This window comes from Gossypium hirsutum, chromosome D12, assembly GCF_007990345.1.
Source record: "Gossypium hirsutum isolate 1008001.06 chromosome D12, Gossypium_hirsutum_v2.1, whole genome shotgun sequence".
Lineage (NCBI taxonomy): Eukaryota > Viridiplantae > Streptophyta > Magnoliopsida > Malvales > Malvaceae > Gossypium > Gossypium hirsutum.
This window is the reverse complement of record NC_053448.1, coordinates 55,875,072-55,947,160: the sequence shown is the minus strand read 5'-3', so window position 1 is coordinate 55,947,160 and position 72,089 is coordinate 55,875,072. Positions and strand designations below refer to the sequence as shown.

General features: G+C 34.5%; 6 protein-coding genes across 6 annotated transcripts; 3 read left to right on the top strand and 3 right to left on the bottom strand.

Annotated features, from left to right (window-relative positions):
• Positions 1-31,360: 31,360 nt before the first annotated feature.
• Positions 31,361-34,444, top strand: LOC107947361 (ABC transporter G family member 14). Its single transcript, XM_016882003.2, has 5 exons — positions 31,361-31,668; positions 31,753-32,542; positions 32,969-33,145; positions 33,240-33,424; positions 33,507-34,444. The coding sequence occupies exons 1-5, from the start codon at positions 31,498-31,500 to the stop codon at positions 34,155-34,157; spliced, it is 1,974 nt and encodes a 657-aa protein (XP_016737492.2). The 5' UTR covers positions 31,361-31,497; the 3' UTR covers positions 34,158-34,444.
• A 4,034-nt stretch (positions 34,445-38,478) lies between these two features.
• LOC107947360 (F-box protein SKIP31) lies at positions 38,479-42,110 on the top strand. Its single transcript, XM_016882002.2, has 9 exons — positions 38,479-38,799; positions 38,884-39,105; positions 39,191-39,264; positions 39,799-39,871; positions 40,296-40,406; positions 40,779-40,953; positions 41,035-41,153; positions 41,416-41,476; positions 41,576-42,110. The coding sequence occupies exons 1-9, from the start codon at positions 38,734-38,736 to the stop codon at positions 41,644-41,646; spliced, it is 972 nt and encodes a 323-aa protein (XP_016737491.1). The 5' UTR covers positions 38,479-38,733; the 3' UTR covers positions 41,647-42,110.
• Positions 42,111-52,364: 10,254 nt separating this feature from the next.
• Positions 52,365-53,010, top strand: LOC107944929 (calcium-binding protein P). Its single transcript, XM_016878754.2, has 2 exons — positions 52,365-52,740; positions 52,836-53,010. The coding sequence occupies exons 1-2, from the start codon at positions 52,383-52,385 to the stop codon at positions 52,946-52,948; spliced, it is 471 nt and encodes a 156-aa protein (XP_016734243.1). The 5' UTR covers positions 52,365-52,382; the 3' UTR covers positions 52,949-53,010.
• A 1,280-nt stretch (positions 53,011-54,290) lies between these two features.
• On the bottom strand, positions 54,291-55,872 carry LOC107944921 (ABC transporter E family member 2). Its single transcript, XM_041107269.1, has 5 exons — positions 55,687-55,872; positions 55,346-55,597; positions 54,927-55,193; positions 54,654-54,827; positions 54,291-54,565 (listed from the first exon to the last, which is right to left on the bottom strand). Exons 1-4 carry the CDS (start codon positions 55,804-55,806, stop codon positions 54,708-54,710), a joined length of 759 nt encoding a protein of 252 aa, XP_040963203.1. The 5' UTR covers positions 55,807-55,872; the 3' UTR covers positions 54,291-54,565; positions 54,654-54,707.
• A 1,419-nt stretch (positions 55,873-57,291) lies between these two features.
• On the bottom strand, positions 57,292-60,260 carry LOC107947358 (pentatricopeptide repeat-containing protein At4g19220, mitochondrial). Its single transcript, XM_016881999.2, has one exon. It carries the CDS (start codon positions 60,186-60,188, stop codon positions 57,312-57,314), a length of 2,877 nt encoding a protein of 958 aa, XP_016737488.1. The 5' UTR covers positions 60,189-60,260; the 3' UTR covers positions 57,292-57,311.
• A 328-nt stretch (positions 60,261-60,588) lies between these two features.
• Positions 60,589-67,134, bottom strand: LOC107947359 (arabinosyltransferase XEG113). Its single transcript, XM_016882000.2, has 13 exons — positions 66,727-67,134; positions 66,187-66,441; positions 65,898-66,103; positions 65,303-65,408; positions 64,824-65,080; positions 64,494-64,629; positions 63,624-63,718; positions 63,478-63,531; positions 62,986-63,099; positions 62,090-62,188; positions 61,886-62,005; positions 61,243-61,329; positions 60,589-61,145 (listed from the first exon to the last, which is right to left on the bottom strand). Exons 1-13 carry the CDS (start codon positions 66,950-66,952, stop codon positions 60,978-60,980), a joined length of 1,923 nt encoding a protein of 640 aa, XP_016737489.1. The 5' UTR covers positions 66,953-67,134; the 3' UTR covers positions 60,589-60,977.
• Positions 67,135-72,089: the final 4,955 nt, after the last annotated feature.

Below are 72,089 nucleotides of genomic sequence, written 5' to 3'. Positions count from 1 at the left end.
TTTTATGACATGCTGAACATTTTTCCCTTCTATGACAACATCAAATTCTCACTCTAACACACACTTTTGAACATTAATTATTTTTACCGATTATGTCAATTTACCCGTTTTCGCTTAAAATCGCTTAGCAAAAGGTGTTTAACATAATTTATAGCTTCATATTCTACCATAAAACAACAAAATAGACATATTTCACCTATGGATATTTTTCCAAATATGAACCCTAACATGAATTATTGCTAGAATAAGCTAAATTAAGCTACCGGGACTCCAAAAACGTAAAGAACATTAAAAACGGGTCTTGGAATCACTGACTATTGAGCTTGGAAGCTTAAAAACCCTTACTATGGCTTCCCCCTTGCTGATTTCGTTCACCATGAAGAAGATGAGCACATTTTGCCATCTTTTTCCCTTTTTAATTCTTTTTATTACTAAATGACTAAAATGCCCCCATTAAAAAAATCTATTTCACCCATTTCTTATGTCTATTTTTGTCCATCAATTAACTAATGGTCTAATTACCATATAAGGACCCCCAATTTATAATTTCATAACAATTAGACACTTCTAACATGTAGAACTCAAGTTTTGCACTTTTTACAATTTAGTTCTTTTGACTAAATTGAGTGCCCAAACGTCGAAATTTTCGAACGAAATTTTTACAAAATTTTTCCGTGAAATTGTAGACCATAAAAATATAATGACAATAATATTTTCCCTCGTCGAATTTGTGGTCCCGAAACCACTGTTCTGACTAGGCCCAGAATCGGGCTGTTACAATCGAATAGAGAAAATTTGTACTATCTTTGTGGCTAATTTTGTTAGCTTTGTGGGAGATGAATGGATAATGTATATATATGTGACAATTAGCTTACTAGATAGTGAGTAATTGATATATTACATTAGTTAAAAAGGAAAATTTGACGATATGAGAATATGTAATGATACAGATAAATTCAGGTACTCAGGACGAATTCAACAAGTAAGTGAAAATTTATAAATTCATACGACGAGGAAGTGAAAGATTGTGAGTATATTTAGCCAAGAAAACCCTAATTAACGACTCGAGAATAACAACTTGAAAGTTTTAATTTAGATGAAATTTTACAACTTGGTTTACTACGCTTAAAAGTGTATATGTTCTGGTAATACTTCGTACCCTATTCCGGCATCGAATACGGGTAAGGGGTATTACAATTCCCCTTTGATGATATCAAATTGTTTTTAGTTTTTTATATCTTTAATATTTAATTAATATTTTTAACTAATAAACAATTTTTCAAGTTTTTTTTATTTTATCTAAAATTATTAATTAATAAATCTTTTATTTATACAAACAAAATAATAAATATGCAATACAATGAAAATATTACATATATATCATTATATTCAAAATATTTTAAATTTTTATATATTTTTAGTGAATATAATTTTTATATGTCAAATATTTATTTATTTTTCATCTACATTGTGGGTATGGTAAAGTATAATATTTGAAATGATTATTTTTATATGTGAAATATTTCAAATACACATGCAAAAATATATAATGCTAAAATTTGCTACACTCATGATATGGATGGAAAAATAAATGTTCCACATATAAAAATTATATTTACTAAAAATAATTATATTTGAAATAATTAATTGAATTTATAATATTAGAATTTATCATACCCACAATATAGGTGAAAGAACAATTATATTTATATTAGAATTTATGATACCCACAATATAGGTCGAAAAGTAAATATTTGACATATAAAAAGTATATATAAAATATATATAATTAGTTGATGTTTTTAAAAATTAAAATATATTTAACATAATGTTATATATATAATATTATCATTGAATAATTATATATTTATTTTATATAAATAAATGAGTTATTAATTAAAAAATTTTAAATAAAATAAACTTGGAAACATTAATTAAAAATAAAAATATTCTTTGAACAACATGAGAAAAATACAAATAAAAAAGGCTTGAAAAAAAATATGATTAGGAGGATAATCAAACTAAGGGTGGGTTTAGATGAACGGTGGAGTGTAATGCGGTACGGTGCGTTTAGCTTACTTTTTGCCTCACGTTATAGTATTGTTATAGTATATAATCTCATCGTCACTGCTGTTTTTACACTAACTACAGTTAAACATGCCGATTGCCGCCCATTCAAACCCACCCTTAGGCTAACAAGGACAAAAACACTAAGATTCAACCATTAGGCCAAGAGTTAAGACACATTAAATAAAGCATTTTATGTATAAAGTGTTTTTAAAAAACGTGTCTCAAAGCGTTTTTGTCTCCATGTCAGTAAAATCAACTTATTTCTTTAAATATGCAAAAATTCGGTCTATATCCTTAATTTTTCTTTGAAATCGGCATGTACTAATAATTTTATTATATTTTAACTTATTTTCAGTTATTTAGAAGTTTTATATTTCTTAGTTAACAAAAAAGCTTAATTCAACTAGAACTACTTATTGTTCAGCTTAATTAGAGTTTAAGTTTACTTAGAAATTTTATTTTGATTCAATGAACTAACCTATATAAAGACATCTTTGTTATTCAATGTATAATTTTTTTTATTTGATTAATAAATCACTATTTGGAGTATTTTATTTTGCAAGATTCAAAACTATTTTTTATTAAGAAGATCCTTTTAACTTAATCTTATTCGAGATTTTGGTAAAGTTTTTCAAACTCTGGGTTGCTCATAATTTTTTCTTGGAGAATCGATTGGAGCCATTAATTGAATTTGTTGGGAAAACTTTTCCGAATAGTTCAACCAGACACTTATCCTTCTATTCATCTCCATCAATTTATCTATTTCATCTTCCACCATTTAATTTTGTTTTCTTTATTTATTTTTCTATTTAATTTTTGGTTTATTCACATTCTTTGTTGTTTCTCATTTCTTAGCTTTCAAGAAAGCTTCTAAACAAACTCAGCAACATAGGAAGCTCTCTTCTACTCAATTTTGGATTTCTTCTCTAAACCGATGCCAAATTTCTTTTCTTTCTTTCCTTTGTTTCTTTTTATTATTCACTTATTTTTATTGTTTTTCTCATAATCTTTATTGCGAATTTTAAGTTTCACAATTAGATTCTTGCGGCCCAAACCATAGGATTCAGTCTAAAGTTCCCGAGTCGAATCGAGGCTTTACCTTCGAAACAACTTTGAATTATTTTGGGACTTTTGGGACCAGCGTGCACCCTTTTATCATTTGGTATTACATTTCATGCCTCTTGATATTTCTAAACTCATGCTTCATTTGTTTTCTTGCTCAAAATTTTTTGGGTGTCTCGAAATTATTTTTACTTAGAAAAATTACATTGATTAATTCAATAAAGGGGCAACCAACTTTATTTTTACTTGAAATTTTAACCCTATACTAATGGCACTAGATTATAATGAAAGATTATTTCCAATCGAAGAAAGTCGAAAAATAAAAAAAATTGAAAAAATAAAAAATATTTTGTGGTTGGAGTTTATTGTCCAAAATTTTTGTGTCTTAAATTCATTAATTTTAGAGGCATTCCATAAAATTTCGTGATTTTAGTATGTTGGAAACATTAAGAACTAAAAATTCAAATTGTTTCGTAATTTTTCGGGGTTTTGAGTAAATCTGAATTTTTCTTTAATTTTTAACCTTAGGGTTTCTTTTGTTTTTCTTTTCATGCTAACTAATGCATTTTCTTTCATTGTGTTAGTAGGAAAGAGAAGTTGCATTCTCCTTGGCTTCTTAGAGCTTAGGATCTTTTTGCTAGCAAATGACCTCCCTTAATCTTGAATATATTTTTAGTAAAATTGAAACTTTGAAGATTAATAAGTTTTGGATTTTTTTTTTGATCCTTAGAGTGCTAATCCTTTTTTAATGCTGATGGTGAGGGATTTTATTATATCACTTTACTTATGATTGTTGTGATTCTCTGGATTTTCAATGACGAAGCTTGTATTCGTTTCAAATCTACAAGAACTTGCTCACAATGCCAATTAATTTTCTATTGTTGAAATACATTGGTGTAATAGAAAAATCTATATTTTTCTCTAATATACGTACCAATGATCTTTAACATTTTGATAAGAAATAAAAACAATGTGAAGGAAAGACGAGAAGGAGGAGGGCAACACTTAAAAGTGTGTGAACCATAAGTGACATTTCCCATATTAGTAACCTTCCAACAATTAATGATATTACAGTGAATTAGTTGAGTATCTCTTGTTTAGAGAAATAGCTTTACCATTTATAAATGATTAACCTGCATAGTCCCTCACAACCTCTTTCTAGGGTATATACCCATCAAATGCATCAACTCCAAACTAGTTATTGTTTAAACATTCGCTTTTATCTAGGGCCAAAAATAACATTCACTTTATCGATGAAAATGGTATGAAAGTATCATGGAGGGTTTTGTATTAAAAATTAGATTACATTTTTTCCTTTTTACTTAAAAAATATACAGATTAGTTTTACCAGAAAGACCAGTTTACTTTTTAATCTAATGTATAAGGATTAATTTATTCATTTTTTTGAGTAGAGTGAGTAGAAAGAAAGTTAGAGTTGTGTGACCCAAATTCTAAGAGATTGCTTGCAAGTCAAGTTAAACAAAAATATATTTTCTTTCTAGAAGATTTAGTATTTATTAGTATAATATATTTAGCATTTATTAGCATAGTTTATATGACTTACTAATTTAGCCTATAAATAGGCTCTTTTACATTCTTAAAAATATACACCCATTAGATTAGAACTCATAACACATTTAGAGAATTTTGTGTTTACGTTTTTTGGGTTTTTTGTTTTTCGGGTTTTCGGGGTTTAGTTTTTATCTCCATCTTTTGTACTCTTCGTTCTTTTGCCATTATAGTAAAATTATCATTGCCCGTGGTTTTTTATCCTCTTTGGATGGGTTTTTCCACGTTAAATTTGTGTGTTCAACTTCTCAATTTCTTCTACTATTTTTACTTGTTCGTTACTTAATCGGGACGATCCTAACAAGTGGTGTTGACACCATTTTTTGGATGAAAACGGGGTCGACTTGGGTTTTGAAAAAACGGGAGTCGCCACCAATCCTTTTTTATGAGGTGTGATTGGATCACCTTGAAAAGTGGTTGTTTTTAATAAACGGTTTGATTTTATTAAAACAACAAGTTTGGTCCATGAAATTCAGAAAAATAGGTTCGGGAGTCGGTTACGTACGAGGAAGGATTAGCACCCTCGATACGCCCAAAATTGGTACCTAGTTGATTACTTAATGTCTTAGTGTCGAAGAGTGAAAACTTTGAAGAATTTAAAAATACGATCCTTGTATTAGAATGTTAAAAATTTTCGGGAAAAGGGGGCATATTTCACGTTAATCGAGGAAGAGAATCATATCCAGTAAATTAGGACACAATGTCTCGAATTCTCGATGCGCGAATGAATGCCGAAAATTTAAAAGGTATTTAGCTATCTCGAATTTAAAAAAGAGATCACGACCAGTAAGTTAGGACACGATCTTTTTTATTCCCGAGATCATTTAAAACTTGAGTTTGAAAAGATTCGTGTACTTAAATTTATCGCGAAAATCGAAACCCAGTAAGTTAGGGTACGACCTTCTCGAATCTAAACGCGAGATTTTGTTTATTCAAAAGTCATAATTTAAAAGGATATTATGTTATTTAGGTTAAACAAGAAATCGAAACCCAGCATGTTAGGGCATGTTTTCTCAAATTTCCAAACGCAAAATATTGCCCTATTTTCGAAATTTCCTTTTGAATGATAAAGAGTAAGATATTTGAAGTAAGCATTTATCTTATTTAAAAAAAATGATAAAGCAATCTAAATTGGATAACTATGTTGGGGTTTAATTTACAATACAATGACGTGAAATGACGATATAATAATAATCATGGATAAAATTACGCAAATGTATAACAATAATATGAAAATGCAAGTAAACTAATTATGGAATCCACAATGACAATACCCACTCAACATGCATTATTTGAATACTAGTATTAATAATTAAAGGCGAATAAATCAAGTAACATATATAACAATTTCAACATGAATAGCATAAGACAAATTAGAACAAATAAAATGCAGGATAGTTTTTAAAAGATAATAAATAAACTTTGAACAAATAATGTGAAAAAAGAAATATTTAAAAATATATATATATACCAAACAATTTTAAAATACTACGTATGAAAAATATTTAAAATGAGTAAAATGTATGTACATGTAGAAGCGTGAAATGAGAAAACTTTTAAAATGGATTATAAATAAAACATAAAAACAAATAGCATGGTTGAAAAGGTACAAAATAATTTTAGAATAATTAGTGTATATAATACATTCTAACATATATAAGATAAAATAATATATTATGTACTTAAGATAAATAGCTACAAAAAAAATTATATCATATAAAAGCTTAAAATAAGTACATAAAAAAAAAGGAAGAGACATGTTTTTTTAAAACAAAACAGTGAACTAAAGTAGATAATGTGCATATATATGTATATATTTAAAATAAATAACGTATATAAAAAAAACTTGAAATAAATAATGATGAATTTAAAACAGTTTACAATAATAATATAAGAGGAACTCTTAAATACTATAAAATAAAAACAAAAGCAGTTTAAAAGGAAAAACCGTACATATAAACCAGAAATGGGGGCTAAAGGGGTCAAAGGTATGATTGAAACCAGAAATAAAATAAAGGGGATAATTAAAAATTAAAAGATGGAACGAGGGACCCGATTGAAGCAGACACGGAATTCGCAGCCCAAATTGAAACAAAAAAAAGGTTAGATTGCACTTCAGCGCAAGGTGAAGGGACCAAATGCGCAAATTACCCATTAGGGCAAGAATGCGCAGATCCCCTTCCTTCAAACGGCGCCGTTTTACAATCACCATAAAAGCTAAAATTTTACTCTTATTTTTTCTGCTGTTTCATTTTCTGCAAAGAATACAAAAGAATAAAAAAATAAAAAGGGGCTTCCCCTTCTCTGCTATTGGAACCCCACCGTCATCCGCCGCATCCCCATCGCAATGCCACCGAGGACAGTGGCCGGAGTCATGCGGAACAAAAGGGGTTCTCAACCCGAGCCCAGCAAAACAGGTAAGAAAAAAAGAAGCCTTCCCCGTCCCTTCTTTAAACTCGTCTCCGGTGACAGAGAACGGGACTTCGGCGAAGAGACCGTAGCCCAGGTGAGTTTTTTTTCTTTTTATTATTATTTTCGAATATATGAAGAAAAAATAAAAAAAATAAAAAATAAAAATGCAAAACAAATTTAAATAAACACTTCAACAGAGAACCAAGTTTCACCTTAAGTTTTGCTTTTTATTTCTTAATATTCGTGAAACAGAAAAAAGAAAAAGACCTTACAAGGCTGAAATCCAGGCTTTTATAGCCAATTACAATACATTTTTTTTATTTTTTTCTCTATTTTTGCCCCGTTTTTGCTTCTGCTTTTCTGCCATTTGTGTTGCTGTTGCGTGTTTCATTTTATTTTGCAGGTGGAGCAGTGGTTGAGGCAGGTGTCGATGGGACTAGGTGAACGGCGGTGGTAGGTGGTGGCAGAGGTTAGGTGCGGCGCAACAGGGGGCTAGGGTTTCTGCTGAAAAGTTTAGGTTTTGGGCCAATTGGGCCTTTAGGTTTTTTTTATATTATTGGGTTTTGTTATTTTGTTAGGTTATTTGGGTTTGGGGCGAAATGGGCTTGTACAAGTGGTATCAGAGCTAGTTCAATTTTCATAATCAGCCCGTTCAGAGATGGCAGCAACAAGGTTTGAAATTGAGAAGTTCGATGGTGAGACAAATTTCAATCTGTGGCAAGTTCGAATGATGATAATTCTAGTTCAAAACGACTTGAAAAAGGTTACAGGGAAAAAGCCTGAGAATCTAAATCAAACAGAATGGGAAGAGCTTGATGAAAAGGCCTTGTCTGCAATCTAGTTGTGCCTCGCGAATACAGTATTACAGGAGGTATTGATGGAGAAGACCTCATCTGCCTTATGGAAAAGGTTAGAAACTCTTTATGCGACTAAGTCTCTAGCTAATCATTTAGTGTTGAAACAACGTCTATTTACGTTTCGTATGAACGAAGGTGAGCTTCTTAGAGATCATATCAGTCAATCCATTACTCTTTTAAATGATTTAAAGAATGTTGAGGTTCATATTGACAATGAAGATCAAGCTATGCTATTATTGTGCTCTTTACCCTCTTCATACAAGTCTTTCAAGGAGACCCTAATTTATGGCAAAGATAAACTTTCGTTCGAAGATGTGAATGGTCATTTGTTGAGTAGAGACAAACTCGACAATGAGTTTGGTTTGAATAGCAAAGTAGATAGGCAAACTTCTGTTTTGGTAGCATCAAAGAAAAGAGACAAAAGGTGTCACTATTGTAAAAAGTTAGGTCACATCAAAGCAGATTGTTATAAACTGCGAAATAAAAGAGCTGCTGAGAGTAACAAGAAAGATGTAGCTGGTGCTAATTTGGTCGATGAAGGCGGTGATGATTTCTTGTTAGTGTCAACGAGCGATAACTCCAAGCTTACGTCTGAGTGGATCCTAGATTCAGGATGTTCTTTCCACATGTGTCCCAATAGAGAATGGTTCTCCACATATAGTTCAGTTGAAGGTGGAGTTGTGCACATGGGAAACTATTCATCTAGTAAAATAATCGGTATTAGTATTGTTAAAATTAGGATACACGATGGGACGATTAGGACACTCTCAGATGTCAGGTATGTACCTGATTTATGAAAGAATCTCATCTCATTGAGTATTTTAGACTTGAAAGGATGCAGAATCAACATCGAGTCGAACGACATTAAAGTATCTCGTGGAGCTCTCATTTTGTTAAAAGGTAAAACAACTGGCAGTCTTTATATTCTGGAAGGTTCTACAGTGACCAGTGAAATCGGACATCCCTCGTCCGTAACAGAGTCAAAGTCAACTCGTTTGGAGCGGAGGCAACCTGGTCATAGGAGGGAAAAAGGTATGACAGTTTCGTTGAAGAGAGGTTCTCTTTTGGATGCAGGTTTTGAAAAGTTAGGGCACTGTGTTCGTGAAAATCAGACCCGAGTTAGTTTTGAATTGGCAGTGCACAAGTCGAAGGCTAGAAGTCGTCCAACTTCTAAGCATAGATTGACTCAGTTAATTTCCTGCATAGTTCAAGATAGGCCCGTGGTGGGTTTTGGCAAAGATGGCGCTGAAAGAATTTGTGTCAAGGTGGAGATTGTTAGAGTTGTGTGACTCAAATTCTAAGAGATTGCTTGCAAGTCAAGTTAAACAAAAATATATTTTCTTTCTAGAAGATTTAGTATTTATTAGTATAATATATTTAGCATTTATTAGCATAGTTTATACGACTTACTAATTTAGCCTATAAATAGGCTCTTTTATATTCTTAGAAATATACACCCATTAGATTAGAACTCATAACACATTTAGAGAGTTTTGTGTTTACGTTTTGAGGGTTCTTTATTTTTCGGGTTTTCGAGGTTTAGTTTTTATCTCCATCTTTTGTACTCTTCATTTTTTTGCCATTATAGTAAAATTATCATTGCCCGTGGTTTTTTATCCTCTTTGAAGGGGTTTTTCCACGTTAAATTTGTGTGTTCAATTTCTCAATTTCTTCTACTATTTTTACTTATTCGTTGCTTAATCGGGACGATTCTAACAAAGAACTTATATGAGACTTTTACCAGGAAAAAGGAAGCAAAGGAATCGATAAACAGATGCAATATTGACCAAGAAACTTAACGACAGTAGCTATTGAGAATAAACTAAGATGCAAATGAATAGCATTTGAATAAAAATGTTGAATGGGAAGCTGAATTGTTGAGTGTAAAGCCCGACCACTGGTTTGGGTAAAATCTATCTGAGCCCACTTGTATATGTTCCGCCTTTGGACAGTACATGATTTCAATTATCCACCCACTTTCACTTTTGTTCATGGCCAATGGACTTCTAAGGTGAAAATTTAATATTATATATGGGAGTTTGATACAACCTAGGCTTTCTCATGATTACTTCTTCGGTTCATCTCCAAATCCCACAAAATAAAAATAAAAATCTATGCATCATATTATGTATGTATATGTATATATATATTTATCCAGTTGTGAGAGATCCGAAGCTGATTGAATGCATAACTTGAATTAGTACATACACTAAAATGATAAGGAGAAACCTAGCTTTGTGTTGTGTGTATATTAATTAGAATTACATATAAATACGTGTATTTATATATCCTAACAAAAGCTTAGTTTTATTAGTATTATATATAATTATGTGTTTAAACCCAAAATATGGATTTAAAATTTATTCAAGTCCGTCTATATTAATAAATGGTTAATCTAAGTCTATTTTAAATTTTCTCATATTATTTTTAAATTTAAAAATATATTTATATTATTTTTTAATTTAATATTTAATAAATTATTTTTTTATTTATTAAAATTTTATATATTGTTATCTTAACCTTTTTTAATGTTTACATTATAATAATATTATATGTTACTATAGATTTAATCTTTTATGTGTTATAAATTATATAATATAAAACATTACAAACTTTTAAAATGGGTCGGGCCGAGTTAGTCTCGAACCAACTCCATATTTTAAATGGGCATAATATTTTTGTTCAAACTTATTTTTCGGACAAATTTTTATTTCAAACTCTCCCGAATTTCAAAAAGGCTTTCAAGTTTGGACATTTAAACTAACCCATGAACATATCTAATTAATGCTATTGATAAAAAAAATGGATTAGTACTATATACGCGGCCTTAATTCAATCTAAATATACATATTTAATCATGTACTAACTATACTTAAAAATTATAATTATAAGATATAAAATATAAAATACTATTGTACTAAAAGTAATGTATTAATCTGGTAAACGTAAGTGCGCACTATTAGGTATGGGATTAATCAGCCGCAAATCTTACCATCCTTGCCTTGGATATATTTAAGTATTATTCCCCCCATGGAAAGAGACCTTCATCTCATGCCCCCAATTTGTTTACTTCCACTTTTCATTTGCTATAAATATATTATTATTTCTCTTATAGTCAACTCAATCTGAATAAAATATATATATATCATTAACAAATAGAAATGCATCCATGGTCATACTGATAAGACCTAATCTCATAGCATAAACAAGGATATCTTTGGGCTATCTAGGGATAAAGAATTATAAATATACATGTTTGTGTGCATGAGATAACAATTTAAAGTATATTACAAGAAAAAAAAAGGTGAAGAATTAGAATAGAATCATTTATCTCATTGCTACTGTATTGCAATTTGTAATGTCATTGTTGAGTATATATATATATAAGTTTATAATGAAATATTAGGACGAAGATAATATTCGAACAAACAACATGAATCATTCCAATAGTGCCTCAAACTTTCTTACATTCATTGCCTATACAAGTTCAATTTATATTTAATTGAGGCAATTAATATAGGTATATATATTCATGGCCATTGGCCATGTAAATGTAATAATCAGAAGAAAAAACAGCAAACAGAATAATTGAGCTATGACCATGGGCATGACGTATAATTCAGGAGATGTGCGGAAAAGGTGGCTCCTGAGTTGTAGCTGTAGGTGGTGGATAGCAGTGTATATAGTTTTATGAAATGTAAGTGGGGATCAGAAAGGAGAGATGATGATATATATATGCATAATAACAAGCCCCCCATGTGATAGAGACCAACCATTAGTTCATTCACTCAATAGCCAGCAGCATTAACCAACAGCATTCACATTCTCTCGAACAGTGATAGCATCAAAGTAGGAATGATGTGAAGGAAATTGACATCCCTCATCAAATATACCTAAACAATAACACAAACTAAAGCCTTCTATATATATATATAAAAATTTCTAACATTTGTAGGCAGAGACAACACCACACCCACAATCCCACTCGTATGTTCTCATTATTATTTTTTCCTTCATCCTCTTACTTTGAGTTGTATGTAACCCCACCCACTTATTCTTCATCAACTCCCAAGTATAAATTATTACTCATTTCTTTTTTTTCTTTACTATCGAGCTTTTCCTCTACTCATGTAGGAATATTTGCAAAGGAAAAGGGCATGATGGTGGATCGTAATTATTGTTGAAATGATATAAGAAGATAGTACATATATATTATTATATCTATATGTAAAATCGTACCGATACTGATAATTGATGTTGATGGGTGGTGGTTGTTGTAGTTGTGTGCCAATATGATAGAGTGAGCGTGGAAAAAGAAGAAAGAAGTAAAACCGCAGCTATTAGGTAATTGTAAGGTGTGCGTGGAAGGAATTACGATAATTGAAGAAATGATTGTGTGGCTTGAAAATCTTTGCCATATACATATTTTGTTTGTTGTCATTTTCTTTTATTTATTAAGCTTGCAAAGCAGGCGCATCAGCCATTTTAGGCTTCATCTCTCATTTTCTCACCCTAACGTATGCATTAACATTTTGCTCGGGTAGTAAACCCAAACTGTCAACAATTGAAGGTATTATTCCTGTGCCAGGGTTTTATCTTCCAACTTTCGCGGAGAATCGTATAAGGGAGGTGCCTTAGTTGGTGGGGACCAATATTTGTAAGATAAGGATAAGTGTTAATTTTGGGTGTGTGAATAATTATGAAAATATCTGACCGCACCGTAGTTCAAACCACCTACCTTGACCTTACGTAAAATTTATAAGAAAACTTGGTATCACTTGCGCTAGCTCAAGTAACTTGAAACATAAGAACAAGTCAAGTGAGGCAAAACTAATGAAAAGAAAGAATCCAAAAATAATAAATAAGAGATTTGAAGTGAAAGAGGGTCGGGTCTTGAATGGGAGACACGTTTCGAAGAGATAACTTAAAATTTTGAAACATGAAATTAAACGATAAAACATTAGAAGATACGGAAAAGATGGAAACAAATTGGATGGAAAATGATAAAAGGCTATGCTTATGAAAAATTTAATCCTATTCAAAATGTATAGAAAATAATTTTTCATTTTTCAGCATGAGGACTAAAATGTAATTCAAAATATAGTATATAGACTAGTATAATACTTTTAGCGTAATTATTCTATCTCTCTACATATAATATTTTAAATATGCTTTCAAACTTTGTACATTATTAATTAGAATAAGTTTTTCGATGCAATTGAATTACAAACTTGTATTTATTATAATTAGAATCTTTGAAGTTTTTTTTAAAAAAAAATTAGTCTAAGTTTTAATTCGATTGTCATTAATATTATTGTTAATGCAAGAAGACATGAATTTGAGTGCACTTTTATAAGTAATTTTAGACATTATATCGAAAAAAACAGATATGATCAGAACTATGATGATTCATGTAATAAGATATTTACATTATAATAAAGAAATAAGTTCAATATTTGCATAATTCATGCTTGGTACAGTATTTTAGGAAGAAATTAAATATAACGCCCATTACTTTGGTGAGGAAAATTACAAAAGTTAACTGATGCTTACTTATAAATAAGGGTCGGATTGGTATATATAGATTTTTCACCTAAAATAAGAAACAATGCTTTGTGGGCATAGTTAAAATTATTGATGAGTAATATAATTTTACATGTGGATGATAAACACTTTTACTTTTATTTATTTATTTATTAATTTAATCCCAATAATGTTATAGCTATATTTAGTTCATAAATAATTTAATATTCATTAATCCCGCAATTACGATTCTCTTATTTTTTCTCTTTGATTATTTATAAAAACTTAATTTATGAAATTAACATAAATATTTTAATCTTTATGATCGTAGTACTTAATATATAACTCTAATGTGTTGTTGCTTAGCTCCCTCGCATTTTCAGGGTTAGATTCTTCATTCATTTTGATAGTAAGGCTTATGTAAGGTATTACTATTTTTTTGTCATTGTCTAAACTTGTCTCAACTTGAAATATTTAAAACTAAATTCGACCCGTATCGAGAAAATAATTTTCGAGTTTGACTCGACTAGCCTAACCCATTTTTCTATTTAATTTTTTATGTTTAAATAAATATTTATTATATTCTCTTCAATACAAAGTTACATTTTTTTAACATTTAAATCAAACACAGGATACAAAATACTAAAAACAGTGCACGGGTAGACCTGTCCATGGGCCGGATGGCCCGGCCCAGCCCGACGGCCCGCCCGAAATATGGGAGGGTTCGGGTAAAAATATATGCCCAAAATATGGGCTTGGGCAAAAAAACGAGACCCGTTTAAAAAATGGGTCGGGCTCAGACTCAACTTTTTTGCCCGAGCCTGGCCTGACCCGGCCCGAATATAGTAAATATATATTTTTTATTTTTATTTTTTAATTTTAAAATACTTTAAAATATATATTTTTTTATTTTTTTATTTTTAAAATATTTTTTTGTGTTTATTAAAAATCGAGCCGGGCCGGGCTCGGGCTTATTATTTTTCCCGGGCCGGGCCTGGGCAAAATTTTAAGCCCATATTTCGGGCCGGGCCAGGCCCGGGCCTAAGAGTCGGGCCAAAATTTTTTCGAGCCCGACCCGAACCCGGCCCGGCCCGGCCCATGGACAGGTCTATGCACGGGTCAAACTAAATGAAAAACACAGCACACTCACTATAACTTTCAAGTGCACAAGTAGATACAATGCATAATTCAAGCAGTATTTGGACTTCTATCATTTCCCTAAGCCATAACCAAAATTATTCTATACAATCTTATTTCTAAAATCTAAAATGTTTCATAAATAATATATCATATAGAATAAAATATATAGTATTACTTAAAATTATTATAAATAGAATAAAATATTTAAGTTAGAGGTTAATATTTGAGTATAAAATTATTTAGAGTTAATTGCATCAAATATACCTAAATTATGACCATTTTAAAATTGCTCCTTAAATCATTTTAATTACATCTCTAAATTATCAATGTTATATTAATCATGTCTTTTTGTTATAAAAATGTTAATTTAACTATAAAATGACACGATGAATCTTATGTGACATAATTTAACATTAAAATTTTAAATACATATTATAAAAATATATGTTTTAAAAATCTTAGTTCTGAATTTTTCGAAATTTTTATGAAGTTTTATCGTTCACATTTTTTCCTCAATTTTACTTTATCTTTAGTTTTTTCTTCTTTTAAAAGTTATGAGCCAACATCCTATTTCTTTAAAAAAATTCATTTTAAATTTAACTACATAATATATGAGGTGTCATTCAATGGTTTAAATTAATGGTTTTGAATAGAGAAAGTGCAACACCCTAGTTCATCTGTCGGACCAGCGAACGGCGATGGTACCGAAAAACAAAAATAATTTCAAAAGGGACAAAAACTTTGGTTTTAGTAGCTAAGTTAAATTGATGATTTTAATAAAACAATCTTAAACCTATGTTTGGCAAAGTAGTATTTTGAAAATAAAACCAAACAAAAATAAAGGTATGCGTTCCAAAATGCCACTCAGTGGATTAAAAGAATTAAGACATAAATTAAGGGAAAATAAGAGTACGCACAAATTTACAAATCATAAAAGTTTATAAAGTGGCGAGGTGACATCATTCATTATACACAAACGGTTATATCTAAAGAAATTCAAAATTCGTTTTTACATAATTCAAATAAATGAGATTTAGACCACAAGCCACCCAAGTTTGATATATATGTTACAATAGAATAAAGAATGGCTCACGAAGAGTCCGTTGTTTGGTTCAGTCCCTTCAAAAGCCCACTTCCTCAATAGATCCTGAAATGATAGGGCAAAACTAGGTAATTCATAACGAACTTAGTGAGTTCCAAAGCTACAAGACAAACTTTCGAATAAGGTTTTCAAGAAGCGAACTTAAACTCTACTTTAAAAATATTTTATTTATCAAATAGCATGTATACATGAATTATGTTTTTTTAAAAAAAATTATCTTAATTTATATTTGTAACATTTTTAAAATTTGATAAGAAATAATAGAATTATTTAAAACAACAATCCCGTGGTACATATAAAATTGATGGCGGGTGATGAAGATGAAGGGTATATAATAAATTAGCTAGGGCATCTCTATCTTGTTCCCTAGAGAGAGAAAGGAGAGAGCAGTTGGAATCAGTCTCAGCCTTTTATTTGTGATGTAAGAAAATTAGAAATGCATGCAGTACTATCATAGAATAATATCATATGGGTGCCATACTTGTTTGGAGTTAGAAATAACAGCTCGTGGTGCCAAAACTGAAATGAAGTTAAAATATTTTAGCATCCATGAATTAATGTAGGGTTAGATTAATATGGGAAAACAGGGAGAATCTATGTGTAGGAATAATAATAGTAAAGGATAATATATATATATATATATCAACTAGATTTGAAAGAGTGATTAAGAGAGGAATGAATGAATTAAGAATATGTGATAGAAAAGAAAGGGGCACTAGAGGTACTCTATATGAAGATTAATATAAGCAAGTTGGGGAGGCAGAAAGGGGTGCTCCCACAAAACGCTTTGGGCTCCACTTCCTTTCATCCCATACTCTATATATCTCAGTGCTCTCTGCTAATCATATCTCTTTCATAATCATCAACTGAAAATTACATAATTAATTAATTTAAAAAAAAAGGGGGGGGAGAAAGTGAGTGAAAGAATATATGTATATATATTATAGACAAAGACATTGGTGAGGAGCATCTCAGTTTCCTGAATTTAATCCCCACCCTTTTAATGAAATTTTTTAGTATAATAAAATAAACATGCAATGATACAATGGTCATATCGAATTTCGGCGATACGAATGTTGAAAATTACAGTAGAGAAATGAACATATAGCAGTGTAGGGGGGAATAAAAGAATCGATTGCCGCCTTTGCCTTTACAAAGAAAGGAACCATTTCTTGCTTTCGTTTGTTTGAGTTCCCTCGAAAATCTTAAACAAATTCATTTCATCTCAGCTTTTTTTCTTTTTGCTGCAAAGCAAAACCCACCCTTCTTCTTTAATTTGCAATTATTATATCTTTGAATGGCATAATTCTGTCTCACGCCATAGCTATCTAGCAGTATATATATATATATAAAAGTCCCTAACAGATGTATGGATATCCCGTGCCCCGTGAATGTAACGCAGCATCTGCATTGAGACCTTTAGCTTTGACTGACCTATAAAACTCAGAATCGTTTGCCGACAGAGAAAAAGGAAATGAAAACACGATGGACCCTGATTCAAAACTATAACGAAAATTCTATTCCTTTTCTTAGGGTTGAGAATCCCAGAGATGCCATCACTTGCTTTATTTCTTAAGCAGCCAGCACGGATATATAATTTATAAAAACACAAACACTAGATCGTATTCGTAGCTTTCATCTGTAGTGTCCAATGTACGAAATATCATCCCTTATAACCTCTTTTACATTTGCAGACAAAGCTAGCAAGGAGCTTTAACACTATTGCTGCCACGACTCCTCTTTATCTTTTCGACACATTTCTCGAGAGATTTGCATTTTGCAAGAATCAAGGTCACACTCATGATGTATCCAGATTTGAAACCAAATTCCCATGAAGATTCGACTCTAATATATACGAGATAATGCATAATAAAAGTACCAATTAACAAAGACAGTGAAATGCCAACATTCTCAGTTTATTAAAATTTAATATTGCATACAACACAACACACAGCTGATATTTACGACAAGACTCGCTGATTAAACTTTGACTGTGATAAATACTTGGTGGGGGAAGCACATATTTTTTTTATGTTGTTTTTTCATTTTCAATTCTCTCTTTTGCGTATACATGTAAAACCATATGCTATTGTTTTTTTCTAAAAGAACATAAATATAATATAACACAATAATAGCTTTTTTTTATCTAGAATAAATTTTGCTGCAACTTAATTAAAAGAAACAAAGATAAAGATTAGAAGAAAATAGAAATAATTGCGGGTAAAATCAAAGTGTTGTTTAAATATATGAAAAAAATTAACAACTACATCCTAGTGTCACGGACTTAGGTTTTTCCCACGCGATCCGTGCAGCCTTAGGCAGCTTCTTTGCTCCAAAAACGCCTAAGTCAGCCTAACTTGCAACGATAAAGGATTCAACGTAATTCCCTCACTGCTTCCACGAAGAACAGCAGGAGAACGAAGCAAGAACGAACCTTGAAAGATGAACGAAAGCCACGGGAAAGCAAGAACACTTGAGAGGAAAGTTTGAGTGAATACTCTCAAAATTCTTATTGATAACTGAATGAATTACAATGAGCAAAGAGGTCTCTATTTATAGTTGAGCATCCTTAAAATCAACGGTGTAAATCAAAGTACATCAATGGCTACAATTAAAAGCTGTATACAATTAGAACTCTAAGATAATCATATCTTCTTGGATCCCTTTCCATATTTACCAGGCTCTTGAGATGGGCTTTTAATCTCTTCAGGCAACGGGCCAGTTTGGTTGGGCCAAATGACCTCCCTCAAATACGATGGATCGCACAAGTTTGTCATGGTTGCATGCTCCCATGCGCAACCCATGACATTCTCCCCCACTTGTTCTAGCGACGCCCTCGTCGCATCCTCCTTATGGAACTGGTCAATCTTCCCTTGGAACTGTCATAATGCCTCGGCAGGTTCCCAACTTGCTTCGCTATCAGGAAGTCCCTTCCATCGAACTAAGTACTCATGCCGTGGTCGGTGGTACTTTTGAATAATTACCCGATTTGCCTGAATGTTTTCGACTTCACGATCGTACGACACCTTCACCCCGATCGGTGCTTGTTTAAACTTGCCTCGATTCGGATCCTCTTAATCCTCATGAAATGGCTTAAGCGTGCTTACATGGAAGACCGGGTGGACTTTAAGTTGTGCTGGCAACTCAAGCTTGTAGGCCACCTTGCCCACTTTCTTCACAACTTTAAACGGCCCCTCATACCTTCGCACAAGACCCTTGTGCAAGCCAGTATATCGCAAAATCAAGTGTAGTTTAGCAAGGACTGAGTCACCCACTTGAAATTGTACATCCCTTCGATTCTGATCGACCCACTTCTTGCTACGCTTACTTGCCTTGTGTAAACAAGCTCTAGCCAAGTCATTCTTCTCTTGCCAATATTTTGCGAATCGATAGGCTGCCGGATTTGGTCCTGTATAATGGGTCACAACAGCGTTGAGTGTGAGTGGCTGTTTACCCGTCACTATTTCAAATGGACTTTGATTCGTGACCCCACTTCGCTGCAAGTTGTATGAAAATTGGGCCACATCCAACAACTTTGGCCAATCCCTTTGTGTGGCACTCACGTAGTGTCGAAGATATGTCTCTAACAATGTATTTACTTGTTCAGTTTGCCCATCGGTTTGTGGATGCATGCTCGTAGAGAAGTTCAAATCTGAGCCCATTGACTTGAACAACTCCGTCTAGAACCGGCCCGTAAATTGCCCATCTCGATCATTGATAATAGACAGTGGCACTTCCCAATATTTCACCACGTGTCTAAGGAACAACCGAGCTGCTTCCTCAGTAGGGCACTCCTTGGTCGCCGAAATAAATGTCGCATACTTTGAAAACCTGTCCACCACAGACTTAGGCAAACCAATAATAAAATCCATAGATAAACTCTCCCATGGCTTTTCCGGAACTGGCAAGGGTTGAAGCAAACCAGCTGGAGTCTTTAACTCAATCTTATCTTGTTGGCACACTAGACAAGTTTTCACATAGGTTTCCACATCAGCACCCATGTGAGGCCAGTAATAACGATCCTCCAAAAGGGCCAAAGTGCGATGCATCCCTGGATGGCCTGCCCATTTCGAGTCATGACACTCATTCATGACTTCCTTACGGAGTTTCCCATAATGGGGCACATAGAGGCGGTGTCCATGAGTGTATAACAGCTCCCCATCAAGCCAAAATCTTCTCGTTTTTCCCTCATTGGCAAGCTCAATCAAATTTTTTACCGTGGGATCATGGGACAATCCCTCTCGAATGTGTTCCAACAAAGAACCATCAGGTTGACTAATTGCTGCAAATTCCATCTTTCGACTGAGTGCATCAGCCACAATGTTGGCACTTCCTGGTTTATATTCTATTGTAAAATCAAACTCCGCTAGTAAAACCTGCCAACGAGCCTGCTTGGGAGACAACTTTTTCTAGGTTAGAAAATAACTATTGGCAACATTATCGGTAAGGACCACGGACCTGGAACCCAATAGATAATGTCTCCATGTGCGCAAGCAGTGTACTACCGCAGTCATCTCTTTCTCTTGGACCGTATATCTACGCTCCGTCTCATTAAGCTTTCGACTCTCGAAAGCAATTGGGTGCCCATCTTGCATCAGTACTCCCCCAATAGCATAATCAGATGCATCTGTGCGTACCTCATAAGGCTTCGTAAAATTCGGTAAGGCAAGTACGGGTTCCCTCGTCATTTCTTGCTTCAATTGATTAAAGGCCTTCTCACATTTCAGATTCCAATCCCATACTTTCCCCTTTTTCAACATGTTCGTCAAGGGAGTGGTAATTCTAGAGTAGCCTTCGACAAAACGTCGATAGTAATTTGCCAACCCAAGGAAAGATCTCAACTCCGTTACCTTGGTTGGAGGCTCCCACTCTAAAATGGCTCGAACCTTGCTCTTATCTATTCGGATCTTACCACCTCCCACAATATGGCCTAGGAATGACACCTCTTGTTGGGCAAATGAGCATTTCTCCTCCTTGATGAACAGCTCATTTTCTCTCAAAGTTTGGAACAATATCATTTTCTCATTTTCCCTCAGGTGTCCCATGTGCTCTTCAAGAGACTTGCTATACACCACAATATCATCAAGGTAAACAACCACAAAACGATTAAGAAATGGTTAAAGTACCTTATTCATTAGGGTACAGAATGTAGCTGGGGCATTCGTGAGTCTGAAAGGCATCACAAGGAACTCATACGAACCGTACCATGTCACACAAGTTGTCTTTAGTTCATCTCCCTCGGCTATCCAAACTTGATGATACCCCGATCTCAGATCTAACTTGGTAAACCATCTTGCACTACCAAGTTGATCAAACAAATCTGCAATAAGAGGAAGAGGGTACCTATTCTTCACAGTGATCTTGTTTAGAGCTCGATAATCGATGCACATTCTCAAGGACCCATCATGTTTTTTTTAGAACAACACTGACGCACAGTATGGGGATTTAGATGGTCTAATGAATCTCGCATCCAAAAGTTCCTTCAATTGTTTCCGCAACTCTTCTAATTCTAGAAGAGACATACGATAGGGGGCTCTTGCTGGCGGCACCACATTGGACACTAACTCAATTTTGTGGTCCACCTCCCTCTTGGGTGGCAAACTTTTAGGCAATTGAGCAGACATTACATCTCGGAATGATTGCAACAATTGACCCACTTCTTTCGGGGTCTCCTTAACAGACTCAGCGGTCTCTTCAATTTTTAAGGTGGCTAAATATGAGACTTCATTTCTATGTACACCTTTATCAAACTGAATTGCTGACAGTGTGTTTCCCTCAAAGCTTCTTTTTCTTGTCACTTTCACCATGCATTGATGTTTCACGTCCGAAATCACCATGTAATTGCTCGAAGGGGCAAAAGAGCATTAACCTGATCAAGGAAGCTTAGTCCAACCACAAAATCATAATCATCAAGTGGTATTACCTTAATGGATACCTTTCCAGACCATTTGTCGAGCTGAAGTCCATTCTCTTTGCAACCCCCTTGATTGGAACACTTTCTGAGTTCACTGTTTTGATCCGACCTACTTTACTATCTATCTTGAGGCCCAGTTTATAAGCAGCCTCCTCGGACATGAACAAATCAAAAGCGCCTGTGTCACCGAGCGCATTCAATTTTCTGCCAGCCACAATGATGTCTACAAACATCAAACCATGGCTCATTCTATCTTCGACACCCCCTAGTATCGAACCAAGATTGTTATCCTCCACATCGGACTCCCCCTTTGCTTCCATAGCCGTGAGAACGGCCTTCTTTAGGCAGTCCTTGATCATATGTGGACCATCACAGTGAAAGCAACTTATAGGCCCATCCTTTCTCTTATCCCAAAGCTTCTTACCATTGCCGTTCCTAGTGGGTCTTTCTTTATCTCCCCCACTATTACTCTTTTGATTAAATCTGGGTGTCGAAACCATTTTTCAATTTGAAAAACGGGGATCGACTTTGACAATAAAATGAGAGTCGCCACTGATATTTTATTAAGGTGTGACCGGTTCACTGTTAAAAATGATTTTGGTCTGCGAAATTTTGAGGAAATAAGTTCGGGAGTCGGTTACGTACGAGGAAGGGTTAGCACCCTCGTAACGCCCAAAATTGGTACCAAATTGATTGTTTAATATCTTAGTGCCGAAATTTTGAAAAGATTCTAAAATACGATCCTTTGAAGTTTAGATTTGAATAAACCAAATTGAATGATAGGACGTACTTATTTTGAAGAAATAAATTGTCACACTCAATGAGTTAGGGTGCGACAATTCAATTGTCAAAATTAGGTATGTCTTTTTAAATTTAATTTTTTTAATTCATGCATTTTGAGAAGGTTATTTGGTCATTTAGGTCAAACGAGAAATCAGAATCTAGTGAGTTAGAGTTCAATTTCTCGAAATTTCTAAACAACGAATATTACCTTTATTTTAAAATCGAGATAACAAAATGCCATATCTAGTAAGTTAGGATCCAACATTTTGAAGTTTCAAAAGCCTTATTTTTGAAATTATATGGTTTTACCAAAATAAACGCTTGGCTATTCAAATTCATCGAGAAGAATTGAAGCTTAGTAAGTTAGAGCACAATTATCTCGAGAACTATGAAAACCAGATTATTTTGAAAATTATAAAATAGAATGATTGTAGTGTTCTAATAAAACACAATTTTTACAAATGTAACATGATTGAATAGTGATGTATGGCGCAAAGGATAATTTATAATCCAAACGCGAACCAAAGAATAATGAACAAATAATAAATTAATACAAACAAACATAGCAACAATAATTTTAATTGTACATTATGTCAATATCAATATCAACGTTCGAAAGTTATTAATCCAAAAGAGAATAAAATGTAACTAATTGAAGAAGAGAAAACAAAAGAAATTTGAACTTAGCAAAGTATATATAAAAAAAGTAATTACGAAAATTTGAAATAATTTTGTAATAGGATTTAAAAAATGAATAAAATGTTTAAATGAATTTTAAAGAAAGAATTATAAGAAGAAAACAAAAAAGAATAAATCACAAAATTAGTATATATATATTTAATTAAATAAGGAATACATATGAAATGAAATATTTAATAAAAATAATATATATTTATATAATAATATATGTAAAAAGGTTGAAATAAGTAAAATAATAATAGAAAATTTAAAGGAAATAAAATATTTATATAGAGAACATAGGTAAAAATTTACAATTTGAAACTAGTGGTATATTATTATATACATAGTATAAAAAATAATTTAGTATAAATTGTATATACATATATAAAATAGAATTAGAATTATGAAATATTATTGTATAAATCCTTAAAGTTAAAAAATATGCATATACATATGGTTTAAAAATAATCATAGAATGTGTACGAATTATACTAGCCAAACATAAAATCTATAAAATAATATACTACAAAAATTTAATAATAATATATGGAAAACACAAAATAATACTATATAATAAAACAAAATAAATGTATATAACGATTAGGCAAATTGATGAATAATAAAAATAATTAACAGTGACAAGTAATAATAGTAATAAACCCATTTGTTTAGTAGTAAAAAAAATAAAACAATGGATTAATTTAGAAATAAACAAATAAACAAACGACTGAATTGAGAAACGCTAAACATTAAAGGGACCATTGTTGCAATTAAGCGCATAAATTCAGACACTTAAACCCAATCATTGAAACGATACCGTTTAATCATGGATCTAATTGCAAACGGAACTAAATATGCGGTGCAAATTTAAAAAGATAAAGGAAATCAAATTGAAACTGCTTGGAACAGAAAAGGACCTATTGAATAAATAGACCAATTAATCCATAATGCGCGGATCTTACCCCGGATCGGGTCACCGCTCGGATTTGGTCATCAAACGATGCCGTTTTGAAGCCATTGTATTGGCAATAAACGGTGATGTTTTAGTTTCACGCTTAAAGGCTAAAACCTAAAACATTTTTTCATTTTAGAAACCCTAAAGAGAACAAATATTCTCTGTGCCGTTCGGCACTGAGGCACTCAATCGGTTTTCGATCCTAGCCCGTTCTCCGATGACGACGAAGAGGGCCAGAATCTCACAACCAGGTACGTCCTTTCTTCCCTTTTTATTGTTTCTTTTAACTAACGATTAATGAACATAAAAATCAGAAAAAGAAAGAAATGAAATGAAACTAATCACCGATAAAATGAAAAAAGAAACCCAGAAATCACCTTTCGGTCTTTCATTTTTTTGTATTCTCAATGTGTCCCCGTTTTACAGATTTCAATCGGCCTTCTTTATAGCCGAACAGAGAAAAAGAAAAAGAAAATGAAATCCCCCATTTTTTTACATTTTCTTCCTATTTTTTTCTAGTATTTTTTCTCGATCTGTTATTGTTGCCCATTTCTTTTTTGCTGCCATCTGTTTTGTTGCTTGTTTGTTTGTCCTTTGCAGGTGTTGTACGAAGGCTAGCTGGGACGTGGGACGTACGGATGTGCGCGGGCGCGCGCGTACGGAGGCTTGCGCGAGTGCAGAGTGGCTCGGCACGCGTGGAGGATGGCCTTGGTGGCTGCTGCGCTGGAAGCTTTACTGTCTAGGGTTTCTTCCTCAGCTAGGCTAGGTGTTGGGCCTCCGTAATTGGGCTAGGATTAGGTTAGTAGGTCTTAGTGGGCTAGGTTAATTGATTTGGGTTATCAGGCTTAATGTTTTTAGGTAATTTAGGTTAGATTAATTGGGCTATCAGTTTTGTAAATGGACTATTTTATGGGAATTTATTCTATTTATTTGGTTTTTGCAATGTATGTGGGCCGGGCATAAATTGGGTATTACACTGGGCTTAGAAGAATTGGGATTGTCTTTCTTCCCACCAAATTCAGCAAGCGATTCTGCTATAGACATAGCCTTGGTGAGTTCATGAACTCCTCGGCGTTGCAACTCTTACTTCGCCCACGGTTTTAATCCGTTCATGAAGGAAAAGAATGCCTCGTTCTCCCCCATATCTGAGATTTGGAGCAAAGTTCGCTAAACTCCTGCACATACTCCCTCACAGTGCCTTGTCGCAAAGCCGGCGCAACTTTGCTCGAGCCTCATCCTCGGCATACTCTGGGTAAAATTGTGCTTTGAACTCACATCGAAACTCCTCCCATGTTCCGATTTTGGTCCCACCACGTCTCACATCAGTGGACCTACGACGCCACCACAACAAAGCAACGTCAGATAAATACATCTCAGCAGTAGTTACCTTAGTGACATCCTCCGTGATGCCTTTGGCACAGAAGTATTGCTTGATTCCCTACAAAAAGTTGTCCACATCTCTTGCGGACCTTGTTCCCTTGAACTCCTTGGGCTTGGGAACATCGATATTGGGCTTGGGTGTGACAGCAGCTAACCCACCATTGCCCAAAGCAGCCTTGTAGATTGTGAGTTCACCCTTGAGCTCCGCAATCTCTCATTTCAAGGCCGCCACCATAGCCTCAATGGCATCATCTCTACCCGTCAACTATTCCACATTATCCGTCACATATTCCACATTATCCGTCACATACACTTTGAGCTGCTCCTGCATGGACTGGAATCCATCATGGAGCCTATCATTGACATCATCAATCCTCTCCTTGATAGCCCCCACGGAATTCTCGAGAGTGACGACACTATCCTCTAAAGCTAACAATATGTCCCTCAAGCGACTAGCTTTCCTAGCCCTCCCACGGGTCTCCATTCCCTCAACATTCCCAGCAACTTCTTTCGACATCTTTCAATGGTGGCTTCGAACCTTAGCTCGGATACCAACTGTCACGGACTTAGGTTTTTCCCACGCGATCCGTGCGGCCTTAGGCAGCTTCTTTGCTCCAAAAATGCCTAAGTCAGCCTAACTTGCAACGATAAAGGATTCAACGTAATTCCTTCACTGCTTCCACGAAGAACAGTAGGAGAACGAAGCAAGAACAAACCTTGAAAGATGAACGAAAGCCACGGGAAAGCAAGAACACTTGAGAGGAAAGTTTGAGTGAATACTCTTAAAATTCTTATTGATAACTGAATGAATTACAATGAGCAAAGATGTCTCTATTTATAGTTGAGCCTCCCTAAAATCAACGGTGTAAATCAAAGTATATCAATGGCTACAATTAAAAGCTGTATACAATTAGAACTCTAAGATAATCATATCTTCTTGGATCCCTTTCCATATTTACCAGGCTTTTGAGATGGGCTTTTAATCTCTTCAGGCAACGGGCCAGTTTGGTTGGGCTAAATGACCTCCCTCAAATACGATGGATCGTACAAGTTTGTCATGGTTGCGTGCTCCCATGCGCAACCCATGACACTAGAATCAAGCAACTATCAAATTTTAAGATCAACAAACTCCTAAAATCAACAACAATAATGAAACGGTTTAAAAATTGAGAAAAAATCAATAAAATTTGTTTTGACCAAATCTTGTAGCAGCTGAAGCACAACTTCAACAATCCTTGCTTTGGTTGCTGCAAACGCCAAGTTTCTCTCTAAGAAATTTAAATTTGATTCTTGGTAAGGGCTTTGTAAAATATCAGCTAATTGAAATTTAGATTTACAGTACTTGATGTCCACGAAATCAACTAAAAATTCGACAAAGGCAAGTGCAACTATCAATTAATAGTATAGCTACAGTGATCACATATATCATTCCCACAAAAACTAAAAGTACTAGTAATTACTGTCTTTTTATTATTTAACTGATAAATTAGAGTGATTGATTAAAATTAAAATTAACTAAAGAACATGACAAAGAACAAATCAGGAAAATAATCGATTAACAACCAAGAAGTGAAACAATACCCAGGAAAGAATCTAACTAGATTTCATTTGTCATTATCAATCTGAATTAAACAATTTCTTCACTTAGTACCTTGATTCGTAAAAATCCCTAAATTATGCTAATATCTCTTTCAAGACTAAGAGTAACTGACTCTAGGTTGATTAATTAAAATTTCTTTCTAATTAAAAACCCTATTGTCGCATTAATTCAATCTATGGATCCCCTGATTTGACTCTAATTCGGTAGATTTATGTCGTCCTATTTCTAGGATTGCATGTAACTCTACTCAATTATGGTGAAATGCACATCAAACATGGATCAATAGTCCGGAAATATTAAACCAATAATTAAACACACAAAATTGAGAACAAGATCCAAGTATTTATTGCATAAAATATAAATCAAAAGACAGAATTCATCATAGGGTTTATCTCCCCTAGGTATTCAGAAAATTAATTCATAATCGCAAATAAAAACATCTTAGAGACAGTATAACCATAAGAAATAATTAAACTCATAATAAACTTCAAAGAAATCAAAAGGAGATCTTCAATCTTGATAGAAATCTACTTCCGAGTCCGCTTCAATGGTGTTTTTTGAGTTGTTTTCTCAAATATTCTCTGACAGCTTCCTCCCCTCTTCCTATATTTGGTATATATAGGTCTTAGAATACTTGAAAAACCTAAAAGTTATATTTTTCCGCATTTCTAGAGTGCAATTTGCGAAATCCACACGGTCTGGCACATGGCCGTCACACGGCCGTGTGTCCAGCTTGTGTGGAATGGCCCAGCCCGTGTGGCTCTTAAAACTTGATCCAATTTTCAGTCATTTTTTGCTCATTTTGCTCCCAAATGCTCTCTTAAGTATAGAAACATGAATTTAAATGATTAGGAGCATAAAATTCATTATTTTAAATCAAATAATCATCCAAAAACGCATTAAGATTAGGCTAAAACATGTTACTTTTGGCATTTATCAGTACTTTAAACCAATTGAACCTTCCTTCTACACTTCTCTAAGAGAAAATAATTTGATATTGAAGTGCTTCGTTTTCCCATGAAAAATAAGATTGTTAGATATAGAAATTGCAGCTTGATGATTATCAACGAACACTTTTGTGCATCCTTCTTGCTTTAGATTCAAATCCTCTAAAAATTTTTTTAACCACAAAGCTTGATTAAGAGTAGCACTAGTTGCAATAAATTCAGTTTCTATTGTAGATTATGCCATTGTATTTTTCTTTTTGCGACACTATGAGAACACACTTGAACCGAACTTGAAACAATAACTTGAAGTGCTTTTTCTAATCATCAAGTGAACCTCCTCAATTACTATTTGAATAGCCTTGCAAAACATAATCTTGATTTGCATAAAATCTGATTCCATAATCTAGTGCCTCTTTCACATATCTAAGGACTCTTTTAGCAGCTGTAAGATGTGTTTCAAGTCTGGATAATAGACTTACAAAAATGTAAGATATCAAGCCTTGTAGCTGTTAGATACATCAAGCAACCAACTAGACTTCTGTAGAAGGTTTCATCGGGTTTTTCAGCTTCAACTTCTTTGCTCAACTTCTACTTTTGACACATTGGAGTATCTACGCTCTTGCATTTGTCCATTCTGAATTTTTCAGAATTTCCTTAGCTTACTTCTTCTAAAAAAATGAACACATCTTCATCTTTTTGCTTTATTTTCATTCCTAGAAAGTAAGCCATTTCTCCCAAATCTGTCATCTCGAAAGTTTGCTCTATATCTTCTTTGAACCTTTTCATAACTTCTTCATTGCTTCCTGTGACCAGCAAGTCGTCCACATATAACGAAACAACAACAAAATTGATTTTATCACCTTTGATGTAGAGGGTAGCTTCATTGAGACTTCTTTTGAAACCCAATTGCATTAAATGCTCAGCAATTCTGTTGTACCTCACTCTTGGCATCTGTTTTAGGCCATACAAGGCCTTCTTCAACAAGTACACATAATCTTCTTGCCCTTTCACAACAAAATCATCAGGTTGCTCAACGTAAATTTATTTCTCTAAGAAGCCATTCAAGAATGTTGCTTTAACATCAAGTTGATAGACTTTCCAACCCTTTTGTGCAGCTACTGCAACCAACAACATGATTGTATCTAGTCTAGCAACATGAGTAGAAGTGTTAGGAAAATCAACACAAAAAATCTAAGCATAACCTTTTTACAACAAGCCTAGCTTTATGCTTGTTGATTGAGCTATCGGGATTCAGTTTGGTTCTAAATACCCACTTCACTCCAATCACTTTTCTATCTACTGATCTTTTTGTTAACTTCCATGTTTCAATTTTTTCGATCAGTATGAGTGTTGGAAAATGTGTCAATATTGTAGTAAATATGTAATTATTTTTTATGTATTTAAATGATTGATAAATAAATAAATTTAATTTCACATTTTACTATTATATCTTTTGTGTTTGTTTTTTATATTTTGCATATATAGCGAAATTGTGACAAGCAAATATTAGTTCATTAATTATTTAAGTTCAAACTAACGATAAGTGACACTGTAAGAATGTTTACATTACGAGTAAGACAACTTAATTATGTAGATAATCTAAACAAGCCCGTAATTCTGTAAGAAAATCAAAGTTAGCATATATTCAAATACTCATAACGGTTATTATGTTGTCTCCTTGAAAAACAAGTTTGTAATTTGATCCAAAGTGTAATATCTAAAACCTGCAGGTAAACAAAGCCACGCTAACACTTTGGATGGATTCGTCTTCTTGGTTGAGAAATTCCTAGACCAAGGCCGCATTGTTAAGTAATGCATGCCCATAAATCACCGAGCGACCCCTTGTAAGCACCCCGTCAAAATCATCTTTGTTGTGAAGCTTTATTAGGAAATAATCGTTGTCTAAGACAGTCAACTGGATATCGCCTACCAAATTCCACAACAATTTTAATCTCCTCTGTAAAGCACAAGAATCTATAGTCCTCCCCAAGAGTCAGACCACCATAGAGTTTGCCATGTTCTTATCAATGAGGTTATGGATACATTTTGGTATTTTGTCTTGGAAGAAGGAGATGTCAAAATGGTTAGGGATGGTCCATGCATAGAGATTAGCTTCTCAAAATGTATCCATATCTTTATTCCACAACTTCTTTGTTGCCCTCCACAATATTCCATTGGAATAGCAGACGAGAGAGACTCCGAAGGATCTATCATATGATTTGTTAGTATCTTTAATTAAAAACATAATTTTCATTTGCATTATTGGAATTAATGATATTTTAATGTTTTCATTGATTTATTAAAATAATTCCATTTTGCAATCGGAAACCGAATGCCTTACAACTTAAAACGATAAAAAATGTAATCTTATTATTATTGTTTATTTTGCCCTCTCGTCTCTTTCGAATTCGGAATGGTTTAAATCTTAGTCGTCTGAAAATTTCTTATGTTTCCAGTTTAATCGCCATTGTTGGCCATCGCTTCTTTGCCTGTTTTTTTCCCTCGTGTCAATCATGTCCTCGCCATGGGGAGACCTTTTCTCAATTTCAAATCTTTTTTTTATTTCATGTCCAAATGTGATCCGTACATATTTGGTCGTGTAGGACACCAATAGGACATTGATGTAAAAGGAAATTTTCCCGTTCCATTGTGTATAGTGCTATTGCTTATGCTAAAAAACAAAAATTTAAAAGAAAAAGAAAATCAAAACCCAACAAAATAGTGACTCTTCTTACTTTTAAAGCACTTGGACCTATGGCCGTTCCTATTTAGCAATCACTCCGTTTCTACATGCACCAAATCTGTGTACAGAACATGTGCATATTAAAACAAGAGCAAAAAATCTAAAGACAGGCTCATTGACCTTAAGTGGCCCAGATGCAACTATTTGCAGCACTCTGCTTCATCATACAGAGATAATGGCCACCTATAGTGATCTAAAATGATACTAGCTAGCATGGGCACGCTTATACAGCTACCTTATGTACCACATGCCATAATTTGATCTCAGCTGGGCATGCATCCAAGGTTACCCTACTAAATAAATAAATGCGATGATGATGGTAAATAGTAGCTTAGTTAGGAAGAAGATTAGAGTGTGTGTGTGTATCTAAATAAATAAATGCGATGATGATGGTAAATAGTAGCTTAGTTAGGAAGAAGATTAGAGTGTGTGTGTATAAAATAATGGTTTAGAGTTTATTAGAATAAACTAAGGGAAAGAAGGTGGGGTCCCACTCCCACCATAGTGAATTGAAGAGTAGCCCCTACATTAAAGTGCTTTAGCGCACAGGAGAATCCTCGATCGTTTCTATCGCTTTCCAACTATATGGAATGTGTGTGTATATATATTTATATGCTCTCCAGTTCACTTTGGGAAGTCAAGTTAAAAGGAAGTTGTTAACTTCTCTCTCCCTTCCCATCATCCCCCCAGGCCCCAGCTACGTTAGCACCGTCACCTTCCGCCGAAAACAAGCAATAATATCTCTTCATTAATTTAGCCATGCCTCTTAACTTGATAGCAACGAAACCAGAACATGGCATCAGTAGTGGCCCATTGGAGGCTCTGTCAGAGACGCCTGAGCCCCACAACAGTGCTATGCTTGCGTTTCCAATACAACGCAACTCACAACCTCCTGTCAGACTCACCACTTTGTATCCTATAACTATGAAGGTAAATCAAGGCCCTAATATGACTTCGTCTATTCCCTACTATTCTTACTATGCTAGTTCATGTAATTTGTGACTCTTTTCACAGTTTGAAGAGATCGTGTACAAGGTGAAGTTGGAGCAGAAAGGGTCATGCTGGGGTGGATGGATCACACGAGAAAAGACCATACTCAATGGCATCTCAGGTGTTGTTTATCCAGGAGAAATACTAGCAATGTTAGGTCCATCAGGAAGTGGTAAAACCACCCTCCTTACTGCTCTTGGAGGCCGCCTCACTGGCAAGCTATCCGGAAAGATCACATACAATGGTCAGCCATTTTGTGGTGCCATAAAGCGAAGAGCAGGATTCGTGGCTCAGGATGATGTTTTGTACCCTCATCTCACGGTGACCGAGACCCTTTTATTCACTGCACTGTTAAGGCTACCCAACAGTTTGAGCCGAGATGAGAAAGTCCAACATGTGGAGAGAGTTATCGCTGAGCTGGGACTAACGAGGTGCCGAAACAGCATGATTGGAGGGCCACTATTTAGAGGAATATCGGGTGGGGAGAAGAAGAGAGTTAGCATAGGCCAGGAAATGCTAATCAATCCAAGTTTACTTTTGCTAGATGAGCCCACCTCAGGTTTGGACTCAACCACAGCACAACGGATCCTGACCACAATCAAACGCCTGGCTAGTGGGGGCAGAACTGTAGTCACCACCATTCATCAGCCCTCTAGTCGACTCTATCACATGTTTGACAAGGTTGTTTTGCTCTCTGAGGGCTCCCCCATCTACTACGGTTCAGCATCTGCAGCCCTGGAATATTTTTCCTCCATTGGATTTTCTACATCCATGACCGTTAATCCAGCTGATCTCTTACTTGATCTTGCTAACGGTAATTTTCAGCTCTGCTTCTTCTTCTTTTTTTCATTCGTATAGAAAGACCAATGAGGAATGGAACGCTTTGAGTTCTTCTGTTTACTTTTTCTTTCTTTCATGCTGTTCTACTTTACCCTTAGACGGCTTACCAAAAACGGTGCCTCCACATGGAGTCTGATCTTTCAAAGACTCCACTCTTCATACTTCCTTCGTATGGTCGCTAAGCTTAACTATTAAAATAAAAATTATATATATATAAAAGAGTTTCAGTGCATAAATATATTCGCTCTTATATTTCAATTAAACACATTAGTCGGCATTCAGAATAAAAATAATCAATTCATAATATATCCATGTAAATTAGAAGCCAAATTAGCATGTATATTGGCGATCAGGTAATGAATTCTACTTGGTGAACAATATTGATTGCTGTTCACTGCAGGAATTGGACCTGATTTTATACACTCAGTGGAGCAAGTTGAGAGTACAGAACAAGAACAGAAATCGGTGAAAGATGCTCTTATATCTGCCTACGAGAAAAACATTTCCACAAGACTGAAAGCCGAGCTTTGCAATTCAGATGTCAATAGCGGCATGAATGCAAAAGAACCATCTGCAAGTAATTTTCTCTGGAATCCATTAACTTTCCTTAATTACTATTTAGTTTTGATCTGTACATCATGTACTTATTTATGATGCATTGATTAATGCAGGGAATGACAAATCAGAACAGTGGTGCACAAGTTGGTGGCATCAGTTCAAGGTGCTGCTCCAAAGAGGGGTTAGAGAAAGGAGGTACGAAGCCTTCAACAGGCTAAGAATTTTCCAAGTCATCAGTGTGGCCGTACTGGGTGGACTACTATGGTGGCATACCCCAGCTTCTCACATCTCAGACCGCGTAAGAGCTCTTCTTTTTCAACCAACACATTAATTGAGTAGTAGCATATCACAATGAAGGGTTTTGCATGTTATATAAACAGATAGCGCTGCTGTTTTTCTTCTCGGTCTTCTGGGGATTCTATCCACTCTACAATGCGGTATTCACATTTCCACAAGAAAGAAGAATACTAATCAAGGAACGATCATCTGGGATGTACCGCCTTTCATCTTACTTCCTGGCTAGAACATTCGGTGATCTACCACTGGAGCTTGCGCTTCCAACAGCCTTCGTCTTCATAATCTATTGGATGGGTGGTCTTAAACCTGATCCTGTTACCTTCATCTTATCCCTGCTAGTGGTGCTTTACAATGTGCTGGTCTCTCAAAGTCTAGGCTTAGCCATTGGGGCTATTCTCATGGACGTTAAACAGGCCACTACATTAGCTTCTGTAACAACTCTTGTTTTCCTCATAGCTGGTGGATACTATGTTCAACAAATCCCGGCTTTCATAGTGTGGCTAAAGTACTTGAGTTATAGCTACTATTGCTACAAGCTTCTGCTTGGAGTTCAGTACAAAGAGGATGATTATTACGAGTGCTCAAAGGGAGTGTGGTGTAGGGTCGGGGATCTTCCTGCCATCAAATCAATGGGTCTGAGTCACATGTGGATAGATGTGTCTATTATGGCACTCATGCTGGTCGGCTATCGACTCATCGCTTATATGGCTCTTCATCGAGTGCGGTTGAGGTAAAATCAGACGGGACTGTTGGAAGAGTTTTGATCATCATCATCATCATCCCTTTGAGACCATATGTATCACTTTAAAAAAAAAAAAATCTTTTTGGCCATAGTTTTAGGTAATTTGAGATTGGCATTCAAACTATTTTAAATAAATTGAATGTCGTATATATGTGAATGTGATCAGAGAGCGGGAAAGGAAAACACATGCCGTCCACAATTGCATTAAAGAAAACAAACCCCCACATCCTTACGTAATAATTTAATTTTCAGAGCCCAAAAGGAGTAATTTAGGGAACATAGGATGGTGCTGTCTGACGAAAAAGACTGGAGTTAATCACAGCCTAATAAAGCACTCTTATCTGCCTCTACAAAAAAAGCCAACTCTCTTATATATTATTAATTAATAAATGAAAGAAACATGGAAGGCTATGTATGGCCGAAGTGATGTGATAGTTTATTATGTAAAACTATTATCTGATTTCAAATAAATAAATCTGTTAATTAACAGCCATGGCAGAAGAAAATGGACTAATTCAAAGTGAGAAAGTCAATTACAAGCTTATAACTGTATTGACAGACACCTTTTATGATGTCTCCTAGGAGCATATTCCCTAATCCCAGGGGTGGTACATCAGCCAGGCCTGGCTCCTGATTATGTTTGACCTCACCCTATATATGCCTGGAGACATCAGTTTCCATTTCGGCTTCTTTTCCTGCCAACACTTTTTAACAATACTTTTCATTAACCGTCACAATGCCATTACTGGAGCCAATCCATATACATGGATCACGAGCAACATCCAAATGAGATAGGCATGTACGTGCATTATGAAGCAAGTTATCCGCCCAAAATCTACCTTCACTTTTATCACCATTTCACCACCCAATGTTATTCTTAAACTCGTTCAAGACAGTCAATAGAAATTTTCAAGTGAAAGAGCATTTAGTTAGAGTCATCTCCATTTTGTATTTGAATCTCAAAACTCGAAACCATAAAATATTACAACATGTTTGAAGTTGAAAATCTAATTTAAACACAAAGGATTTATTCGGTTATAAATCTTTCTCCAAGTCTACCCCACCATTTCTACGCGTGTGCTTGGATGAGGAAAATTTTAAGGTGCTATCCTTTTTGAATGCATCATTTTAAAATGTTAGTGTTTATGATTATTTTGTTTGGATATATACCTTTTTAAAAAATTTTAAATTATTGAAATTTCATAAATTAAAAAAATAATTATAAAATAAAAATAATGATATTACAATAAATAATATAAAAAAATATGTACTATGAATATTATTACTTTGATAAAAATATATAAATATTTTTAATATTTTTTATTTTATAGTGGGATAATATTTTTTTAAAAGATCTGAAAAATGAAATTTGAGCTACTCAAAACTTATGCACCCGAAAACTAATGACAATGGGGCCAACTTTTTTTTGGTGAAAATAAACAGATTAAGGCAATTAATTACACAAGAATTTTTTGAGTAAGACTATCACTTGCTTTAACAACTAGAGGGATTACTAGCACATTTCTTGAGATCTCTACAAACAACAATTTTATTAACCTCTCTAAGAATGTGTTCTAGGACCCAAAGTCCTACGTTCGTCAATAGTTAATAAATTCATCTAATTAAGGAAAAATTCGAAACCGTCGAAAAAAAGTCCTGTATGACTTTGATTGCCTCCAAACTATCTGCTTGAATCTTCACTCCGGCATATCACCTATTTAGGATGAGAGTCAAATAGGACCAAAACTTTAATAAACCGAAATAGCATATATAAATTTAGAAAAAAAATATTCACTTCAACTTTAAAATAAAATTCATTATTCCCTAGATAACTACAAATACACAATGTGATTATTAAGTAATAATTACAACAAATAAAATGATGGAGAAATATTTTAGAGATGGAAACTACTCGCCGAACCTAACCCGAAGGCGTGACGGATAATGATTTCCAAACCCAAATGTGATTCCTAATCATACTTGACCCGAAATTGAAATATTGAATGGCCCACAAATGAAATGAAACCAATTATTCGGCTTTTTGGTGCATAAGTTGGGCTAAAGTCGAAAAAGCCGTAGTGCATCAGGGTCATGGGCCCATGCCCAATCATTCCATTCGTTTTAACTCTCAAAAACAAAACTTTTTTTATGGAATTTTCAAAAGAAAAAAAATACATTTTTAATTTTGATTATTTTGATCAAACGAATTTGCATTAACAAGAATGGGGTCTTTGGTTAATTCTTTTGCTAAACAGAAAATTGAAATATTAAAAGAAAATGAATAGGTGATTTTTGACTTTTTATTTTATTTTCTTAAAAGTTGTTACTAAATATTTTTGTTTTTAATAATTTAATAAAATAAAATGGATCATTTTGGGAATATTGTTCACCCACCACGCGCATAAGCTAGCGTGGCCTAATGAACCAAGCCATATATATTTGGAAACTATATAACATTTGTCACTACCTTATTGATTATTAAAATATTTTATTTACAATCAAATTACGTAGTGATTTAATTTTTAATTTAAAAAAAACCAATTAATTTTGGAGACAAATCGTATATTACATTGTTTTTCATAATAAAATATAGATGTGATCTATGCACTTTAAAATTTAGTGATAACATTCTAATATATAACTTAACATTAACTTAATATTTTCTTCTACTTTTATCGGTGGCATGGTTGACAAACAATAGTACTGATCTCTTTATTTTCAAGATAGGTGGCCATAACCATCGGTCACTTCTACCTGACAATAATTCTAAACCAAAATTTGCACACTTGTACATATATGATATGTAGAATGAGATTAGTAACAGACTTGGTAGCATGGGCAGGAATACTAACAGTAGGTCATTAGATCTTAATATTGCTGATGGGCTGTTAAAAATGTAAGATGATCACAATCAATTAATGAAAGCATTTAGGATGATATGAGACAAGTTTCAGACATTTTCACTATGTACATATCAAATTTATTAGTACATGTCATAAGGATGAACGACAGTATAATTTACCAACTACATCAAAAGTTGTAGGATTTATAGTTGGCACTACAAATGAGTCAACAACTATGCAAGATGTTACAGAGGAACATAGAGGTGGTTTGCACCAAATAAGTGAGTTACACCCAAGATTTATGTCCATGCAATACCCATTGTTGTTTTCATATAGGGAAGATGGATACCATACTGAAATTATGCACAAAGGTGCCGAATCTACCAGCTCTAAAAGGACAAAATTGACTCAACGTCAATGTTATGCCTATCCGCTTCAATGTAGAGAGAACGAAGTCACACTTTAATTGACAATGGTCGTTTGACTCAACAGTTTATGTGTAATGCTTTTACCTATGTTGAAGCGTAAATATTTATTGGACGTTGAAGAATCAACCTAAATTAAGGGCACATATATTGCAAGGTTTGGAAGATGCAATTGTTAGAGGTGATATATCTCCTTCATTTGTAGGAAAAAGAAATATCTTTCCTTCATCTATTACTGATATTCCAAAATATATGACAGTTTTCTTCTATTATTGTATCTTGGGATATTAAAGTGTACATAACCAAAATGTGTGATGCATAATGTTGGGATCGACCCGTATACGCAACGAACAAGTAACATAGAAAAGATCAAACACACAAATATTTATGTAGAAAATTTCTCCGAAGAGTAGAAAAATCACAGGCAAAGAAGGCTTCGACTTTTCATTAAAGAAATAAACAAACGAGAGTACAATATGGAAAAAATAAACCTAAATGTATATTATCCAAATCACGAAAACAAAGCCTTAACTCGGGAACTGAATTCTCTCCATAGTTACAATGATACACTCACTAAAACTCATATGTAATTATACCTTGTCACCCTTAAAAAAAGTGCTTGCTAACTGGCGTATCAAAACAGGGATACAAAGCCTCCTTTAAATAAGCTAAAACTAGAATCATTATAATATTCTTAGAATAATCAGAGTTAATTAATTAGAGAATAAATAATAGAGTTTAACTAGGAAAAGAAAATCCTAGTTTAATGAGAAAATAAATAGAATATACACCCACACATAAAGTTTAGCAAGGGGAGTGAATCTATTACTTTCATTGAATGAGAATTTAATTACAACTATTTAACTACATTTACTAAATTATTTATTTACTATTTATAAAAGAAATACTAATCTAATAAAAACATTACCTTTTTAAATTATAATTATAATAAAATCATAAACACAATCTAAATAATTGTCTCCGAATCTTTTATTTAAATGTTTGTGTATATTTATATCAATTGTGGGGGTAAGAAATCTAGTAACCATCTAAGGGAAAGAAGAGAAAATCGAAAAGATATTCGGATTCGTAACGTAACCTAAGCATAGAATTGGGCAGATTCGACCCGGAGCCGGCCCATCGTACACATGCTTGGTTGCACGTGCCCGCTGTCCGCTTACCCTCGTATCTACCAATCCACCCATCTATCAGACGTTGTTCGGCCTTCTTAAAATATATAGAAATCCAATCCCACCGTCGGCCGGCGAATTATCCCTCCGATCACCCTCCGGTCTGATCCATGACGTTGTCAGACGAAGAAGATGAGTTTTTGGCGAATTTCCTTGAATCCGAGCTCTCCGATGAGGTTCTCTTCCCTACCCCCTACTCTTTTCTTTATCGATAATAACTTTCTGCCTTTCTGATGAAATTGAATCGGTTCCGGTTTTAGGAGGAGCCGAAAGCCAAGCGATTGCGCGTTGTGAAGGAAGATGAGGAAAAGGAGAAAGAAGGCAAAGGAGATGGGGCTTCTTCGAATATGAATCCGAATCCGAATCCGGGCCAAGTGAAGAACAATAATAATTGGAACAATCCTAGGAGGATTGAGAGTGGTACTTTCAGCAAGATTCCACCTGAGTTATTTACTCAAATCCTCAAATTCCTCTCATCCGAGGTCCTTTTCTGTACTGTGTAAATTTCTTTTTTCCTTCTCAAATTCTCAGTTTCTGATTTTGTGTTTGTTATGTATGAATTTACAGGATCTTGTATCGTGCTCGATGGTGTGTAGTTTCCTGAATTATGCCGCATCTGACGAATCCTTATGGCGCCGACTGTGAGTGTTTTATTGCATTTGATTTCTGATGTTCAAAGTCTCTTTTTTCTTTTTTGCTCTTTAGGTTTTAAATTTTGTTGATTATTGCTACTTGTTGGTCAAGCTATCTATTAATGCATAATTAAAGCATTCCTTGTTAACCAGCCACTCATGTAGCTGCTTAAGTCCTTGTTGACATCATGTCTCGGGTTCAAACCTGAACTACCTCATCCCCATAGCCCTTTGATACGAAAGAGAAGGCATTCCTTTGTAAGATAAATGGAATTTGAGTGATTGAAGGTTCATTGACGCTTCCTTCTAGTGTCTAACTATGTCTAGGTTACAAATTCATTGTTTGCTTTAGTTAATTTTGCAGATATATATATACACGCATTGTTGTAGTGGTTTAAAGGTTTGCTTCTTTATCACATTTATGCTTGTTGGCATACCATACAATGCCAACAATATGTATGTATCTGTAGTAACCAATATCGACCCTTTCACTCTGTAAATTCTTGTTTTGCAACTTGAAACAAAAAGTTTGAACTTCTTCAGGTATTGTATGCGATGGGGTTTGTTGCCTCCAACAAAAATACGGGAATGTCCTTGGAAGAAGCTTTATATTCAGGTACTTTTGGTTTATACATATCAATTTAAGGTTCCTTTATGTTTTAGATTTTTATTTTATTAAAACCTCACATATCTATCCTGTGTAGAAAATCTTTATGGTCACTCAGTGGGCATACAGCCCTCCCTGCATGCTAACTTTACCTGTGCTCATCAGCTCATGACTACTAATTAGTGTGCCACTGGTTGCCATTTTAATCTATTTCATTGAACTTTGAGGGCATAACATGCATGTGTAGTCAGCTATTTGTATTGTATTAGAATTTGACTGGAGAAATTTATCTAGTATCAGCTTTTAGCATAACATTGTTTACTGAGAATTTCAATCTGTGTACCTGCTGCGTTTAAATCAGCTGGTTCGCATGCTGCTTCTTTTCTCTATAACATTTTCAACTTTTATGGTAAAACATATTTTTCCTTCTCAGCGTGATGAAGAGGACATGATTGAACTTGTTAGGAACTGTCCATCTGAATTTAAAGAATACTACATTCAAATGCAATCAGCTAAAAGAAGCCAAGCACCTCTTCCTTCTCAGGTAACAAGGTTTTATTGATTTTGGTCCATTAAAAAAGCGAAAGATGTTTTAAGTTCTCATGCAGTGATGATAGTGTAGAGATAGCTTGTCATGGAGCCCTTATGTTCTGAAAATGTGTTTTTTAGTAATGAATATAATGAGAAATGTTCCTCAAAAACCATCTCCATTTCTGCATCAGGAATTTTTCATTTTGAATGCAATGACTAGCTTGAATAGAAATGTGCTTCCTGTTTCCTTGACCTACTGAAAGATCAAGTATTGCTTTTATCCTTTAGAGGCATGCATCAAGATGCTTAATTCACTTTCTTGAACCATAACTGAAATGTGTTCCTTTGGCTGTTTTCTTCTGTGTTCGTGCGTGCACTTGTAAAGGTGAAGGATGACTCAATAATTCTTGACAAGACAGTTGCTGATCAAGTATCTATCTGGAAAAGTAGTCGCGGCCTGACTGATAAGGTTGTCACTGACCATGCTTGTTCTGGAGAAACATGTACCTACTACCAAATAGGGGATGTATTTGTTTGTGAGAAGACTGGGCAGGTTCATGGTAGGAAACGTTTTCAACTATTGCCAAATTATCATGGAACTTCAATTTATGGTTTCTTATTTATGTTCTTTCTTGTCTCAGTATGTGACGATACTTGTCGAGAAGTCATTTTGGATCCCAACAATGAGCTTTTGGTCTGCACAATTTCAGGCCACTGTTTTGATAGGTTACTGTCACCATCCGAAATGGAATTGGATGCTGTGAGTAAAAGTTCTATTAACTATTAGTTATTTTTGCTAGGTTTCCATTAAAATTTTCAAGTCCTACGAAAATTTGGTTTTAGAAATATGATACATACTATTAAATTACGGCATGCTGTATTTATTTCATTTATCATCCTTTAACAAGCTAGGCATCCTTTATTTGTGGTATATGTTGTGTCAGGGGGAAGGTTGTGACATGATCATCTTAAGCTTTTTTATTATTCATTTTCTAACACTTGAATGTCAAAAAAACTTGCAGGAACAGCAGCAAGCTGGTGGCACAGATGAAGCAGAACCATTCTTGGGATCTGGTCGCTTTGGTAATAAAAATTACTTGAATCTCAATCTTTCATGTAATCCCTGACAGATTTGATTGCATCTGGCATGTATCTCATTTTCACTTTATGATGCTGTGGCAGCACGAGCTTACTTATTAGGATACAACTGCGAGGATGAAAAGGAGCTGGAAGCTGCTTTGAGGTTTTGTTGATCCAAATCTTTTATTACTTTCTTTTAGGTGGGTATTAGTAAATGTCTCAGTTTGAGATTGATATGTGGATGCTCTTAAGTTTTTCTTTTATTGATTCTATAGTTGTACAAGATAGATAATTATAGTTGATAATGTATTTACTATCATGTAAAAAAAAACCCGTCCCCGGCTTGATCGTTTATTGTGCACAATGGCGCTGATTGGAATGAATCAAGGTATAACCATAGGTGTCCTTATCCATTTTAAGTTTTGAGCATAGTCTTGTTCGGATCAAGGATGGCATTCAGGTAAAGCCTTCTTAACAATGTCGATTTCAAGATTCAAACTTGGTTCAAATGCTTGGGGAAGAAGTTCATTTTCATTTCTTCCAACCACTTGATTCCTTTTAATTTTATACATCTTATCTTGCAAATTTAAAGTTATATTATCTGATATACAAAAATATTATATATTTTAAGAAGTAATTTCAATCATTTTCAAACTTTCTATGGTAAAAGGTTTCAAGTTGGATAATGATAAATTTGATTGTTGATTTTACAACTTAAGTTATTTTGGCTAAAACTTAAGCTTTTAATTTGAGTTAAAATTGTCAAATTTTATTTAAATATGGGAGGACTATTTTTAACCGCAGAAGTTGCACTCTATTTGGCTTGAATTTTAAATTACATGGTATCCATGTTTAAAAAAGTTCAAATTTATTGATATGATGTTTAAAATAAAAAGAAAAAAACAAAGCTTACTTAAGAAAACTGAGCTTGAAGAAAAGCTCTCGTCTCCTTCCACAAAATCCCCTTCCCGCATTTCAATTTCCTGATTTTGTCTTTTGTTTTACACGGCTGTTATGTCTGCGTTCAGCATGTAGAAATGGTTGCCACTCTTCTAAAGGAAATATTAGCTATTTCATTAAAACTTAAAGAATTTGACTAAAAGTAGAATATTACGGTCGGACATTACTGCTTGAATTGTTTGTTTATTTCTACGTTCCAATGGATGTTTAAATAGCTTTTTAGATAATGGTTTGGACATTACTTCAGAGTGGAGTGGAGTTAGATATTGGTATTTTTTTTACTTTTGATCTTCACCATTATTTTTTTTCTACAAGTAAATGATCCTCAAAGCATATCTTGTTTCTTCCTAAATGGCGGTGATCGAAATTGGCTATAAAAATTATTTGTGATCGACATGTTCTATCCCATAAGACTTATCTCTAAGTTATTTACCAAAAGGTTTTATTTAAGATAAATGTCAGACATTTTTATCTCGGAGATAATTTTATATCTTCACAAAGCCGCTAAAGGGAGCTGCCTGATTTTTCTTATAAATAGGCAACCTATTGACATGGTTGATACCAGTTGCATTTGCTAGTATTTTTGCTGCCGGTTTTTACTTGTATTTTACACTCATTTTATTGGCTTTATTGGAAAGTATTTAGACGGTTGTAAATGAGGTAATTTAGGTGAGTGGTTCTAATAAGGTGGGGTTGCAATTACTTCTTGTGTATGAGTAGATAGAATTTTAGCTAATAAATTACTAGATCAATTGTTGAATGAACCATTCATTACATGAGGCTTCGCAGAGTAAGTTTAAGATTGTTTTCATGCTACGTTAACAAAGTTTGTGTGCTTATCTTTCCATTTACTCTCCTTATTTATTGTCTTTGTTCACTGTTTTATTCAAATTCGTTTCAAGACATCTCTTGGTTCATTAGTTTGAACAAAAAACAAACTTATTGTTTTTCCAGTTACATGTACCTTTGTTTAAAAAAAAGAGTAGGAATAAAAAAGTGTAAAGATTAAATGCATTTCAAATTTTAATTTTGATTAAAATGAGAGGAGATATATCATAAGGTAATTATTTGATTGAATTCAAATGAAAAGAAAAAAATAAAGAAAAAGAGGGTATTTCATTTTACTAGGTGTTTTTTTTTGGCCAAAGAAAAATAAATTTATTAATGTTACCGAACTTGTTAAATTCTTTGTATTCACTTTCTTCACAACATATTAATTTTATCAGTTACGCATTAAAAGTAATAGCGTGAGAATCTCCTTAAATTTTGAATATATAGTTAATGAACTCAAGTTATAAGATACATATTTGATTTAGCAATTGTGTCTATATTACAATTTTATTTTGTGTTTGTAAGACCTACAATTATCTCTCATTATCCTTTCATTTTTGGATAAATTACACTAACAGTCACTTAATTTTGGGATAATTGACAAAACAGTAACTCAGGTTTCAATTCAGTTACTCAACTCTCAAAAAATAACAAAAAGTCACCACTAACCATTTCCCGTTAAAGACGTAACAGAGCTTCCATTTTCCATTACGGGCTTAACAGAACTCCCACTTTCCATCCCCCTATCACTGTTCTCCCATCCTTCCCCCTACTCTGATTCTCTCTCCCTCTCCCCCTATTTTTCACCATCCCTCTTCCTACTTTGATTCTTTTCCCTTTTTCCATTTTACCACCTTGTGAATATATTATTCCTAGTGAGCATTTTCATCAACAAATACTTATCAAGAACAATGAATTAAAAAGTACTTTTGCTAGGAATGCTACTACACTGCAATATCATCTTTATTTAAAATAAAAACATTTTGGAAAGCTTTCGAATTAAGATAAAACTAAAGTTATAAGTGTTAACTTTTTTTTAAAATGCAAAGAAAATAGATAATCAAATACTAATTGATTGAATTCGTAAGAAAAAGACAATGCTGGTGGAATTCTCAAAATAAATGGAGTTACTTTATAGTATATTTTTGGATTTTTTACCTAAATAATATAAAAAAACTAAAATGATATGCAACAATTATGTACCAAAATGGTACATTTAGATGGGTGGAGGGTGGTGCATAGGCGGCACCACCCTAATATTCTGACACAATACAGTTTAAAAAATAATAATAAAATAATGGTGGAGGCATGTAGATAGGCGGCACACATGTAAAAATACAGGTCAAATACGAGTCGTATATGGTAAAAATCAGACATAAAAATTGACCCGCTGACACGATGGGACAGGACACTGGGTCACGCTTAAGGAAGAGGCGGCACCCAGTGGTGGAGGAGACGGCACAGGCGACACTGGTGATGCCTTTGGCAGAGGCGGCACCGCGGTGGCAGGCGATAGGACGGCTATATGCAGCAGTTCATTTATAAGGTCCTCAAGGTTCATTTTTGCCCCGCGAGTGAAGAAGAAGAAAGAGAAAGAGAAGAAAAGAAGAGAAGAAGAAGAAGAATGAGAAGGAGAGGGCGGGAAGGGAAAAAGAAAGAAAAAAAAAAGAGGAGGAGAAAAGAGGGAGGGGAAGAGAAAGAGAAGGAAAAAAAATAGAAAAGAAAATGTAATTTTTTTGTTATAAATTAATTGATCAATGTTAATTTAATTTGTTTCTGTTGTTATTATTATTGATTTAATTCGGATTTAATTTTTAAATTTATTTTTGTAAGGTATTATTTGGTTAAAAAGAGCTATTAAGGTTTTAATGTGTATTGAAGTAAAAAAGCCTATTTATGTTATGTACAAAGAATGTTTTATTATTTTATGCAATTTATTTGTTATGTGTGTTTTAGGTTGATTATATATATTTTTTATGAAATTTATTTGACATGTTATTTTGATTATTTTAATATTATTTTTTATGTAGGTAAAAGATGAGACCATTGATATGGAATTTGGAATTTATAAGATAAATTAAGAATTAGTTTATATGTTCTATTTTTTTAAGATTTTATAATTGAGAATAAGAGTTTAAATTTTTAAATTTTATTTTATGTTTTTTATAAATATTTAAAATAAAATTTCTTTTAAACTTCTATGAAAAAAAATTATATTTTTTGACAATAATTAAGTTGGCATGTTATTATATATATTATATTTTAAACCAAAACATTTTACTTATTATCATTTTAAAATAATAATAAAAATATTCGTATTTATTATGTATCGTTTATGTTATGTTTTTGTTATATTTTTTTATTGGCATGTTATTTTTAGTATTTTAATATAAATTTTTTGTTTTTTATGTAGGTAAAAGATTAAACCACTGAGATGAAATTTGTGAACGAGACCATTGAGTTGGAGTTTGAGTTGGAATTTATAAGATATATTTATTTTGTTAATGTAGTATAGCAAAAAATATGATGTGGAAAAAACTGGTTGGTATTTTTTTGTAATTAAAAGCAATATATAAATTTAGGTATTTTGATAAATATTTAAAATCCATCAAACATTGAAATTAATAACCGAAATTGTTTTGAAATTGTAGGTTTCGCAATGACTCCATTGATTAAGAACGATGGTCACATATCAAACACAGTTAATAATATGGTAATATATTGTTATTTGTTAATCACGGGTTCCCTTAAAAAAAGATCTATGTAATTTACGGAAATAAATTATGTTATTATAACTATTTTATGTAATTTAACACTGTCAAAGCTCGTACCGCGCATTAAGGGATCGGGTGAATGGTTTAGGATATTCCCCGGATGAACGACTGATACCATACTTGGAGTTAGCTGGATTCGGGTCAGCAGCATTGATCCAGGCGTTTGATTTGTTGTACGATTTAATATCCGCATTGGTCGAGCGTTGGCGCCCGGAGGCCCACACTTTTCATTTGCCATGTGGGGAGTGCACTGTCACTCTGGAGGATGTTGCATTGCAACTTGGGCTCTCAATCGACGGGAGTGCCGTAACGGGTGTAAGTGCGATAGCTAAGCCTGCTGCCTTTTGTTATAGCCTACTAGGAGTCTTGCCCGTCGATGCTGAGTCCAATTTTATGGGTTTGAAATTTTCATGGCTGAAAACTAATTTTGAACATGTATCAATTAATGCCACTGAACAAGCGTACATTATGCATATTATAGGGGGTGTACTGATGCCCGATGCGAACAACAACAGGGTTCGTTTGATGTATTTACCCCTATTAGTTGATTTGCAGAATGTCCGCTCGAATAGTTAGGGTTCCGCAGTTCTGGTTATGTTGTATCGTGAGCTTTGTCGGACGACAAAACCTGATGCCGTAGACATAGGCGGATGCCTTGTATTGTTGCAGTCATGGGCTCTTTATCGGATGTCATTCTTGGCATCGGCTAGGCACCAACCATACATATTTCCACTAGTGAACAGGTGATAAAATTTAACTTGTTATTAATTGACATTTTTTTATAATGATACTATTCTAACGACACTATATTTACTTGTAATTTGTTTTTGTAGATGGAGTTTTTATCCGGGTATCGGAAGGTCGTACACTATCCCGATATATCGTCTAATTATTGAATAACATGCTGAGAAAGGGGTAAACTATTCCAATATTTGTGACATGTAATTACTTTGTATATCTTACTCGAATCGTGTTAAATTTTAACCATGTTATTAATCGTGCAGTTTATCTGGATGCCGTATTGGAGACTAGAAATTACGGCTGTTATACCATTGTCTACCTATATTCATTCTCACATGTGGTGCATTAACGCACCAATTATCAATTTCCAGATAGTCGAGTAGTCTGGCAGTTTGGTTGCATCCAGTATATCCTGGATCCGCCAATGCAGTTGGGAAAGATTCACTTAATCAACAAAAGAGGAAAACATGAAAATAATTGGGGGGTTGTGCACCGAAAATATATTGCAATGTGGGATAATCGGATGGCGCGGAGACTACAGATGGATGTTTCTTCCGATTTGCAACTATCATTAGAGTACATATAATGGTACTCTAGTACGGGAAAACCATATTTACTTGGTGGGTAGTTGACTGTAGTCCCCCCGCACATGCATCGACTTAGGGCATACGAGCTAGTGCCCGATATAGAGGCCGAGCCCGAGCTCGAGCCACAGTCGGATCCCGAGCCCGAGCCACAGTCGGAGCCCGAGCTCAAGCGATCGCATATACATTCAACTGATAGTTCTTATCATCCGGAGTTGCGGGTCAATGACTATTTCCCGGGCTCATAAGGACACGAATATCATTTCGGGTTTGATATCTTTAGGTCGTATCCACCGCAGTATAACACTCCTCCCAGCTCGTATCTACCGCAGTATTCTACTCCTCCTGGGTCGTATCCACCACAACATGGCACTCCTCCCAGCTCAAGTTCATCGACAGCGTTTGGAGCATATGATTTATCTTCCATGTTTCGCACACCCCTACCTGCGAATAAAGAGGATGTTGATCGTCGCAATCACCCACAACGTGAACGTTGAACCCCACAGAAATATACCCCTAGGACTACACCATCAAACCATCAATTTTAGGGGTTTCTTGCAATTTAAATATTACAAAGTTTGTACTTTTTTATTCTAAAAAATATAAATCAAGAAAAAGATAATCTTTGTATTTATTTAATTAGATTAATTGCAACATTAGAACTTGGAACAAACTTTGTGGTCATAAATTAAATTAATTGCAACATTACAACATTAAAACACCAAAACTTGTAACAAACTTTGTAATATAAATTTTGTTATATAAATTAAATATATTACAAGATTAAAAATTGGAACAAACTTTGTAATATAATTAGGTACATAGGATTACATAAGCTCAATTCCTACCCGATCGTAACGATTGTCCAATATGGTAGTTTTGCTGCGGGCATTTACTCCGATTATGACCAGCTAATCTGCATAAGCCACAATGCTTACCATTAGATTTCTCCTGAATGTCCATTTTACTACGGATTCTGGATGACTGCAGACGACCTTTCAGATTCTTACACAACCCTTTTTGTTTGGGAAAAGCTCAAAAGTCGTCAGAGGCACCTCCCACGTAGACACACATCATCGACAAATTATTCAACATTAAGCGAGACTTTAGCACACACTGCCACGACATGCGTACATGGATAATGAAGTGTTTGGAACCTCCTGCAATTGCGTCATCTATTTCGAAGATCAACTCCATAGGACCTAGGTGGTATACCGGGTAACAACCAATGGTCTCTATAACTTAAAACGTTTCAAGATGTCGTGATTATACTTCTACATTCATCGACCTCGCCATCCGACGATTTGCAACCATTGCATCCCTGACATCTTCAACAAACACGTGTTTCGCCTCTATCTAGTTGACTTGTTGCTGACCCATTCTTGGCATCAAGGTAGCCAACCTGTAGAATGTAGAATAGAAGACAGATGAAATCAGAAGATGTCGTATTTTCAACAACACAGCGTTGATCCCCTCCACCAAGTTTGTGGTCATTTGACCATAACGAAAGCCCTTGTCAAAACTTTGAGCCTATTGCCACGGCTCCATGTACCCTATCACTGTCGAAAAGATGTGTTCGTTTGACCTTCCATGTCACTCTCAAGTCGAGTTATTCTTTGGAAAAGTGGCTCTAGCTCATGCGCTGTATATGTATTAAGAAAAGATAAGTTATAATATTGCCCTTAAACATTAAAACTTATATTGAAAAGATAAGGTTATCCTTTACCCATTCTCACAACTTGTCTCTGCCAGTTTACATTCTTATAATCTCGATAGAAGTTAGCCGCGATGTGTCGGATGTAGTAAACAGATCTTCATGGCACACCGGAACGCCTAATGGTGGCAATTAATCATTTCCCTCTATCGGAGATGATGCAAATATTATCGTTGCTAATAACATACCTCCACATGTTGGTAAGGAATAATTCCCACGATTCCATATTCCCCTTATCTACGATGGCAAATGCTATCGAGAGCACATTCTTGTTGCCGTCTTGAGCAACCGCAAGAAGTAGGATTTGTGTATATTTTCCACATAGTTAAGTCTCATCTACTTGCACAAACGGCTTATAGCGGGGAAATATGTGCACACATGGACCAAACGTCCAGAACATCCGATGGAAAATTCTTTTTCCAGGTTGTAGTTAGTCATCCGGGCCGTAATAAGATCGTGTCTATAACTCAATGACAGTCCCTGGTACGTACTCCGCATAGCGGTTATCCGTCCCTGTAGCCCATTATACGATGCATTGAAGTCTTCGTACAACTACTTCATTGTCATCTGTTTAGCTATTCATGCTTTTCAGTATGATACTTGATACTGAAATCGTGCTTGCATTTTGGCAATCAGTACTGAAACTTTAATGGTCGGCATGTCCTTCACCATTGGCATGATACACGTACAGATAGTTTTGGAATCAGGCTTTCGATGATCTTCTGTCATACATGTTGATGTACATGTGTGAGGCCCAACAAATTTTCGTATCTCCCACATCTGCGAATTTTGAATAAATGCAGCTTGTACCCGTCAATTGCAGCCTTCCACCGACTTCTAACACTCCCTAATTTATAATGTCGGTTGTGACTTTATAGTCCACTGATATATTCATGTTATACCGTTTAATAGCAAATATGCACTCTTCCTTACTTTCGAATCTCTGGCCTACGAACAACTTTTTAGGATCGAAATTTACGGCCAGCCGGTGAGCAGGTAGTATTTCAGGATACTCCGAGAACTCGACTACGTATGTCGCGTCGGGGTCTATGAGCGACATGTGTGGCCCAGGATTATTGTGTATTACAATACATCAAATATGGTTCCTGATTGAAGACTCGTTAATGTTTTCATCGTCATTCACGTCTTCGTCATCAATATCATCGGGGGCCTCGTCTACATCGGGATCACTATCATTATCGACCTCTTGATCACAAGGATCACTACTATCGTATCCATCATCACCAACCACATTAATATCGGGTGCAACATTAAAATCAATATCGATCCCGCGTATAGTCGATTCACTATCAATGTACGATATTGGAGCCACCATACATGGTTCTTGAGCTTCATGTTCTTCACCATATGCAGTGAGATCTTCATTTTGCTCCACACCGGCTAACTCAGCAAATAAGTGAATCGGTGCATTTTGGTTACTCCGATTCCCACAATAAAGAGCGATCATTGTCTCCACGTCTTCATCGTCTATAAGTTCTATTTCGGTGAATTTGATGGTATCTGTTGAAACTAGAAACTTGTAGAAAAGTTTCGAGATCCTTCTCCCACAACGTCTAACAATTTTTGCGCTAATCATTTCCTTCATATCATCGAACGAGATATTTCTATTAAATCTTATTGCTATTTGCTGCCGACATTTAAATATACATCCAACAGTTATTGTCAAGATGATTCCATCGAAATAAACGCATACGAAAAACTGATTATCCATCTTAAATACTCAATCTGTTAAAAAATAAACAAAAAATATCAAAACAATTTCGAACAACATAAAAATACTTACATAAAAAAATTAATGAATGAAAAGAGTCCATTTCTAACAATATCAAATTTATTGTCATTTCTAACAATATCTATGACAAAAATATTTCCAGTATTTATCTATTTTTTCCTGTTGTTATCACTAACTAACAATTACTTTATAATAGTTAAACTTTCAAATATATTAAAAATTTTTACAACATAACATTCTCAATAATTTAAACACAAAACTTACTAACAAATCACAATAAACAAAATAACTTTAAAACAAAACATAAAAATAACACTAAACAAACTATATAATACTAACAAAATAATTTTTTTCTTATCATAATCTATTATATTTGAAAATAACAATAAAAATAAAAAATACCTTTTCTTTTTTCTCTTTTCTTTCTTTCTTCTCTTCTCCCTCTCTTGTTCTGCTAATTTTTTTCAAACTGATACGAGCCGGATAGGGGAGTGGGGAGGGGGAAAATATACTAGGTGTGCCGCCTATCAGATAGGCACCACCAGTGCCGCCTATCGGATAGGCACCACACCCCCCTTCGTATTTTATTTGTAAGACCTACAATTCTTCTTTAATGCCTCTCCGATGGCTATTTTAATTTTCCATTTGTTTTGAGACATTTTTTATAATCATTTGTGTTAGATCCCATTCCCCTACTCATTAGTCTTACTGGAAATGCAAAAACTTCCCAAAATGCTTTTGGTTTTGGTGTCAAATTTTTTGTAGGGGCTGAAATTAAATTGTAATTTTTACGATAATAAAAATGAAATTTCATCATTTTAATAGCCTATGTCTTTAAATCAAATTTTTTTTATCATTTTTTTGGGCGGCAAAGTGCAATTTTATCTTTACTAATTTAAAATTTTAAAAGACCTAAATGGAAAATTTTCTATTTTTCTCAATCAACTTTTCGTATATTGTTTGCATTTTCACTTTCCACTTATCGAAGGTAAAATCCGACCCGTCAATTTTTAATATTTTTTATTTTTAATATATACTAAAACCATATATATGTGTGTGAATATATTGCCTACGGTAAAAAGTTATATACAGCAAAATTATGCCCATGAAGAAGTTATAAATGTATACTTTTATAATATTAAATTAGAAAATCATGGATAAAAGAAGTGAGGTGGAGTGAAATCTATGAATATGGATGTTTTAAACATTCATGCAAATGCAAGGGCGGAAGTGATTATCTCGAAATAAACTCTTATTTGTTTAATTGTTGATGGGATTAAAATGATTAACTTTTGTTTATGAGAAATTTGTTAATAAACAACTATCTTTTTTTGAATTTTGCTTCCCAACATGAAATGATTCATTTATTATTTTAAGATGCTAGAGTTTTGAAGTTGCATGTTATGCTACATAGTAGTGTTTCATAATTCACTATTTTATCTATCACTATGTTTTTACTTTATTATTATTTTTTTCTTTTCATTCAAAATCTCATAATTTTTGTCTTAATTTATGTAACAAGATTAGTTTTTGATCAACTGAGAAAAAAAACATGGGAAAGAAGGGAAAGCATAAACATAAATATGGTCATGTTGGACACCATCATCATGGAGGATATCCACCAGGTGCATATGCTCCACCGCCCGGAGGGTATCCCCCTCCAGGAGGAGGATATCCTCCTGGAGGGTACCCCCCACATGGGGGACACCCAGGATATCCACCACATGGAGGACATCTTACTCCTGGAGGGTATCCCCCTCATGTAGGACACCATCCACCTGGAGGATATCCCCCTCAGGGTTATCCTCCTCAAGGCTACCCACAAGCAGGTTATCCTCCTGTTGTCCAACCAGGTGGTTATCCTCATGGTGCACACCCTCCATCTGGTTATCCTGGAGCTTCTTATTCGGGTAAAAATTTAATTTGAAAATTAATATATAATTTTTTCGCTGAAAAAGAAAATATTACGAACATTACTAAATATGTTTATAATTGTGGGTGTTAGGGCATGGTGCTTATGGACAACACGCCGGTAAAGTTAAGCATGGGAAGCACGGAAAATATAAAGGGAAGAAGGGAAAGAAACGCGGAATTTTAGGCAAAAAGAAGTTGTGGTAATGATTTACAATTTTATATGTTAACTGAATGAATAATTGACACCTTAAGTCTCTAGTTATGGTTTCTTTTAAATTCTATAGATAATTCGTACATTTTATTTGAGCTTGAGCTTTACTTAACATAGTATAACTATAGTATAGTATAGTATGTCATTTTTCCATGACAATAACACATGATGAAATTGGATACTCACACAGGATAATTATATATCATAAAACTCAAATTTGAATACACAATGAGTTAAAACTTCAATCTTAACCAAAGATGACATAGTGTAGTTGATAATACAAAATTCAAATTTTCTTACATTGCGTCCAATAATGAGCCAATGTTTATACTATGACAAAAAAGTGTGGATATAACTTATTTACATGTTGATGCTATATATTATAAAAATATATATATACTTATTTATCAAAACAAGTGTTGTAAAAAATATTTGACTCACGAACTCTTTAATTTGAAACATTTAAAGCTTCGAAATGTGGTTGAGAAGGTATTTGTTGTTTTAAAAAAAAATTATTATATTAACGTCACTTCAATATATAGCATAAAAAATGTTGGATTGTACTAGCATATTGCATGCTTCATAATCTCATAAGTAAGTGGATTTGAGATTATCCATTTGTGATTATGTGGAAGAATGAAATATTTATAATTTTAATGATACAAATACAGATTTAGATTCAAATAAACTAGATTAAAGACCAACAGATGATAATAAGGAGTAATGAAGTATATGTTAAGTGTTAAAGAGGGAATAACCCAATGATATGAAATCCTAGAAAAATTAGATAAAATTGCATATGGTATTTATTTTTCTTGTTGCTTTTATTAATTCTCGTATTATCAACTATTTTCTTAGACTAACATATTACATATGATTATTTGATTTTAATTTTTTTATTTGTTTCGAGAGTCTTCTATCGTACTAATATTTTTAAAAGTATAAATTGTGTAATTATGTAATTACAATTTATACTACTAAACGTGACATATAAGATTATAATATAATTACACGTTATCTACTAAATATGTCAAAGAATTACAATTTTCTATAATTACAAGAAAATGTAATTATATTGTCCAAATAGCCCTAAATGTAATTATTTTAAATATATATACATATATATAATTTGAATAGAAAAGCAAATGCAAATCAAAATGAAACAATAACAGTTCTATTCAACCTAGAATATGTAATGAATAATTGTATTTATTCTTAATAGATGTGACTATCCTAATCGTCATCTATTGAATAGTCCTATAAATAGAAGTGAAATTTTATTTGGATGGTATAAAGAATTAGTGCATAAATTCTTCATAGAAATTGATCCTCTTGCTATGTTCTGCTCAATTCTTAGTGAATTGTTTTCGTCAATGTAAAACTTCATCAGTCATTGAACTTTATTGTATCATTGAGATTCATTTGCCAGCAACTCTTTTGCACAAAAAAAAAATATAGATAAGGTAAAAAGAACTTTAAAAATAATGGCATTGATACATGCCTCGAAGATTTTGTTAATTTCTCCTGAAACAGCATTTCTATAGACGTCAGAAGTACTCATGGGAGATCCCACATTCCCCATTTGCTTTGTCTGATCTGAATTCAGCAAACTGCAATGGAGAAAAAACAAAATTAGTTCAGCAAACACCACATAAAGCAAACCTGTAAACAATTTAACAGAAATTGATTATAGCACACCTCACTTATCACAGAAAATGATTAAGGCACGCCTCACTTTGTCACGTAAATGTGTCAATCATCTAGATAATAATATGACCCAGCAGCCTTTTGCTTCCTGTCCTTCGTTGAATCTAGTTTGTTAATTCTTGGTCGGTAATTGGTTGGATCCCGCCTAAAAGTAATGTCCAAATGCTGTAGAGTGCAATGATGTGCAAGGGTGAGCACCAAAAACCACACAAGTGAATAAGAGTGGTCAATCTAGCAATGAATATGGACAGCTGCAAGACTCACAGATAAGAAGAGATTCATGCTCGTCAACAACGATTGAGGTGAATTTGCAGTACAATCCACTGATGGCTTCCCCTCATACACAATAACACGATCTGCCAGGTAAGTTGCCATTATAAAATCATGCTCAACCACAAACGCGGTTTTCTTTGCATGGAGGATAAACCTCTTGATGACTTCGGAAGCAACAATAGGCTGCTCCGAGTCAAGATAAGCACTCGGCTCATCTATTAAATAAAGATCTGCAGGCTGCATGGAAATAACCAAACAAGTATTTCTGTAAATATACACCTAGGTATGTGAGCATGGAAAAGTAATGCCTGGAATAGAACGAGGAAAGGACTGAGATAGATACATAATACGTATATGTGAATTAATATCCTTAGACTTTTGGGTAATTTACAACATTTACCTTTCCAAGCCAATGCGACTCTTTGCAACTCTCCTACTGAGAGATTCGCTACTTCCTCATCCATCAGTTGTTCAATGAGAAGAGGCTTCATCACATCTGAAACAAACTGAGGATGCATGTATGAATCCCGTATCCTTTGATGTAGCAAGAGCCTGACTGTATCTGGAAACCTGGGACTGCTCTTTTGGGGTTTGTATGAAACATTAAACTCGGGTATCTCCACATCTGAACCTTCTACACTGTCAGGTGTCAACAAACCAGCCTGCAGATTTATCCAATAAAATCAAACAAATTGAGACATGAATTAAAATAACTTCAAAAATATGCACAAAGGATGAAAGAGAAAAATACCAGCATACGAATAAATGTGGTCTTCCCTCTCCCATTCTCACCGAGCATTACGATAATCTGAGAATCAGTAAATTCACCCTCAAATTCAATTACTTCAAAATTTCCCCGAGTTTTGGTCATGGTTGGGTATCTGTATCGTGCATAGGTTTCAATTTCCTCAGCACTTTCCTGTGGGGTCTCTGCAACCTAAAACAAAGAGAAACGGAGTGCTAAAGATGGAAAGATAATGAAGATTAATAATGGGTACTGGTAACAGGTTTACCTCAAAGTCATCTCGGAACCTACAGGTTTACCTCAAAGTCATCTCGGAACCTCAAATTTTCAGTAGGGACAAATCCAGCCCAAAAGATATTGATTCCCTCCCTTACAGAAAAGGGAAGGGTGACAACTCCAAATGCACCCGGCTTTCCATACAAGCAGCAAACGAAGTTGATAAGTAATCCAGGACACTAAGATCATGCTCGACCACAATCACATAGCTGAAGTACATAGTGGAAAAAAGCATTATTACCCTAAATAGATCGACTCAAACTATAAGAAACATTAGAGGCTAAGGGAAAAAACGAAGATTTAAGCTATTAGGCCTGGGAAGAGATCGAAGGACTTGTGATGCTTTCAGTCTGTTTCACATCAAGATAACTTGAAGGTTCGTCAAACATATATATCTCTGCCTTTTATATGGCAAAAACAGCAATAGCAAATCTCTGAAGCTCTCCACCAGACAAATCCCCAACATTACGGTCTACGACCTGGTTGAGTTAAAGATCAAGACAGAGTTTTGCTTTCATTTCCCTTTCATCTTTCTGGTCAAGCACCTGCCCCACATTGCCTTGAACTGCCTTTGGAATATGATCAACATACCGTGGCCTGATGTCTGATGATGGCCTGTTAAATACATAAAGTATACTGTCAGCAATATAAAGGCAAATCAGGGAATTTCTGTTGAAAAGTGGCCAATCATGCCGCTTGAATGCATGTTGCAGCTCGTGTGCTTGCTGCAATAGCAAGTTTTTTGTTTAGTTACATTGTAATTTTGTTTGGTTGAAAATGAGTAAGTTTGATGACAGCTTGATGTGTTTAGGTAGTGGAATAACTTGTTTGGTTGACTTGTTTTAGTCTACAAGCAATGTTTCACAACTTACTAGGCTAATTAGTGATATTAGTTGTGTTTAGTAGAAAAAATTGTCTATAAAAATTATATATTGCTTTGATATGGTAATAAAAATCAATTTTTCATTCCTTGCTGCACGTTTATGAACAAGTAAATGTTTCATGCATCTTGCCGCTCTGTTCTTTGTCCTTGTTTCTGCTTTTGCTGCTGATAAAACCCCAACAATTTCAGGACACTTCTCCCTCTAGAAATTGAACAAAATGTACATCTCGAGATGGCTGTCTTTCAAAACTCTGTTTCTCTCTCTAGGTCAGGTTAGCTTTAATTAGCGGAAGATTGCCTTTATTTGTTATTTGCTCAATTTTAAATATCATAAGACTTAATTACTTTGTTTATAAGAACTAAATTGCTGGACTAAATTACTCTATTTATTTTGAAAAGAACTAAATTACTTCTTTTCCAAATATTACAAAAACCTTCTAGTACTTTTTTTAAAAAAGTGTGATTTCTTTTGTCATTTCCATGCTGAAGCCGAAGAAGAAACAGCATCAATATTAATACTGTAAGCAGGCAGCTTCTTCAAATTTTTGTGCTGAATTATTTGCCTGAACTCCATGGCATCTTTCCATCCTCCTACACTAACATACAGGTTGGCCAGGGAAATATAGTAGCCGACAACATTTTCAGGCTCCAATCCAAAAAGATGCTCTGCGACTTCTCTTCCCATCTCCATATTTCCATGATAATTACAAGCACTTAATAAGGCTCCCCAAACGCCAACTCCAGCCTCTCCTGGTATCTGCTTTATAAACTCATAGGCTTCTTCGAGTTTTCCAGCTCTTCCAAGCATATCGACTACGCACACCTGGTGCTCTGTTACTGCTTCTACTCCATATTCCTCCAACATTACCCTGTAATACCAAAGCCCTTCATTCACAAGCCCCGAATGGCTGCAAGCTGATAAAAGGCTTACGAAACTGCTTTTTGATGGTCTAACGCCAGAATCACACATCTTGTGGAACAGTTGAATTGCCATTTGGCCATTACCATGGTATCCATAAGCCGAAATCATAGAGTTCCAAACTGCAATAGACTTATCCTTTGACCTTGTAAATATTTGCCAGCCTAGGTCCAGCTGTCCACAGTTGCTATACATATCCACGAGGGCTGCAGATATGAATGAATTCTCAAAGATTCCAATCCGCAATACGAGACCATGGATTTGTTTTCCCTGTCTTAGAAGTCCAAGCTGATTGCAAGCTGAGAGAAGGGCTACTATGGTGATTTCGTTGGGTTCAAATTCAAGAAAGTGAAATAATTCTAGTGCTCTTCTTCCTTCCTTATTCTGGGAAAAGGCAGAGATCATGCAGTTCCATGAGCATAAGTTGCGACTTGAACAGAAATCAAGCACTGATCTCGCGCTCTTAGTGTGACCACATCTTCCATACATAGTGATTAATGCATTCTGCACTCGAGTTTCTGATCCCACAAAAGTTTTAATGGCAAGGCCATGCAGGGATTTACCTTCATAAATCAACAAGAGATTTCCACAAGCTGATATAACATTCACAAGGGTGATAGAATCGCACATAACATCCATTACCTGCCTCATCCAATTAAATGTTGCTAAAGCTTCTCGAAAATGGCCATTATTTGTACAACCAGCAATTATAGTGTTCCAACAGGCAATATCCTCTTCGGAAGAAATTGTGTCAAACAACATAAAAGCAGCTGATAAGTCCCCAAAATTAATGTACATATGCATGAGGGAATTAACCATAAGAATATTGCTTGAAAGCCCTGCCTTTATCTCCCAGCAGTGAATTGATTTACCAAACTGAAGGGAATCAAGGGAAATGCAAGACGAAATAACAGCCAGGACAGTTGAAAAACTCAACTGTAAACACTGATGGGTCAGTGTCTTAAATAAACTTTGAGCTTCTTTTGAATACCCATTCCGGCTGTAGCCAGAGATCATCACATTCCATGAGACTAAGTCTCTTTTGGGGATAGCATTAAATAAAAGCTCAGCCTTGATTATACAATTACATTTTGAGTACATGTCCAACAGGCTATTAATCACCCATAAATCTGATATCATCTGTCTACGAATTGTGAAACCATGGACAGTCTTCCCTTCTCTTAATAGCATCCGCTCTGCACAAAGTGAAATTATTGTAAATAAAGTCGCTACATCAGGTTGAGCATATCCAGTTAGTTGCATTTTGTAAAGCATATCAAACGTTTCCAAAATCATTCCATTTGAGGCAAAGCCTCCAATCATTGCATTCCATGAAATGACATCCTTAAGCACCATTTCTTTAAACACTGACTTTGAAGCTTCAATATCTCCAGACTCTGAATATAATGAAATCAGAGAGTTGGAACACGAGATGTCAAAGTTGTACCCCTGTTTTATTCCCCAAGCATGAATGGTTTGTCCAGAACTTAACTCCCCCGAAGCAGCAGATGCTGAGATAGCACATGACAAACTCATACTATCCACTCTGATTCCCAATGAAATCATCTCTCTGAAACACCAGAAGGACTTTCCAGGATGACCATTATAAAGAAAACCATTTAGCATTGAATTCCAAGAAATAACATCTCGACAATCCATCCATGTAAACATAGACTGAGAAGAGGTTAAGTCACCGCATTTAGCATACATGTCTAGTAGAGCATTGCATAAACTACAATCCCCAAGCATACCCACTTTAATGCTCAAACAGTGAAAACTCTTCCCATGTTTCAAGTACTTCATATGAGATAAAGCTGACACAATAAGCAACAAAGTTGTGGAATCAAAAGCAACACCCACCTCAGTCATTTCAACGAAAAACTGCATGGCAACATTGTAAGACTTATTTTCAACTGCAGCATTGATCATAGCATTCCAAAGGATCACATCTCTGTCACAAAATTCATCAAACAATGCCAAAGCTGAGATGAAATATTTGGCTCTTGAATACGCAGTGAGGAGAGAAGTGCAAGCTGGCAGGTGAGCAAGAGCACCAATCTTTATAGCTAAGCAATGGGCGATTGTAGCTGTTACTAGGCTGGGCCTTGCCGTTGAGGACTTAAGGAGATCAATGACATCGTAGAATTGGGTATATAGTCGATAGGAGTCTCTTTGGGACATTTTGGCAAACGGTTGAACGACAGTAGAAAAATGAAACGACTTGGCCGCAAATAGAGGATGAACATTTGAGAAGAGGCCATGTGATCCGATAAACAAGATAGGATGTTTGAGCTTGCAGCCAACAGGAATTCTGCTTGAAAATTTTTTATTCGGAGGCAACAGTGATGAAGAGAAGTACCCGGTTAGCCTTATCAAGTATCTTGGGAAGTTGGCTTTTGAGGACTTGATTGTTTGAACTCGGTTACCCATTCAACATATTCATATATCGTACGCATTGTTTGAACTCGGTGTAAATATTCATCTATTATAATCTGAATTGATTGAAACCAGTGTAACCTTTTCCTTTTCTATTTACGTACAAAACAAATACAGCGGTATTGGAGCCGTAGTTCCAGCAATGACCCTCAATTCAAAGTCTTTGCTAAAGTGTGATGTTTACCAAGACGATCAGAACCTGTAATAATAATAGGTGATTTTAACCTATAATAATCCACTAAGGGAGACGAGATTTGGGATTTGAAAAGCCAAAACCTACCTTGGCACAGACTCTCTTTAAGAGTACTCATTCATTCATAATAATGCATTTCAAGACGAGGTAATAAGCTAAGAAGCCATGAAACAGAGGTCCTTCGGCAGTGGTCGCACTAACTCTCTCCCAATCAGTACCTTCATTCCTTTTTTATTTGAATTGCCCCAAAGATTAAATTAGCAAAAAAAAAAAAAAAAACTATCAATGGTACATATATAGAGGGGTGAAAAACACATCAGCCCTCAAATGTTCCAAATTTCAGACTCCAGACATTTGTTCTCCGAGTCGGAATACTAATGCTAATACTAATGCAATCTCATCCCATTTTAATCTATGAAGACAATATTCTTGGTTTTTGACGATGTGTTAGGAACCATAGCAGCTTTGAAACTCGGTCACTGTCACTATCACTGTCACAGTCACCGTCACTGTCACCGTCACTGTCACTTTTTCTACCTCCCAAGGCCAGAACTTGGGCAACCTTTTGATAAGAGGGTGAAGAGAGGGCTTCAGAAAGGTGGATGATCGTCCTCTGGGGTTTTAGGTGGAATAGGTTTCCAACCCGGTTTCTCGTCCCAATACATGTCATAATATATGTGTCCAGGAATGTGGTTCTCAACACAGCACCATATACCTACATACTGCTTTACACGTTTCCTGAATTTCTCCTCTCTTGTCTGAGTTTCAATGATAAACCATATTAGTCTATTAATGCAACATAACTAAGGTAAAATAATGGAAGCAGAAAAGTTGCAGCTTGGTGAAAAGACTTGCCTTGTCAGTGAAACCAAGAAAAGTATCTTGCATCGAAGAGAACTGAATGACTTTGACATCCTTGAATGAAGAGAACACCTTCTTCAACTGCAATTTAGAAGAATTCAACAAGGCCGACACCAAGCCAACAAGGACACCAAGCTAACATGACCATATTATAAAGAGTGCTAATACCAATTACAAAAGAATCATAATTACTTGGTTACATTAAATATCATACAATCTAGCAAATTTCCAGCAATTTTTTAAGTTTTTAATATTACCAAAGGACACATGGCAGTATTTTACCCCTGCTTGCGGAGATTTTTAAATCCATCGGCAATGGACCAAATAAATTTCCAAAGTTTAACCAACAAAGCTCTAACTTATGGTACTCGGCCTCGTGTGTCAGATACGGGTGTTTGTCTGACACTGGTATGTCCATTTTTTTTTCAATTTTTTTCATGTATTGGAGAGTCCTTGAGAGGTCATATCTCCATGCCCATGTTGGACACAGGTATTTCGAGAAGAATGAAGTGCCAGAGCAACATAAGCTCTTACCATAGAACAATTCACTACATAGGATCTAATTCATCAAGAATATATGAAGTGATTGCTCCATTATGAACAAATTTTATATCAGGAAACAAATAATTTACCATACCGTTTCTTCACTGCTGCGTTTAGGAAATCTTAAAAGACCCGGTCGACTTGTGTTGCTTGACGCATGGCAATCTTCAGTTCCTTCTTGACAAAGCTGAACATCAAGCCACGACTCTCTTACCTGAAACAACATCTCAAACTAAAGCTTCCTGAAGGAGATCATCGAAAATAGATAATTTAGTCTATATCACAGATATTAATTTACTCGTTGGGGTAAGAATGGGTTGTTGAGAAAAGAGTACTCTCTGATGTTGATTGCAGGACCAAATTCCTCCGCTGGAAGGTCTCTCAACATTACATTCACCTGCACCAGTGCATACTTTATTCCGTAAGAGTTACAAGTTCTCATGCTCAAAGCAAAAGCATCTTCTCACGATAGAACTCTAAAAAAATGGAGCTCAATCAAAAGACTGGAGGACAAAATGAACCACAGCTTTTAGTTTTAGGCCTAATTGGACTGTAAGTCAATTAAACATATCCACACTTTGACCAGTTTTTTCTTAAAAGAAAAAGAAGACTTCAATTTTTGACACTCATTGAGAAAATAAGTCTGAACCAGCCAGAAGTTAACCACATGACAGTAGACTAAAAGTCTAAATAAGTTGACAACAGAGTTGATAAGAAGTAGTTAATGTGCATTTTGATCATAATCATCCCCGTCTCACACCTCCCAAATCACTCAAAAACAGAATCACAGGTTGAGTTCTCAGAAACGTTCTGAACATAGATTCAGCTGCTGATTTATGCTGCAACAATTCACTAGCATACAAGAATTACACAACCTCTAACCACAACATTCATCTGACAATCCTTTATCATCCTATGATTTCTTTAAAAAGGGATGAAAAAAGGTAGCTTGTCCAGAAAATGTGAAACATGACATTAAACTATCTAATCATAAATTTAGAAGTCCATGAGAATGCCTACCGCCCCACTTTCCGCAAGATCCTTGTATTTTATGTTGTAATTTAAATTGATATTGGTTAATTTCATGGATGCACAGATAAATGGGAGGGGAAAAAAGACTGACAACTTGCAAAGGAATGTTATCAGGAGAAACAAAAAAGGGCCTAATGATTCCCACTATCAACTTAAAGGTACCTCAAAAACATGGTCCAAAGGGCAGAGAAAAGGTTGTCTAGTCAATGACCCCAGCAGTGCCCCAGGATGTGGAAACCACAGCCTATCCAATCTGCACCATAATGGAGGCAAAACCTGAAATTTACAGTGAGAAGCACATTGATGATTAGATAACCTTTATATAAATGCAACACCAAAGTTTACATTTGGAATGTATTAGAAAACTTTCACCAAACAATGTCATACTACCTGCACAACACATCTCATTGGCTCTTTGCTAAGATGAATTTCTAAATTATAGATTGTTTTCCCTTGATTACTTTTGTTACTGCTAGGCACAAGTAATTCATGGCAAAACTCATACTGTAATGACATAAGCAAGAATCTTATCGAAACCACTTCAAAATTTGGTTCAATTTCTTTCACATAAAAAGTAGACTCTTGACACTAAAACTAATCAGAAAAGTAATCACTAAGTCGTAAGACACTACCAAGTAATCATAGAATTCTCACCAGTGTACGGTTCAACACTGAGGCAATAGCAAGTGCTGACCTTATTTGTCTCATCTGAACAAAATTGTCAAAAACAGAAATTATACGAATAACCACAGATGATTTAATTGGCAGAAGCTAGTAGTTCTAAATTAAATCATCCATACTTGGTAATTAATAAGAGAGAAGTGCGATTCAAGATTATGCTCCCCATCCAGTAACAAGCTCTTAGAAATAGAAGGTCTAAATGACAAGAATCCTCCTGCATGGTTCCTTCAATAAGTTAACAGACAGCATAAATCATGCTATGGATGTCTTCAAAGATCCAAATTCAATTGATTTGATCTTCATTGCTTGAAAAGTTGAACTCACAGTGGACCATATAACCCCATTTGTTTGAAATGGGATCAAAGATAAAAAGTTAAAAATGTGTTCATTCAATACAAAACTCAAAATTCTCCTGATAAAGTTGGTGATAGTAGATTTCACTCTACATCCCATCCTAACCAACACATGCAGAAAATATGATGGGAAATATATTAACATGAGAAAACAGAATACATTTAGTTACAGGAATAGCTAGTAGAATTATATACTTCATGAATTCTGGAGAACCAACATAAGCAGATCCTCCGTTCCATGAAGATTTAACCATGATACATACAAGGAGAAAGAAAACAGAAGTATTAAAGAACACAATAATGTAGCCACACTTTATGTTATGTGGGCCATTTCCTTCGTTCTAAAATGCCCATGTTGCAAATGTTTGATGCCTATCCATAAGAGATGTGACCCCTTCACCTTACATGAACTTTAGCATATCCATATCAGATTGATAAATATAACAGAAGCTTGGTGGGATCAAAAAACTGTCTTAAAACTCCAATTATCCAAAGATATTGAGCAATAGAGAGATAATAGGGGTCCTACCATCAAATCTACAGAATAGCCGGCATAGAAATACCTGATATTTTATATTTGTTAGAAAACATATAGTACTAATATAGCTACTAACATCACAGCTGGTACAAAATTACCAGGTGCATCATAGTATTCTGGAGGATCAAAGAAAACCATGGCTTCCCGCAGTCGATGACGCTTCCCTTCAGTACCAGCATACTGGAACGTAGTGTGCAATGCGTATGGTTGCAGCCTAAATTGCTGATGCAGAGCCTGCCAAAAGCATTAGAGCTTCAGACAAACATGGTATATAATATATGCAGCTATCTATTGACAAGTACAATCAAGATAACTAAAGTTCAACAGGAAAAACATGTAAAATAAGAAACTAAATTTAACAAAACCAATAAAATGAAAACAGGATGAGAATGTATCTAAGTTGCCGAGAACTAGCATATGGATCCTACCTGAACAAAATAAGTGTGTCCACTACAAAATAAACTTTCTGGCAGAATTCCCAGCTTGAGATTTCCATCATAAGAGTAAAAAATTCCACTCTCATCATCAAAGGCTGGCCCTGTCTGCCTACGTACAAGTTCATTAAATCCATTCTGATCCCATATCCTATCATCAGCTAAAAGCATATCTATCCATTCTTTTGCCAGTTTTTTCGCGGGTGGTGTTGGGCGCCAGTGGAAAATTCCTATATTGTAGGCGGCACCAACTGTTTAAGGAAAAGAAAGATTCAGTTTTAACAGGAGTTACTAGAATGGCGATATATAGGTTAAAAGAAGAAGGCGATGTGACTAGAGCTCTGATAGAATGTATATACGGTATCATAAAAAAGAAGAATAAAGGTATCTAATAACAATACTTACTATGGGGGCACAAGTTGAAAACAAGATAAGCTGATTAAAAAGAAATTCTTCCCGAAACAAGTCTTTACCTTGTTTCCAGTCAGCCAACCTGTCGTCAACAACTGTTGGCACAACTTGGTCACTAGAAGTTAAGATGTCTGCATCAGGGTACCGAGCAAGATATGGCAGTGGATTCTGTTAAAGGAGCATTAAATATGAAGTATGATTGTGATGTATATCTTCTGGGTGACTTTAAAGAATTATGAGGTATAATACAATGAGAAAATGGCATTGAGTTTCAATTTCATAATATAAGGCAGCAAAGTAAGAAACACTAAGCCAATAAAAATGCACAGAAAGTGAGAAGTATAAAATTTTAGGAAATGCAACACCTAGGAACAGTTAATATTATCACTGAAATTTTATTTCGTATAGAATCAAAGAAATCTATATTCTTCCACAGTATGATAATAGTCCAATAAAATCTAATGTATCTACTTTAGGGTGAAAAATGGAACAATCAAAATAATGGTAAGTATTACATAAACAATAAAAGAAGACTTGAGCCAGAAAGGAACGATCAAGTAACAAACAAAGACTAGTAATAATGCTAAGTATCATATAAAAAGCGGAGGAAAGCTTGAACTAGAGAGGAAGAATTAAGTGACAGGCATAGACTAGTACCTTCAACCACACCATGTCTGTATCACACATCAATAGCTCAAAACCAAAAGGAAGTATTGCATTTATAAGTAAGACTTTCTGTCTCCCCATTTTATGAAATATGGGAGAACCCCAGCCAACATCATCTGTGCTTATATGGCTGCCCATATCAAAGACTGGGATACCTTTCCAATACAGAGCCTTCAGTAGTTTGGTGTCCATAGCACCTAAATTACAACAATTCTAACTTATTGTCCACTTTCAAGCACAATTTCTTCTGGTGTATCTGCTAGAAGATTTAACAACTTACCAACCAGAAGATTAGAAACACCAAGATCGGTCAAGTGTTTAACCCAAGTCAGGATGAAATCCATAAAAGCAAAGTTACCAAAGGTGACTATGATGACATTATCTTTTGCCCTTTGTGCAACCAGTTCTTTAGTTAGTCTAAAGGACTTTAAACGAGGCATTTTGGAAGTACGAGATGGGGCCTCCCAAATAGGTCTCAACTTGTTGCTCCTATGCTGTGATGGTTGAGAAATGTTGCTGGAAAGAGAAACCCCATCTGCCAAGTTAAGACAATCATGAAAAGCTAAAATGAGCGAAGTTGATGCAGCATAAATAATATGTAACAAAGAATGTCCCCTAAAATACAACCACCAAATAGGCATTTGAGCAAAACTTGAAAAAAATTATTACCCAAAAAAAGGGGGAAAAAAGTTGCATTTTAACAAGGACCCAGAAAGGAATAGGATGTTACTCAGCTCTAAAAACATATGCTCAACATTTGCATTAAAATACAAAAAGAAACCCTGGAAGCTTAAATAAAAGAAAGGAAAAAGTAGCCTACTTTGGGAGAGAGGAGGGGCCAAAAGCCAAGAAGAAGAGATAGAGCGAGTGGGGGAAGCGGTTGGAGAGTAAATAGCGGAGAATACGTAAAAGGAAGACACCACTGTCCCCAGTATAACGGTGGCGTATATGGTTAGAAAGAGGGGTTTTGAGGCAGCAGTTTCTTGAACAGCGCTTCTCCATCCCCGCATTTTAGATGAGTTTGATCCTAATTGCTCAACTAACATAAAAAAATCATCGTGTTATTTATCTCTTTGGCGTTGAATGCTTCAGGATGGGGAAGATATTTGTCTATAACAACAGTGCAATCTCTGGATGTGTTTTTTAAGAAAATATTAGATCAAATTTCAATATTTCCATTTAATCGCTGTAAGTTGTACGTAGGAGAAGAGCTCTCCTGCCCAGCCCAGCCCCGTAAACCCGGTTAAGAGTTCCCCACATTTTTAATCCTACACTTTTACCCGTCAGCTTTTAAGAATAACCGGTACATCTTGTTTTTTCCACACCCATTTAACGCCTGTCAAAAGGTTAATCGATTTTTTTTATATTTAAACACGCTTGAATTTTTTATTTTTTCTTTATATTAAATCAATTAATTTAATCAAATTTTAATAATCAATAATTAATAAACTTAATCATTTTAACCAAACTTTTTACTTTGACTTAATTGAAATTCACAAAATCGAATATGTCCATTATGTGTTAAAATTAACTTATGCTAACTTACAAATCACTATTTTAAAACAAAATAAAAGCATTTATCTTTTTTATTTAAACATTAGGGTATTCTTTATAGAGTTTTTTAAGCAAGCAGGTTAAGACTATGTTAAGTGTTATATTTATTTTTTTATTTTATTTTTTATTATACATTATAAGACAATTGTCACACCTTTAAATAAGTTGTGTATGACATATTTTTCCTAAACATTATTACTATTGTTATTATTATCATGGTTTTCGAAATCGGACCGAAAATCGTTTAATGTACTAATCTAGAACAAGAGGTTGGGTCAATTGACTTGCCAACTTAAATGAATCGGTTGAACTTTTTTATTATTATCTTTTTTAATACTTTTTCTTCTAACAACTTTTGAAGTTCTACTTTGGTGATAAAACCATGGGTTTCAATGGTTGTTCCACCAAGAACGATGGACGCAATAAGAAACATGAGAGCTACGATGATTATTGTGATTATAAAAAGAAAATTGTAGAGAAAATTTTAAAAAGTTAAGTTTAAGATCCAAAAGTCCCCAAAATGAAACTTTGGATCTTCTATATAGTCTTTCCAAAGTAGTTATGAAACAAGTTACATATTTTATAGAACATGGGTGAGATATGGAATAATTCATAAGAACGTGTTATGAATTATTGGGTAATTAAAGTGAACAAAACCATGCTCATGTTATAATGAGTAATGTGAGTGAAATTATGAAAATAATGCATATAATGATAGTTTAGTGAAAATTACTTTCGTGTAACTCATTTTAGTAAGGAGAGTGCTACTTACAAACTCAATTGCGAGTGCACTATTTGATCAACAAGGAGGGAGGGACAAAAACACTTGAACTCCAAAAAAAAAAAAAGTTAGAAATTGAATTCTTAACCATATCTATATCTAAGCCTTCAATGCATATTTTCCATAACATCCCAATCTTATCTTCTCAACATGAAATGATTATGCAAGGAGTGATATTTCCTAAAACTGCTTTGATTTAACAAGTATTTACACATTGCTACTTCAAAAATACAGACCTACACCTTTGAAGGAAGAAAGAAAATTGGTATATGGTAGAATAAAACTCACTGTTGGGTGTCTTAACGAGTAAAACAATAATTTTGGTCCAAAAGTGATTTTTCAAATTTTGTGTTTGGTTGAGAAGTTGGGTTTGAAATGTATTTTGATTTTAAAAGTTATTTATTTAGCGTTTGCTTTCGACGATATAGAGATATTTCAATTTTCAATAATAATTATAATATTTTAAAGTTGTTTTCTTTCCTCAAAATAAATAAAAGTTGCTTTTTTACTGTTTTGTCACCATCATGGTAAGTATCTAACCCTCTGTTCACAAATAAAACAATGAAGTGAACGAGTGATGGTGTGGTGAATATGGAAAACATATATTTCCCATTTGGAAGGAGATAGGTCTGGCTCCATAGATGAATTATGACATTCAAGTAGAATCCTTTTGTAAGAAGCTTTCCTTCCCATGCGATCAGCTTGAGTAAGGGTGGGTTTGGATCGGCGGTACGGTGCGGTGCGGTGCGGTGCGTTTAGTTTAATTTTTGTCTCACGCTACAGTATCGCTACAGTATCTAATCTCACAGCTACCGCTATTTTTACACTAACCGCGGGTAAACGCACCGCCCATCCAAACTCACCTTGAGTAACTGAGCAAGTACCAATGCTCCCGCTTTTCCTCATTGGGTTGGAAGGAAGCCTTTTGCATTAAAACTTGGTTACTGTGTCCGTGAGAATTGTTGTGCGGATGGAGGATATGGCAGTTACTCTCTGTCCATGGGAGAACTGGGTGACAGATACCGTTGTCATGGTTGCTCCAGCTGATGCACCCCTCTTCCACTATGACAACCATGTCCAACTTCTCCACTTTGGGCTTTGTCAATTGAGCTATCACACGCCCAATCTACATCAACATCAAACCTTCATTCCATTATGTCGGCCTCTAAACAGGCCTGCAGGTATCACCTAATACTATAACTAAGCCCAAGAATTTTTGGGCTAAACTTCTTGCACCCAAAACTCAATGCTAATGCAAAAATTTAGCAACTCTTTAGACGAGAGATATGGAACAATAATTTTATGAATAGCTCGAATTTATTATTCCAACTCCAATAATTTTTATTTAAAATTACTGATAATCTTATTTCATTAATATTGTATGGTCTTACTATAAAATGAAAAAAAAAACCCATAAACTTCAAAATATCATTTTTATATGTTCTAATATAATTTATTTTTATTTCATAATTATTCTTTTAACTCATTAAATTAAAATACCTTAAATTTTTCTAAAAATAATTATTCAACTAAGGGGCATTTTATCAAAAAATTTAAAATTCCTCATCTAACATTTGAGTTACATACTATGGAATCTCAATCTCATCCTCTTTTGCCTGGAAAAACTTGTTATTACATATGTATACAACATAACATAACTAACATGCTAATAATCTCATTTCTTATATTTACTCATCAACCAGTTATTTGAATCAAATTTAAATATTTGAAATTCATTATCAATAAAAAAAATTTCACCTGAATACCATCCTGATATAAAAATAATAATTTCAAACCGTAAAATAAACGATATATATATATAAAAAAGAGTAGTTTTTCTTACATATCAAATACTGGCACCCAAATAAACTCTTAGTGATTGATTTGTTCAAACAAAAAGAATTCAAGGCTTTAGAAATTTAAAGAAGAGTCATTTTGAAGAGCTGCCATGTTAAAGTACCCAACTCTAAAGAAGAAGAATTACGCCCTTTGTTTAGTCCATGTTCTTTGGCATAACTTGCATAGACATATATTTATTTATTGATGATAGAAATCCGAACTAGTTGTTTTGAGTAGATAGAAAGGATAGTGGTTGACTTAAGATTATTTGTCAATTTTGAATAGATTAAAATAATTAAGTCCCCAAAGTCATTAGTTGCTTAATGTTAGGTGAAGCATTATTCTCGCAATGTATTATTAATTAGTTTGTGTACTAAGTATGGGTCCAATCAAATATAATTCTTACACGATTGCACATGATCAAAGATGACATTCTCTAGATTAGCAACATTTATTATTCATCCACACACACTTTCCTTGGGTGCCATCTATTGGGCAGCACTGATGTAATTCACAAGCATAATAATAGAAACTAAACTATGCTACTTGGAAATGAGTGTGACGACCACGCCTAAACCTCCCGATGCAATCTACCAGACCTTCGGCTCAACAATAGTAATTAAAATTGAGTGTTGAGATTATAAACTCAAAAACAAATTTCCTTCTATATTATTTATATAGTTTTAGTAATAGACTGTCAAAGCTCCGAATCCAACTGGCATTGTCTGGCTTTGACTTTCCTTTGTCGGAGTATTAGTTTAGAGTATATTAACCATATTGGATCCATCATCATAGTCTTATTATAAAGCTAACATTGATCGACGTGTAAATACTAAGTTACGTGCATGTGTAGTCCAAATCAAATACAAGCACGTGTCTCCCTGTGCATGAGCCCATTACATTTAATAATTTGGGTCAAACCATGCATGTTTAATAAATTACTTCATTATTTAATAAGTTTTAAAGAGATTAAAAATGAAGAATTTACAGATGGGCCATTTCGTTTTGCCAATAATATAATATAATCCGCCTTTGCTCTAAAAGAAACTTCATTATACCACTAGTAGTATGTATTACAAAAATACAGAATATGCGGCTCAAGTAAATATAGTGCATGCAAACAGCCTCGCTCTTATCTGTAATGTCAGAGAATGACTTGGAAAGTAAAGAAAAGAAAGCTATTACCTTTTTTACCATGATTTCATTTAGTATTAAAGGTGCATGCAGATGCTTAAGGGCCCAAATTTTTGGCATTTTTACAAATTGGAATGCCAATAAGATAGCAATTTACAAGGGATTGATGACATCATGGATTTAATCAATGAGGCAGACTCAGAAGTGGAATCCACCCTAGGAGGAGGAGGATTTTTTAATTAATCCGGCTACTCAATGCTCATCCCATTCCATGTTGTCTCATTCGGAATAAACAATGGAACATATTGTAGAGAGAGACAGTGATAGTGATAGAAGAGACAAAGAAACAGAGGGGAGAATATTATAAATACAAAAATATACTAAACGATAAATGCCCAACACACACACACACACACACACACACAAAAACCAATATCTATGAACCGTCCTTGAAAAAAGTAGAAACTTATCTTCATTACCAAAACAAGTAGCCACCCTATACAACTCAACTAATTGTTTGTTGCAAACTGGTTTTTGTTTGTCCCCGCAGCCCATAGGAATGGATGGGATACGATACGGTTTCCATATACCAAGTAGCTACGTACGTATTCTGTGCAGGCACACACGGCATGACCTCACTGGCTTGCATTTAATACTCACTCTTTTGCATGAAATACTGGAAGAATCTGTTTCTGCATGCCTTGTTGTACGGAAACTTAATTAAAAACTCTCTTGGATTAATTACCAAAGTCATATCATGCACGTTCAACCTCTTCAATATGGTGAGAATCTGAATTAATTTGCATGTTCAAGTCTGCAATTAACCCAATTCTTTAAAGGGTGGTTGTACTGTGTGTATGTATGCATGGAATATC

Bases quoted from the DNA above. Each gene is read 5' to 3' on its own strand.
- LOC107947361 (XM_016882003.2), top strand. From the start codon at position 31,498: ATGCCTCTTAACTTGATAGCAACGAAACCAGAACATGGCATCAGTAGT. The intron at 32,543-32,968 runs GTAATTTTCAGC...TGTTCACTGCAG, and splicing joins CTTACTTGATCTTGCTAACG to GAATTGGACCTGATTTTATA. The intron at 33,146-33,239 runs GTAATTTTCTCT...TGATTAATGCAG, and splicing joins TGCAAAAGAACCATCTGCAA to GGAATGACAAATCAGAACAG.
- LOC107947360 (XM_016882002.2), top strand. From the start codon at position 38,734: ATGACGTTGTCAGACGAAGAAGATGAGTTTTTGGCGAATTTCCTTGAA. The intron at 39,872-40,295 runs GTACTTTTGGTT...TTTCCTTCTCAG, and splicing joins GGAAGAAGCTTTATATTCAG to CGTGATGAAGAGGACATGAT. The intron at 41,154-41,415 runs GTGAGTAAAAGT...AAAAACTTGCAG, and splicing joins CCGAAATGGAATTGGATGCT to GAACAGCAGCAAGCTGGTGG.
- LOC107944929 (XM_016878754.2), top strand. From the start codon at position 52,383: ATGGGAAAGAAGGGAAAGCATAAACATAAATATGGTCATGTTGGACAC. The intron at 52,741-52,835 runs GTAAAAATTTAA...TGTGGGTGTTAG, and splicing joins TCCTGGAGCTTCTTATTCGG to GGCATGGTGCTTATGGACAA.
- LOC107944921 (XM_041107269.1), bottom strand. From the start codon at position 55,806: ATGACCAAAACTCGGGGAAATTTTGAAGTAATTGAATTTGAGGGTGAA. The intron at 55,598-55,686 runs GTATTTTTCTCT...ATAAATCTGCAG, and splicing joins CCACATTTATTCGTATGCTG to GCTGGTTTGTTGACACCTGA. The intron at 54,828-54,926 runs GTGAGTCTTGCA...TGCACTCTACAG, and splicing joins GCATGAATCTCTTCTTATCT to CATTTGGACATTACTTTTAG.
- LOC107947358 (XM_016881999.2), bottom strand. From the start codon at position 60,188: ATGGGTAACCGAGTTCAAACAATCAAGTCCTCAAAAGCCAACTTCCCA.
- LOC107947359 (XM_016882000.2), bottom strand. From the start codon at position 66,952: ATGTTAGTTGAGCAATTAGGATCAAACTCATCTAAAATGCGGGGATGG. The intron at 63,100-63,477 runs GTGAGAATTCTA...TGTAAATTTCAG, and splicing joins CAGTGTTGAACCGTACACTG to GTTTTGCCTCCATTATGGTG. The intron at 61,146-61,242 runs GCAAGTCTTTTC...ATTGAAACTCAG, and splicing joins TTCTTGGTTTCACTGACAAG to ACAAGAGAGGAGAAATTCAG.